This window comes from Rutidosis leptorrhynchoides, chromosome 6 (assembly GCF_046630445.1).
Source record: "Rutidosis leptorrhynchoides isolate AG116_Rl617_1_P2 chromosome 6, CSIRO_AGI_Rlap_v1, whole genome shotgun sequence".
Classification (NCBI taxonomy): Eukaryota; Viridiplantae; Streptophyta; class Magnoliopsida; order Asterales; family Asteraceae; genus Rutidosis; species Rutidosis leptorrhynchoides.
Window position 1 is genome coordinate 386,647,396 of NC_092338.1, and position 72,089 is coordinate 386,719,484.

General features: G+C 34.5%; 2 protein-coding genes across 2 annotated transcripts; both read left to right on the forward strand.

The window, feature by feature from the left end:
* The first annotated feature begins 24,954 nt into the window (after positions 1–24,954).
* LOC139852318 (DEAD-box ATP-dependent RNA helicase 8-like) lies at positions 24,955–32,018 on the forward strand. The gene is made up of 10 exons (XM_071841592.1): positions 24,955–25,369; positions 26,477–26,537; positions 27,582–27,816; positions 27,937–28,175; positions 28,269–28,520; positions 28,606–28,786; positions 28,896–28,984; positions 29,075–29,148; positions 29,241–29,354; positions 31,548–32,018. The coding sequence occupies exons 1-9, from the start codon at positions 25,038–25,040 to the stop codon at positions 29,317–29,319; spliced, it is 1,542 nt and encodes a 513-aa protein (XP_071697693.1). The 5' UTR covers positions 24,955–25,037; the 3' UTR covers positions 29,320–29,354; positions 31,548–32,018.
* A 1,885-nt stretch (positions 32,019–33,903) lies between these two features.
* Positions 33,904–36,899, forward strand: LOC139852285 (RHOMBOID-like protein 2). The gene is made up of 5 exons (XM_071841554.1): positions 33,904–34,329; positions 35,169–35,332; positions 35,573–35,736; positions 36,305–36,555; positions 36,688–36,899. The coding sequence occupies exons 1-5, from the start codon at positions 34,028–34,030 to the stop codon at positions 36,800–36,802; spliced, it is 996 nt and encodes a 331-aa protein (XP_071697655.1). The 5' UTR covers positions 33,904–34,027; the 3' UTR covers positions 36,803–36,899.
* The last annotated feature ends 35,190 nt before the right edge of the window (positions 36,900–72,089 follow it).

Here is a 72,089-nt window from a genome sequence, read left to right on the forward strand (position 1 = left end):
TCATTACTTGTAGTTCTTGAAGTAACTTTAAAGTTACTTCACTTAAAGATCAACTTGGGTTGAATCTTTAAAAGTATGAGCAACTATGAACCATTTTCTTGTTTATTTAGTTTTCTACTTCTTTTGTTGCAAAGTTTGTAAGTTCATGTGTTAAAGACATACTTGTGATTCATGAAATAAACTTTAAAGTTTACTTTCCTTAAAGATCAAGCTTAGGCTTGAATCTTTAAAGTATGCAACTCATGAACATAATTACTTGTTTACTTAGCTATTTACTTCATTTTATGCACCTTATTTACATGTTGTTAGTTTATTTGGTCAAGAACTACAAGTTAGACTTGATCTCATAATCTTCTTGAACTTAAAAGTTAACTTATGAGTTTCAAGAACATAGAAGTGTAACTTACAAGTTACAACTTCAAATACCTTTGAAAGATCTAAGTTATCTAGCTTATGGTCTTCTTAAATTGTCATAAACAAAAGCTATAAAGCTTACATACACTTTACTAGTTGTTGATTTAAGTTTATAACTTGTTTTTACTTCTAAAGTTCATGTAAGTGTTGAAACTAAGCCTTGATGTAACCTTGGTTCATCAAACACTTACAACACTTGCACTTGAGTTATGATGGACAAACCTTGGTCAAAATGATGTTAACACATCAACGAGTTGTACACTTGAAGCTATACGCATCAAGAATGAGAACCGTGATGAACATCAAGCACCGAGACAACCGGAACTCTCCAAAACCCACTGTTCTGTCCAAAACCTACTGACCTGATGCTTCTGGAACAGACCAGTAGACCTGGGCTGTTCTAACCTTGATTTTTAGATAGAACTTTTCGAGTAGATAACTTTTCATATAGGACTCGTCTTAATCCGAGTTACGGTTTAGGATTTATGGCCCTCCGATCGTTACCATGTCCTTTAACGTTGTGCAGAAATTTCTGACCTACTCGCACTTAGACCGTCGCCACGGTCAAACCAAGACGAGTTTGCTTCTGTAAATTTTACCACACTTAAGGGACTCATAGACGGAGCCATGACCACTGGTCTCACCTTAATTCAGTAAGGGTAGAGGCTGTGGTGACTGACCGAAGTCAGCCTTTGTTTTAAACGACTCTCATAAACGAGTCTTACTTGTTACCTTTTGTTTAATGATGATTGATGATGACCCTTATGACCTTAATTACGTACTTGTAAACCTTTTGAGACGACTTATTGACTTAGTGCTATTTGACTTAGGTTGAGGACGTTTGGACCGTTACTTGCACACCACTTTCCGACTACTACCTTACCATTACTACTAATCATTGTGAGTTATAGCATTCACTTTTTACTTTAACTTATTTTGGGAACTGAGAATGCATGCGGATTTTATGTTTTACATACTAGGCACGAGTACTTAAACTTTATATATGTGTGGGTTATATAACGGCAGAAACATTCCCTTTAGCTCGGTAACGTTTAATCATTGGTTTTTGAACCGTGAACGCGAATCTTAGATATGGATCCATAGGGTTTGACATCCCCACTCGGGCTAGTAGCGCTAGCATTTAACGAGTGTTTAATACTTCGAGGTTATACGCACTTGCCAAGTGCACTTTAAGGGGGTACATTAAACGTTAAGTTAGTTACCGGGTGCCCACGGTTAAGCATATACTTTTACATACTTTTGAAACGCTCGTTGTAGCACTGAAATCTCGTGGCCTACTTACATTACTGTTATACTTAAACTATAGCTCACCAACCTTTGTGTTGACCTTTTTAAGCATGTATTTTCTCAGGTGCTTGAAGTCGCTTCCGCTATCTTACTAGTCGTGCTGTAGAACCCGCTGCCTAGAGTTGTTATCGCATGACTACTTATGTTGCATTCAAACTTTTTACTTATGAACTTATGTTATGTAACGAGCATTATGGTCACGTACACTTATTTAATGCTTCTACTTAGTGAAGCATACTTTTGATTTGTAAAACAATTGACGTATGTTATGACGTCACTTTTATTAATGAATGCAAACTCTGTTTTTAAAATGCATATAGTACTTAACCTTGTAATGATCCTGTTGATGATGGTCCGTACATGATGATTTAGTACGGGGCGTCACATTTGGTATCAGAGCATTGGTTGTAGGGAATTAGGATTCATTAGTGAGTCTAAGACCGACCCGAGTAGGATTCACTAATAGGGCTAATCTACAACTTGTTAGTTTACTTGTTTCCGCTGAACTTACTGCATGCTGCTGCTTACTGTTACTGCTATATGCCGTATGCTACTACGTGATTTCACTACTGCATGCTATTACTTGCTTTCGATTGCATGCTAGTTTCGTACGATTACTGATATTGCCATGCTACTTATTGTTATACATGATTTAAACTGTTGGCCTATTATTTGCTTGCTTTATGACATACTGACATGGAAAATTTATTTTTCCTTGTTCAGATGTCGGACGTTCCACCTGCTGACATCCCGAGCGGCTCAGGCCCCGTTGTTCCACCCACTGCTGTACCTGTTGCTGCTGCTGCTGCCGACATTCCGGCCCCGACACCCACTGGCGACCCCGGCGCCTCTAGTTCTGGAGCTAGCTCTAGTGTGCCTATCCCGGCGTCTTCTTCCAGACCCCCGAGGCAACTGGCTCGCATTGGTGGCATGGAGATCCCCGCGGAGTTCGGGGAAGGTCCCTTCCGTAATCACTGGCGCACACCTTGCCGACGCACTGCCGACGGCCGCTTAGCCGTGATTACGCCAGGCCGACACCGACAGATGTTGGCCGCTTTCGGATATGTTGAACCACCCGCGCCACCACCGCATGATTCAGACGACGGTTCTTCCACCGATGCTTCTTCAGACGACACCTCATCTGACGACTCCAGTGATGAGGAGGATCCCGCTGACCGACCGATTCAGGCACCTTCTACCCCGCCGAAGAAGCGGTATCGCTTCGCTGGCATAATTCCTGGTCGTACTGTCACTGACGCTTATGGTCGGCGTCGTAGGATCACTGCTCGTAAACGGCTGGTGCCGTACCCCGCCGACCCACAGATATTACCGTCTCCACCCAGAGCCGGACCATCCACTTCAGCACCACCGGCTCCACCTGCACCGCCAGCACCACCTGCCCCACCATCTTCCTCTAATGAGGAAATGAGACGGGAGATTGAGATTCTCCAGACTCGAGTTACTGAGCTCGAGGAGCAGTTGGCTCATGTTTTGGACATCTTGTACCCACCATCGCCGTAGGACTTTGTACTAGATTCTGTATTGTAATCTCTTTTGTAATTTCATATTTCACTTATGTAATGTACGAACTTATTGTAATGTATGAACTTATTATCATTAATGAATGGAATTTGTGTTGCTTACTTCTTGCGCAAGTGTTCTATTTACGTTATCATCTCATGGTTTTGTGGTACTTATATCTGCTTGCGTTATTTAATCAACATGTGTTGTGCTGTTTTCATGTTGGTTGTTATATAATGTACTATTATTATTTGCATAATGGATTTTGACTTGAGTCAAAATGTTTGTATAGAACATCATGGCCAACGGGAGATCTATCCCCACCGCGGCACAAATTGAGGAAATGATTAACGAGCGAGTCGCTGCTGCACTAGCTGAAAGACAACCCCAAGCTCCACCACCACCGCCTGTCAATCCACCTGTCGTCTGAGATGGGTGTACTTACAAGGAATTTCAAAGCTGCAAGCCACACTACTTCAGTGGCACTGAGGGACCCGTCGGTCTCACCAGATGGTTCGAAAAGTTGGAATCGGTATTCAGGGTTAGCAATTGTTCTGAGGCTAACAAAACGAAATTTGCATCTTGCACGCTGTCTGATGGCGCGCTCACATGGTGGAATACCATGGCCCAAGCGCAAGGAATTGATGAGGCGTATGCTACGCCTTGGGAAGAATTTAAATGTGCTATGATCGAGGAATACTGTCCGAGAACCGAGATTCAAAAGATGGAAATCGAATTTATGCAATTGAAAACCGTAGGGAACGACCTTAACAGCTACAACCGTAGGTTTTTGGAATTGGCTCTTATGTGTCCAACCATGGTCACCCCCGAATTTAAGCGTTTGGAGAAATACTTCTCGGGACTTCCTAAGTCCATCAAGGGTAATGTTACCTCATCCAAGCCACCAAGTGTTCCCGAAGCAATGCGCATGGCGCATACTCTCTTGAATCAAATCATCCTTGATGAGCCGGAGAAGGCTAAGTTTGAAACTGTTAGTGGTGAAAAGAGGAAATGGGACAACAACGACAACAACAACAGGGGTAGGAACTATGATCAAAACCCGGCAAAACGACATGAAGGGTTCAGGCAAAACAACAACATACACAACAACAACACCAACCCCAACAACAACAACCGCACCAATCCGAACTACAAAGGAACCTTACCACAATGCAATAGGTGCTACAAGCACCACACTGGGTATTGCAATGTTATCTGTGAGAAGTGCCAACGATCTGGACATGTTGGCAAGGATTGCAAGGTTACCACTTTGAATGTGAAGCCAAACCACAACAACAATGGGCCTAAGAAGTGTTATGAATGTGGAAAGACGGGCCATTTCAGAAACGAGTGTCCTAACAAGCGTAAGGATGGCGGACCACCACGTGCTAGAGCCTTCAATGTTAATGCAAGAGATGCACGCGATAACCCCGACTTGGTGACAGGTATATTCACAATCAACAATCTTTTAGCTTCTGTCTTGTTTGATACTGGTGCCGATAGGAGCTATGTATGTAGACATTTTTGTGATAAGTTAGATTGGTCGTTAGTTCCCTTAAAGGAAAGTATGCTTGTCGAGGTAGCCAACGGAAAACTTGAAAAAGTGGACCAAATTGGCCGAGGGGCTATTATCAACATAGCCGGTGTAGACTTTGAGATAGACTTGATTCCCATTAAGTTGGGAAGTTTTGATGTTATTATTGGTATGGATTGGTTGACTAAGATTAGAGCCGAGATTATTTGTGGAGACAAAGCTCTTCGTATACCCCAAGGAGACGGTGAGCCACTAACCATTTATGGCGAGAGATGTACCTCACAACTGAACCTCATTAGTTGCGTGAAAGCGCAAAAGATAATGAAGAAGGGACGCCTTGCTGTCCTAGCTCATGTGAAAACCGTAGGAACCGAGGAGAAGAAAGTGGAAGATGTGCGTATTGTGAACGAGTTTTCCGATGTCTTTCCCGAAGAACTGCCTGGATTACCGCCACCGAGGGCAGTAGAGTTTCAGATTGACTTAGTGCCAGGAGCTGCACCTGTAGCTCGCGCACCCTATAGACTTGCACCTTCCGAGATGCAAGAATTGCAAAGCCAACTACAAGAGTTACTTGATCGAGGGTTTATTCAACCAAGTTCTTCGCCGTGGGGCGCACCTGTATTGTTTGTGAAGAAGAAGGATGGATCCTTCCGAATGTGTATCGACTACCGTGAGCTTAACAAATTAACAATCAAGAATCGGTATCCTCTTCCACGGATTGACGATCTTTTTGACCAACTGCAAGGATCGTGTGTTTACTCAAAGATCGATTTGCGATCGGGCTATCACCAGTTGAGGGTGAAAGAAAGCGACGTGATGAAAACTGCATTTAGAACCCGCTATGGTCATTATGAGTTTCTTGTAATGCCATTCGGTCTAACCAATGCACCTGCTGTATTTATGGACCTTATGAACCGTGTTTGCAAGCCGTACTTGGACAAGTTTGTTATAGTCTTCATTGATGATATCCTCATCTACTCTAAGAGCGAGGAAGAACACGAGCATCATCTCCGATTAGTACTTGAGCTCTTGAGACGAGAGCAACTCTACGCGAAGTTTTCTAAGTGTGAATTCTGGTTGAAGGAAGTTCAGTTTTTGGGTCATGTTGTGAGTGACCAGGGCATCAAAGTTGATCCCGCCAAGATAGAAGCGATCAGCAAGTGGGAGACCCCCACTACTCCGACTCACATCCGCCAATTTTTGGGTCTTGCCGGTTACTACCGAAGGTTTATCGAAGGTTTCTCTCTGATTTCACGTCCGTTAATCGCACTCACTCACAAAGGAAAGAAATTTGTTTGGGGAGACGAACAAGAGAAGGCATTTCAATTCTTGAAACAGAAGTTAACCACCGCACCTATCTTATCACTTCCTGAGGGTAATGACGATTTTGTTGTTTACTGCGACGCCTCGAAAACTGGTTATGGTTGTGTACTGATGCAACGCATGAAGGTCATCGCCTATGCTTCTCGTCAACTGAAGATCCACGAACGAAACTATACCACACACGATCTTGAACTTGGAGCCGTTGTCTTCGCACTCAAATTGTGGAGGCACTATCTGTATGAGACTAAATGCACTATCTTCACCGACCACAAGAGTCTCCAGCATATATTCGATCAGAAACATTTGAATATGAGACAACGAAGATGGATTGAGACACTAAATGATTACAAGTGTGAACTTCGCTACCATCCGGGTAAAGCCAACGTTGTTGCTGACGCATTAAGCCGAAAGGAGAGATCGGCACCCCTTCGTGTTCGAGCATTGAACATCACGATTCATTCCAATCTCCAGAACCAAATCCGAGCAGCCCAAGGACAGGCTCTCATAGAGAAGCACTTGCGGTATGAGTATTTGAACATCCTCGTCTCCAAATTCGAAGTTAGGGAATCCGGACTCCGATGTTATGCCGGAAGAATTTGGGTACCACGTTATGGAGATCTACGGAGTCTCATACTTGATGAAGCTCATAAGTCTAGATATTCGATTCATCCCGGAGCGGGCAAGATGTATCATGATATTAAAGAACAGTATTGGTGGCCCAATCTCAAGAAAGATGTTGCATCTTATGTTAGTAAGTGTTTGACTTGCTCAAAAGTTAAAGCCGAACATCAAAAACCTTCTGGGTTACTTCAACAGCCGGAAATCCCGCAATGGAAGTGGGAGATGATAACTATGGACTTTATCACCAAGCTGCCAAAGACGGTGGGCGGATACGACACCATTTGGGTTATTGTTGATCGTCTTACAAAATCTGCACACTTCTTAGCAATGAAAGAGACAGATACAATGGAGAGGCTTGCTCAACTTTATATCAAAGAGGTCGTATCACGACACGGTATACCTATATCAATCATCTCCGATCGCGACCCTCGTTTTGCTTCTAGATTTTGGCGTTCTCTACAAGAAGCCATGGGAACTCGTCTCGACATGAGCACTGCATATCACCCTCAGACTGACGGGCAAAGTGAACGAACAATTCAAACCTTGGAGGACATGCTACGTGCATGTGTTATTGATTTTGGAAAGGCCTGGGAAAGGCATTTGCCACTCGCCGAATTCTCGTACAACAACAGTTATCACTCGAGCATTAAAGCTGCACCTTTTGAAGCGTTGTATGGCCGCAAGTGCCGTTCTCCTCTTTGTTGGGCCGAGCTAGGTGAAGTGCAACTCACCGGGCCCGAGATAGTCCATGAAACCTCGGAAAAGATTGCTCAGATTCAAAACAGACTCAAGGTAGCCCGTGATCGCCAAAAGAGTTATGCTGATCTTAAACGTAAAGACTTTGAATTCAACGTTGGTGATCGTGTTATGTTGAAGGTTGCACCTTGGAAGGGTGTGATTCGTTTTGGGAAACGCGGAAAGTTAAACCCGCGGTACATTGGTCCATTTGAAATTTTGGAACGTGTTGGACCCGTTGCTTATCGTCTTGATCTTCCAGCACAATTGAGCTCAGTTCATCCTACCTTCCATGTATCAAACTTGAAGAAGTGTCTTGCTCCACCTGAACTTATCATACCATTGGAGGAACTTACTATCGATGACAAACTCCACTTTGTGGAAGAGCCCGTTGAAATCATGGAAAAAGAAGTCAAGGAGTTGAAACACAATAGGATTCCGATCGTCCGAGTTCGATGGAATTCCAAACGAGGACCTGAGTTTACTTGGGAACGAGAGGACCGCATGAGACAGAAGTATCCTCACCTTTTCCCACCTCCTCCATCACCTTCAGATTCAGCTTAAAATTTCGGGACGAAATTTTCTTTAACAGGTGGGTAATGTAACGACCCTGGTTTTTCCAACGTTATTTATTAATAATTATTATTATTAATACGCTTGATTAAACGAATGTATGTTATTACATTTACATGTTGCTTTAATTGCCCGAAACGTCTTTGTGACACCCGGAACTTGCACGAATAATATTTTCAAGTATTATTTACCTTCATGATTAATTTTATTAATCATTTTAATTAACTAAAGCAATTAGTTAGTTACTTGGGCTTAACTTGGACTTTTAAGTGGATTACTTGCTAACTACTCACTACTTGGGCTTTATTAGTTAATGGACTCTTGATTAATGACCCATAAGCCCACCCTACTTATTATATGGATTAATTAGCCCACCTTGCTACTTGTAAGTACTAGTTTCATGCTTAACTAGTTGGTTACTTCCATTTGGAGTCTTGTTGCACATAATCCCCATGAACACCACCTTATTATCCAACTTTATGAGCTTTACCATGCAAATGACCACCAAACTTCTCCCTTCCCCTTTGCTTTGCTGCTGGCCGACGGTTTCCCAAGCAATATGGGAGCCAAAATTCATTTTCTTTTATCATTTGATTCATTAGAACACTCTCTCATTCAAACACACTTTACTTACTTCCATTTTTCTCTCAACTTTCTCTCCACTTTCTCTAGTTCTTGCAAGTAAGTTTGAACTTGTTCTTCCTCTTTTTGTTTGATAAAAACCGTGGCCTTCATCATCATCTTTTGTTGTTTGTTACTTAATCTTGTTGTAGTTTAATTACTTGTAGATTACTAAGTTGTTTACTTACTTACTTACTTGTCTTTCTTTACATGTTTCAAGAATCAACTCTTTAGTTTGATTCTTCACTTATATCTTGTATTTATCAAGAACATTCAAGAACATAATCTATCTAGTTATGTTCTACATATTTTGTTTCAAAAGATTTAAAGTTCTTAGTTGTAGAAACTCATTACTTGTAGTTCTTGAAGTAACTTTAAAGTTACTCCACTTAAAGATCAACTTGGGTTGAATCTTTAAAAATATGAGCAACTATGAACCATTTTCTTGTTTATTTAGTTTTCTACTTCTTTTGTTGCAAAGTTTGTAAGTTCATGTGTTAAAGACATACTTGTGATTCATGAAATAAACTTTAAAGTTTACTTTCCTTAAAGATCAAGCTTAGGCTTGAATCTTTAAAGTATGCAACTCATGAACATAATTACTTGTTTACTTAGCTATTTACTTCATTTTATGCACCTTATTTACATGTTGTTAGTTTATTTGGTCAAGAACTACAAGTTAGACTTGATCTCATAATCTTCTTGAACTTAAAAGTTAACTTATGAGTTTCAAGAACATAGAAGTGTAACTTACAAGTTACAACTTCAAATACCTTTGAAAGATCTAAGTTATCTAGCTTATGGTCTTCTTAAATTGTCATAAACAAAAGCTATAAAGCTTACATACACTTTACTAGTTGTTGATTTAAGTTTATAACTTGTTTTTACTTCTAAAGTTCATGTAAGTGTTGAAACTAAGCCTTGATGTAACCTTGGTTCATCAAACACTTACAACACTTGCACTTGAGTTATGATGGACAAACCTTGGTCAAAATGATGTTAACACATCAACGAGTTGTACACTTGAAGCTATACGCATCAAGAATGAGAACCGTGATGAACATCAAGCACCGAGACAACCGGAACTCTCCAAAACCCACTGTTCTGTCCAAAACCTACTGACCTGATGCTTCTGGAACAGACCAGTAGACCTGGGCTGTTCTAACCTTGATTTTTAGATAGAACTTTTCGAGTAGATAACTTTTCATATAGGACTCGTCTTAATCCGAGTTACGGTTTAGGATTTATGGCCCTCCGATCGTTACCATGTCCTTTAAAGTTGTGCAGAAATTTATGACCTACTCGCACTTAGACCGTCGCCACGGTCAAACCAAGACGAGTTTGCTTCTGTAAATTTTACCACACTTAAGGGACTCATAGACGGAGCCATGACCACTGGTCTCACCTTAATTCAGTAAGGGTAGAGGCTGTGGTGACTGACCGAAGTCAGCCTTTGTTTTAAACGACTCTCATAAACGAGTCTTACTTGTTACCTTTTGTTTAATGATGATTGATGATGACCCTTATGACCTTAATTACGTACTTGTAAACCTTTTGAGACGACTTATTGACTTAGTGCTATTTGACTTAGGTTGAGGACGTTTGGACCGTTACTTGCACACCACTTTCCGACTACTACCTTACCATTACTACTAATCATTGTGAGTTATAGCATTCACTTTTTACTTTAACTTATTTTGGGAACTGAGAATGCATGCGGATTTTATGTTTTACATACTAGGCACGAGTACTTAAACTTTATATATGTGTGGGTTATATAACGGCAGAAACATTCCCTTTAGCTCGGTAACGTTTAATCATTGGTTTTTGAACCGTGAACGCGAATCTTAGATATGGATCCATAGGGTTTGACATCCCCACTCGGGCTAGTAGCGCTAGCATTTAACGAGTGTTTAATACTTCGAGGTTATACGCACTTGCCAAGTGCACTTTAAGGGGGTACATTAAACGTTAAGTTAGTTACCGGGTGCCCACGGTTAAGCATATACTTTTACATACTTTTGAAACGCTCGTTGTAGCACTGAAATCTCGTGGCCTACTTACATTACTGTTATACTTAAACTATAGCTCACCAACCTTTGTGTTGACCTTTTTAAGCATGTATTTTCTCAGGTGCTTGAAGTCGCTTCCGCTATCTTACTAGTCGTGCTGTAGAACCCGCTGCCTAGAGTTGTTATCGCATGACTACTTATGTTGCATTCAAACTTTTTACTTATGAACTTATGTTATGTAACGAGCATTATGGTCACGTACACTTATTTAATGCTTCTACTTAGTGAAGCATACTTTTGATTTGTAAAACAATTGACGTATGTTATGACGTCACTTTTATTAATGAATGCAAACTCTGTTTTTAAAACGCATATAGTACTTAACCTTGTAATGATCCTGTTGATGATGGTCCGTACATGATGATTTAGTACGGGGCGTCACAAAAAGGATCCAAGCTCTCTAGCTTAGGGTTCCATCACTTTATTTGACTTAGATTATGTTCATACTTGCTTGATCGAAGTAAAGTTTGTAGCTTTAGTTGTAAATGTAACTTGTAATTGTGTTAAGACTAAGGATATGATGTAACCTTGGTTCATCATCCATCTAAGACTCTTAAATGAGTTGTGTTCTTACTTGGTCTTAACATATTGTGTGTTGATGGTGGAATCTTGCTCAAGGTGATGCTAACCCATCAACGAGTTGTACACTTGAAGCTACAAGCATCAAGGATGATAACCGTGATGAGCATCAAGCACTAAGAACCCCACCGGAGTACCTTGCTTACTATTTTAGGGATCTGATCAAACTACCTTGGCTACTGGAAAGTTGATTTTCATTTAGTTCGGTTCGAGTAAATGATTTTCCGTTTAGACCTCGTCTTAATCCAAGTTACGGTTTAGGATTTATGGCCTTCCGAAAGTCACTACACCCTATTAACGTTGTGCTAAAATTTCTGACCTACTCGCACTTAAACCGTCACCACAGTCAAAGGATGGCGAGTTTGGTTCTGGAAATTGGTCAACAACTAGAGGACTCCCATACGGAGCCATATCCACTGATTACGCATCTTTTCGATTTACGTAGAGGCCGTAGCAGCTGATCAAAGTCAGCCTATTGTTTCGACCTCTATACTTGTTAAACTTACTTAACTTTTACAATGATGAATGATGATGATGATGATGACACTTAAACTTATTTTATGTGCTATTAGAACTTATGAGGATAACATACTGACCTAGTAACCTTTGACTTAGGTTGACGACCTTTCGGACTGACTTACTACTTGCATACTTTCATTATCGACTTTACCGCTCTTATCACTGTGAGTTATAGCATCCCTTTTTACTTTAACTATTTTGGGACTGAGAATACATGCGCTTTTTACGTTTTACATACTAGGCACGAGTACTTAAACTTTATATATGTGTGGGTTATACAACAGCATAAACTTTTCCCTTAGCTCGGTAACGTTTAGTCATTGGTCTTTGAACCGGTGAACGCGAATCTTAGATATGGATCCATAGGGTTTGACATCCCCACTCGGGCTAGTCGCGCTAGCATTTAATGGGTGTTTAATACTTCGTAAACATACGCACTTGCCAAGTGTACTTTTAGGGGGTTACAAACGTTAAGTTAGTTACCAAGTGCCCACGGTTAAACATATACTTTTCATACTGTTTTGAAACGTTGTTTGAAGCACTGAAATCTCGTGGCCTATCTTACATTACTGTTACAACTTAAACTATACACCAACATTCGTGTTGACTTTTTAAGCATGTATTTCTCAGGTGCTTAGATGTTGTTGCTTCCGCTGCTAGACTTGCTGTCTTGGTGTAATAGACTTGCTGTTATAGACCTGCTGTGTTAGATTTCCGCTGCATTACTTAGAGATGTATCAATCATGGAAATTTTCTTCTGCATTCGTAATTTATGTTATTTTCAAACAATGGCTTTGTAATGACCTTTGGGTCACATACTTATGTTTATGCTTCTATTCATAGAAAGCACGTTATCTTTTGTAAAACGTTATCTTTTCATGAATGCAAAACAGGTTTTCAAACAGCATATAGTGTTTGACCTTGTAATAATCCAGTTGTTGATGATCCGTACACGATGGTTTTGTACGGGGCATCACATTTGGTATCAAAGCATTGGTTGTAGGGAATTAGGTTGCATTAGTGAGTCTAGACCGGGTCGAGTAGGATTCACTAATAGGACTAATCTATAACTTGCTCGTTTACTTGTTACTACTTACTACTGCTGCATGTTGCTGTTTACTTATACTGCCATATGATCTTGATGCATGCTACTGCTTACTCTTACTACTATGAGAACTTGCTGTATGATATTGCTTATCCTCGCTACTGCATGCTACTATCTGCTTTTTGCATGATACTTCTGTTGATACTGTTATTACTGCCACGCTATGTACTGCTGTAGACGATCTAGGCTGCTGTAGTTACTATGCCTGATTACGTGCTTGCTACCCGTCTGCTTTTCGCTGTACCGACTTGGAGAATTTATCTTTCCTAGATCAGATGTTTTTCTGAACCCTTTCCCACTCGTCTAACCCTAAGGACTAGTATTGTAATCCCCCTGTTACTATCGTTCCACCATTCCAGAGATCGAAACATTACTTCACGCAATCTAGGAGGAGTACCCCTCGGATTACACGCCCGCTATATTTGATCCTCGGTGGAGGAGATATGTGAGGACTTGTCGGAGTAACCGCACCCCGAGCTCACTCTAACTAGCCACGTACAACATATGAACATTAGAAGGTTGTTCAGTTCCCGCAAGGTGACCCGTATCCCTTATGCTTTCATGATCGTCACTTATCTCTTTCATTCTTTACCACTACTCGACGATCTAACGACACTTCTGGACTTAGGTCCCTAACACTCTTAGGCATTGGAGAAGTCGGGAAGGCATCTCCTTTCACAAGGTCATAGTGTCTTCCACTGATGCTCAGCCATACCCAAAGACTTGGGAACCGCCTCAAAACATATCGTATTACTACTTACTACACGTACAACTCGACGCGAGACCCAACTTGAATTCCTAGAAAGGAACCTAACGACATTACCTGAACCCGGAAATTTTGAAGAAAATTCCGGGACATTTAGGCAATGATGCATGATCTACGGAACCTACGCACCCACACCGAGAAACCGTGAGATTGATTATGTTGATTTTTTTTGAGATAGCATAGATAAAGCGCCGTTAGATGAAATTGAATAGAACTTGAAGTGATCACGTTACATTGACCGTATGGGGTGATATTGGAATGAATGTACGATTTAGTACAATATAATGATGCCAGGCCAGCGTGATTATATTGAAGTAAATCATGCAGAAGTCCCAATGTTACTATATAAGGAATATGAAGTGATTCAGAGAAAAATTTTGGTAGGAACAACTCGAGTATATGCATTATGGTCTATTAGAGGTAGGGAAAGAATAACCGCGTAGCCCAGATACTGTACAAGAAGGGCCTTGATTGCAGAATTGATAACCCAAAAACCTGTTAATGATATAGACACCCTGGACACTTAAGGAAAAAGTTCTCAAATAGGAAAAACGTTGGACTTACTTGCGATAGAGCAATCGTTATCTCAGCTATGGAGACCCGCATGGATCCTGATTTTAGTTAGGGTACGTTTCGTCACAACGTTTTATTGTCTCGGAGTTGTTTAGTACTAGACCGATAGAAACCTTATATCTAAGGACCTTAGTGTTATGACTAATAAGCCATCAACAACCATGAGGGTTAAGTATTCTATAGGACAAGCAAATGGTAAGCTGGCAGAGATAGAGGAATAATTTAAGGTAGTACCTTAAAATTAACAGGTGGGTCATTGGAAATGACCTCATGTCAACTAAACTTGGAAGTTTTAAAGTAGTAGTTGGAAAGGATTAGTTACCGACGCACAAGCCGATGTTATTTGAGAAGATTGATAGAATTTTTGACGGCAGTGCGATAAGAATTAGTTGGAATAAACCTTAAGATTAACCTAACACCCATCAAGTTAGGAAGCTTGATGTAATGGTTGGAATGGACTTTAGGATTAACCTAATACTCATCAATTTAGGAAGCTTTGATGAAATAGTTGGAACGGACTGGCTTTCAAGGATGAAAGCGAAAGTTATTTATAGTAAGAAGATTTTTTGTATGCCTCGCGAGAATGGTGAGCCAAAAGCCATCTAGGTTACTTCAACAACCCAAAATCCCACGATGGAAATGGGAAGGAATAACAATGGATTTCATCACGAAGCTACCAAGGACGGTAGGTGGTTATGACACTATCTGGGTTAACGTTGAATGCCTCACCAAATCTACTCACTTTCTAGACATGAAAGAAACCGATACAATGGACAAACTTGCACAATGCATAAAGGAAATTGTATCCCGTCACTTCAGCAATTCAAATTCTATATTAAAGATTACCCAAGAATCTTATTTAATACTCATTCTTACGCGACTCTAAATCCTAACTTATTCCGAGAAATTTCTTATTTGATGATAATCACAACATCATCCTTCTTACTTCGATATTAGTCATACCAGTTCAAAATTTTCCAAAATCAATGAGTGGTTAATTCTCCTCCTTATACTCTCTCATTCGTATCTCACTTATAAGCAACAACTTCACACTTAAGCATTTTTAGTCAAAGGACTTATGTCCTACTAAAGTCACCTTAAACGATTTCTATAAAATTTTCGTTGCTTATTATATAAACTTTTTCGTTGCTTATTCGTATCCAAGTCATCACGAAGACTGACAACCGTTGAAATTGAGAGATTCATGTGTGTGTGTATGTGATGAAGGCACTTACTACCACTACATGCAGAGCCTTCGGACATCCACTAACACTTAAACCATTCAAAATCATGGCATTACCCCAGGGACCTTATTTGCCACACCTGGTGGAGCGATGATCTTTCTTACATAACTCTAAGTCCTGACTTATTCCAAGATATTCTCATCTAGCGATATTAACACCATCAGTATTTCGACTTTAGTATTAGTCATAACCTGTTTGACATTTTTCAAAGTCAAGAAGTGATTAACCTCTCATCCTTATTCTCTATCCTTCATACCTCACCTTTTAGTAACTACTTCACACATGAACATTTTTGGCCCAAAGACTTATGTCCTGACAATTATCAAAACTACATTTAATTCATTAGTTTTCATTACCTAGTAACATGTCACCCGACGATTCAAAGATTTTCCACCCAATCTTTTTCAAATCATAACCTCTGAAATACGAAAAACTATGTTTATCAAAAATTTTACACGTTGCTTATTTGTGCGGTCCTCACGAGATTTATGGACAAGTGTAAGTACTAAAAACTTCTCTGTCACTTATGCGATTTATAAAATCATATATGTATAAATTTATCCTTACTTATTTTGGTTAGTACATACTAAGTTATACCTTCAAATTATTTAAAAATCGCTTCTTTATTGAGTTGTTTAACTTGAGTCAAATAGTTTTATGTAAAATGGTACACGTTGTACATACTTCTAAATTTACTAGGAACTTCGTTCCGTTTATGTTGTCACATCAAACGTTTAAAGGTTTTTCAAAACTTCCTTGGTTGATTTTATTAAAGGTTTTCGTATTAGACTACACCATGTGTGGATCACACTTCTTCTCGCCCTCCGTTAGGGATAAAACTTACTATTAAAATCCTTGTTAAAAACTCTTGAGCCACTTTGGGTGGCAGTTTTACGAAATTTGTTAAGAAGTCTTTGCGCTCATGAAATGTTCCTTTTAAGGTTAGACTTGGCAAAAACGCGGGCCGATAAATCAGATTTCTGAGATACACTCAGTGGTCACCCCATTGTAGGAAAAGCACTAGATGGGTTTCTACTCTCAATATTTCGTGACTAATCGCAACACCCTAGTAAACATCATCTCTATAAATCAGTAGCCTGAGGTACGAGGAATCGTTTTTGAGATTCTTTTCACTTGGAGTAAACCATTCTTTATGACCAAGGGTTCACGTATCTTCTCATCCGCGCATCTCCTTAAGTATAAGGATAAATTCAGAACAACCCGCTAGAAGAGTTCACTCTCGTTCAAAGAATCACACCTTTCGTGCTATTTTCATTCGGAAATGTAATATAAAATACTTTAAGAATCTATGAATCTTGTTATCCTCTTGGAAGGGACTGCTTAAAACGTCTGTAACACGGATATGGTTACTCTACACATTCCTTCCTTCGTTGGTTGCAACTATATGTTGTTCTAGTCGATGTTAACCCTAACTTCAACATGTAACTGAAAGGATAAAGTTACATTATGGAACTGTGCTTCCATTCCATCTAAGGATAAGTTCACCTGCAGTATGGTAAACTGGGCGATATCCTTCATTGTTCGTTCAGACCGTCCTGAAGACACTATAAATATGGCTTGCATTGCATATAAGTCTGATTAGTCACTTTCAGCTAAAATTTTAGTTTATTTAGTCAAATAAAACGTTCTTAAATATCGGGTTCTTCATACCTATGGTCTCCTTTCGAAATTAAGGGATTAGTACAAAATCCGTGGCTAACACTATCCAGACATCAAATCGCATGGTTAAGATCGCCATGTTTTCCATTCTATCTGTCAGCCTTGTATTGCGACATAAGCGCTCAATGTTTAGATGAGTATAGTAACATTCATGAAGTATTTCATGCATCCAGCTTACTAAAGATTCCTGTAGGGCTAAAAACATCATCTTTCCTTTTGTGGATATATTCAGATGACATACTCATGTTAACCAGAAATGAAATCAATGTGTTGATCTCTTAGGACAAGAGACTTAATCAATGGTATATACCTATTCTTACTTTTATACGCCCAAGTACCTTTCAAGGTAAATCGCTCACTTTTGAGCCCACGAGTCTCTCGGGACTTTAATACGCTCCTTCTTATCCAAACACGGTACCATTGTTGGTCACTCCTCAAAATTTTGGGACGAAATTTTCTTTAACAGGTGGGTAATGTAACGACCCGGCTTTTTCAACTTGTTTTTGTGCCTTGTGATTTTTGCGAAACTGCGAATTTGTGCGTATTGTGCTACTTTATACTCTGGAATCTTTATACACATGGCCTACTTTAATTTATGTGTTAAAACGTGCCTTTAAGTACGTAGGATACTTAACTTGATCTCTGGAAGCCTTTATGACCGTTAGGGTCACTTGACGTTACGAACAAACAGCGTACTGCGTACACATTAAACTTTTGTCGTAATCAGAATATTATGACTACGAAATCTTAATTATTATTTCATAATAATAATTACTTGGGCTTTTGGATGCTTAATTACGCGTAGTAATTTACTTATGCTTACTAGTTAGTCTTATTGGACTTTCTACCTTGTTGGGCCTTAGCCCACCCTACACTAGTTAGTGGACTATTTAATTAGCCCAATTATTAATAGCTAGTGACCCATTAATATGTAAGACAAATGCTCATTTATTAGAGGGAACATGCTAGCATTTTTGTCAAGTATTATCCTTAATGTTGCATGGGATCCTAACATAAGCACCAACTTTAGACAACCATTAACCAAAAAGCAAAAGTTTGTCCCCATTGTCCCCCCCTTAAACCCACGGTTTTGAGACACCACCCACACCCTCACCACTTATAAATACAATCCTTATTTCAACCATTTTACACTTGCTCTCATTTGCATTTCACACACTTACTCTCAAATTCTTTCTCTAGTCTTTCTTTCTCTAAAAAGTGTAAGTAATTGATTTTTTTTTCTTCTTCTTCTTCCCTTCCCTTTTCACGAAATCATCATCATCATCTAAGGGTCTAGATTTTTAGCTTTGATCTTGATTACATCTTGTAGATTCAAACATGGATTTGAATCCTTCAAGAACATGGAAGATTCAAGCTTTCTAGCTTTGAATCTTCACCTACTTTGTAGATCTAAATCTTTTAACTTTAATCTTGTTATTTTGTTATAAAGATTCAAACTTGTGTTTGTAATCTTCATGTAACTTAAAGATCCAAGCTTTATGCTTCAAGATCTTCAAGAACAACCAAGATGCAAGCTTTCTAGCTTGAATCTTCATATCTTTTGTTGGATCTAAGTTTCCTAACTTATGATCTCATTATTTTATTATAAAGATCAAAACTTGTGTTTATGGTCTTCATATAACTAAAAGATCTAAGCTTTATGCTTCAAGGTCTTCAAGAACACTAAAGGTTAAGCTTTCTAGCTTTGTGACCTTATAACTTGTGTGAAAAGGATCCAAGCTCTCTAGCTTAGGGTTCCATCACTTTATTTGACTTAGATTATGTTCATACTTGCATGATTGAAGTAAAGTTTGTAGCTTTAGTTGTAAATGTAACTTGTAATTGTGTTAAGACTAAGGATATGATGTAACATTGGTTCATCATCCATCTAAGACTCTTAAATGAGTTGTGTTTTTACTTGGTCTTAACATATTGTGTGTTGATGGTAGAATATTGGTCAAGGTGATTCTAATCCATCAACGAGTTATACACTTGAAGCTACAAGCATCAAGGATGAGAACCGTGATGAGCATCAAACACTAAGAACCCCACCGGAGCACCTTTCTTACTGTATTTGGGATCTGATCAGACCACCTGGGCTAATGAAAAGTTGATTTTCAGTTAATTTGGTTCGAGTAGATGATTTTCCGTTTAGACCTCGTCTTAATCCGAGTTACGGTTTAGGATTTATGGCCTTCCGAAAGTCACTACACCCTATTAACGTTGTGCTAAAATTTCTGACCTACTTGCACTCACCACGGTCAAACGAAGACAATTTTGGTTCTGGAAATTGGTCAGGCACTAGAGGACTCCCATACGGAGCCATGGACACTGATTACGCGTCTTTTCGATTTACGTAGAGGCCGTAGCAGCTGATCAAAGTCAGCCTATTGTTTCGACCTCTATACTTGTTAAACTTACTATACTTTTACAATGATGAATGACGATGATGATGACACTTAAACTTATTTTATGCACTATTAGAACTTATGAGGATAACATACTGACCTAGTAACCTTTGAATTAGGTTGACGACCTTTTGGACCGACTTACTACTTGCATACTTTCATTATCGACTTTACCGCTCTTATCACTGTGAGTTATAGCATCCCTTTTTACTTTAACTATTTTGGGACTGAGAATACATGCGCTTTTTACGTTTTACATACTAGGCACGAGTACTTAAACTTTATATATGTGTGGGTTATACAACGACATAAACTTTCCCCTTAGCTCGGTAACGTTTAGTCATTGGTCTTTGAACCGGTGAACGTGAATCTTAGATATGGATCCATAGGGTTTGACATCCCCACTCGGGCTATTCGCGTTAGCATTTAACAGGTGTTTAATACTTCGTAAATATACGCACTCGCCAAGTGTACTTTTAGGGGGTTACAAACATTAAGTTAGTTACCAAGTGCCCACGGTTAAACATATACTTTTCATACTGTTTTGAAACGCTGTTTGAAGCACTGAAATCTCGTGGCCTACCTTACATTACTGTTACAACTTAAACTATAGCTCACCAACATTCATGTTGACTTTTTAAGCATGTATTTCTCAGGTGCTTAGACGTTGTTGCTTCCGCTGTTAGACTTGCTGTCTTGGTGTAATAGACTTGCTGTTATGGACATGCTGTGTTAGATTTCCACTGCATTACTTAGAGATGTCTCAATCATGGAACTTTTCTTCTGCATTCGTAATTTATGTTATTTTCAAACAATGGCTTTGTAACGACCTTTGGGTCACATACTTATGTTTATGCTTCTATTCATAGGAAGCACGTTATCTTTTGTAAAACGTTATCTTTTCATGAATGCAAAACTGATTTTCAAACAGCATATAGTGTTTGACCTTGTAATGATCCTGTTGTTGATGATCCGTACACGATGCTTTTGTACGGGGCGTCACATCTGGTTATCGGATGACATTCTAATTACATAGAATATATATATATATATATATATATATATATATATATATATATATATATATATATATATATATATATATATATATATATATAACAAAATATTTCGTAGATTACGGAGGGATTTACGGAATATGCCAGACAAAGTTTAAAGTAACAGATACGCTAAGATATGATTTAGCAGATACGCTAAAATATGAATTTTGTCTATACACTATTTTTGCAATCAATGCAGTAAGATATGTCTAGACTAAGAATGATAAGCAGGTAATTTTCGACACGAAATGATAAGCAAAACTTTTGACATGCAGACACGGTCGAAGTCCAGACTCACTAATGCATCTAAACAACTATCAGTTAGACACACTAATGCAAGGGGTGGTTCGCTAAGACCACCGCTGTGATACCAACTTTAATAACCCGTTCATATCGATTATAAACGAATTACAATAGTTGATTACATTGAGAGGTATTTGACCTCTAAATGATACATTTTACAAACATTGCATTCGTTTTTAAAAGACAAACTTTCATCACATCGAAAGTTGACGGCATGCATACCATTTCATAATATATCCAACTATAAATGACTTAATAATATTCTTGATGAACTCAACGACTCGAATGCAACGTCTTTTGAAATATGCCATGAATGACTCCAAGTAATATCTCTAAAATGAGCAAATGCACAACGGAAGATTTCTTTCATACCTGAGAATAAACATGCTTTCAAGTGTCAACCAAAAGGTTGGTGAGTTCATAAGTTTATCGTAAACAATAAAAATTATCATTTTGATAGACCACAAGATTTAAATACATTACACCTATCTCGTGTACTAAACCATTTTTCATAATGCTTGGCAGAGTAGGTTCGTATCATTTTCTCCCCCGTAGGTTGCCTCGCGATTTTTAATAACCGTACACATATCTCGTGCACAAAAATAATACACATAACCTGTGTATAAAAATCATTCTCTCGATACATAACATTCACTTTGATTTCATTGCTCAACATGGTAACCGACCTTAACATATAATGCGCATCAATAATATCCCTAAAACAGAACATCTCGTCTGTATAATATATAAACTTCGAAGTACTAAACACCACGCCCACTAGCTCTTCCATCTAGTGAACATTCTGGGCGGGGGTGTTAAACCCGGTAGCTATCTTTAGGATTCGCGTGAATTAGGGCCATACCCGTTTCTAATTCTTAGGTTACCAAGCAATAATAATCAGGGAAAAATATTCACAACAATTAGTGGCAATTATAACGTCCAACTAATTCAATAATAATCCACATAACTTCTGTCTGCATAATAATTCATTCGAGGAATGTTTTGCTTGTGTCATATCGCGTCAAACATTTATAAAAGCATTTCATACATTCTCAGTTCAAAATATATTTCAAAAGCATTTAATAAAACATTTATAAAAACAGCGCATGTATTCTCAGTCCCAAAAATATATATTGCAAAAGCATTTAAAAAAGGAGTAATGAAACTCACGCATATAAATATTGTAAAACAGTTATTAAAACATTGCATGTATTCTCAGCCCAAAAATGTAATGAGTAAAAGGGAGCAAATGAAACTCACTATACGATATTTTGTAGTAAAAATATTCATACGACGGAACTGAACAATGCAGGGTTGGCCTCGGATTCACGAACCTCAAAGAAGTAGCCCTAAAAAAAATGCCCAAGTCCGAGTTCGAACCCGCGACCTCCCGCTAACCCAAATCACTCCTTAACCATTCAGCTGTTTCGGTTTTTCTGATTTAAGTTATACCCGAAAACATATAACCCTTTAGTGAAAAAAATGTAGTCCAATAACCCTTAGCCCAACAACAACAATACAAAAGCCCATTAATATTGTTTGGTTTCTTGGCCTGGCTCGAGCAAATACAGAAACAAAGCAGCTCAATTATTGGCAAACGATTACCAACAGTAACTTGACAAGTAGGTTTCAGTACATCATCATGTCAACATATTATCATAATCTCATCATCATCGTGTCATCGTTAACATCATTAACCTCTGCATAACATCATTATGGTCATCATCTCATTCACCACTGTTCATCATCTTTTTCGTTCATCATCATCGAGATATCAATGGAGAACCGTAGTATTAGTTGGTGATGGTTTATTATGGGTTCTCGGTCAGCTGTATCAACGAATAGGAGTGGCGAGCGATGGTGTTGGGTTTGAATTAAAGTCGGACAGGAACATAAGTAAGACAGTATAAAAACATTACGCGAATCGTGTACGTAATCAAGCGTAACGTGTATTGTTTTAGAAAATTACGCTGAACGAGTACCTGTTCATGCAATTCGTGTAATCTTATTTTTTCTTTCACGTTATTGTATCAAAACAGAAATATGGTTTGCAGTTTTGGTGATTAACCGGTACAGTAGTCTATCTTGGGCTTGGGTTTGATCAAAACAGAAACGTAAATAGGTGTTTTGGGGTTTTCGGTTAGTAATAGCAACATCAAAATAAACCTTCATGTTATGATGGTGGTTATTTAGTGGTGAGCTGCAAAACAGAATTGGAGCAGGAGGTTGTAGGGGTCTTTGGTGGTGATGAAGAGTCCTCGAAAAGAAATAGAGAGAGCTAGGGAGAACGTAGAGTGATGGTTATACGGTGGTGATCAAGGTTTGCAAGGTGGTGAAGTTGTCGTGGGTTTCAAGGGTGACGGAGGTGGTTGTGGTTAAGGTGGTGTATTGGTGGTGGTGATCACAACAGTTAACAAGAAAGATAATGGCGGTTGAGTTATGGTGCTCTTGTAGTGGCGATGAGGGGATTGTTCGTGATGGAGGTTCTCGGTCATTAACAGGAACTATATTGGCAACATGTAAATGTGATAGTGTTGAGGAAGTGAAGGGAGTTGATCAGGGAACACTAACAAACAAGTGGGTGTTTGTGATTTTTTACATATACACCGAATGTATGTATTTATATATAATTTATAATCATATAATATTAATAATAATTAATAATAATATAATAATAATTATAATCACATGTTGTTTGTTTAAAGGAAAAACAGGAAAGCCATCGGTGAATTGTCAGTATTCTTAACAACCTCGGATATTATTTCTTGTTCCGTTGATAATCAGTGACGAATAAAAGTCTTCGGAAAAATTCTAAATTTTTACATAAATTATATTTATTTATTTTAGTCATTATGGTATAAAATTCGACCATTAATTTATTAAATAAAAATTACATCAACTGTCCCTCTCGATTCTGGGTAAAATATAAAAAGTGTTAAAATTTTAATAACTAGATCCTAAATACATTTTAGTAAGCCTAAAATTTATAGAACTCATTTTCGGATCACCGTTTATTTTAAAATTACATAAATTCCTTTTTAACTTGTTTGATATCCATCGAATGACAATTGAGTGTTACTGTCGTTTACTAAATAAATTCAAAATCACAAAATATATATTTAATATACTTTATTTATATAGATGTGTTTTAAATAATAATTATTATAATATTATATTTTTATTTTACATAATTAATTTTAATAACAACAACATATAATATTTCAAGTTATATTATCAATTATTATTTATATATATATATACACATATCTATTTACAATTAATTGTTCGTGAATCGTCGAGAATGGTCGAAGGTCAATCGAATATATGAAACAGTTCAAAAATTTTGAGACTCAACCTAACAGACTTTGCTTATCATGTCGAAATCATATAAAGATTAAGTTTAAATTTGGTCGGAAATTTCCCGATCGTCACACCGCTGTTAGTAATTCTCATTCACCATTCATGAGTTTCAAGTTTTGTTTCAACAATGTTATTAAACCGAGTACTAAATCTAAATGAATATATATAAATATTGAACAATAGTATAATACCACATTGTTGCTTACATTATTACTATCAAATTTTATTATTGACGTTATTAGTGAAATTCAAATCCCTTTCGAGTCGGGTATATGTGTATGCGGTTCGAGTATACGAGTCAGATATGCGGGTTTGTATCTAAACTCATCTCCATACTCGAACCCGTAAAAAATTGAAACCATCCGCATATTCATTTCCGAAGCCGGCCTAAAAATGTCAGGTTTGGAGTTTACCTTTGGATACATAGTCTTTTTGTTATTCCTATTTTGATCTACTTTAATTTAAATTGTTTATTTTTATTTTATTTTTGTTCTTAGAAAAAAAGTAAATAAAAAAAAAAAAAAGAAGGTTAAATCCATTTTGCAAAACTCTCAAAACTCAAAATAACCTCTACTACTTTTCACCTTTTTAATCATCGATTTTTATCGTCGCTCTTCGTTAACGCACACAACCCTCGTTCTGAATACACACACATCCACTTAAACACACACACATATCAAACCCTCGCTACAAATCTTGGTAACTAACGATCATCTTCTGATGAATAACAACAACGGCAACTCCGGTAACAACAATCGTCGATATCCTCCCGGTATCGTAAATGGCCGCGGCGGCGGCGGCGGATCGTACGGCGGCGGCGGTGGTGGTAATTATCAATCAAACCCTAATTACTACAATCAGCCTCGAAACCCTAATCAACAACAACCGCAGTCACAGTATCCACAGAGACAACAGCCTTCACAATATCAACAACGCTACATTCAAAAGCAACAATGGCTAAAAACGAATAATGACTCTGGTTCTTCGTCTACTAATAGTACTAATTTTGAAGTTGAGAAAGCCGTACAGTCCGATAGCACCGTTAATTCAAGGTCAATTTTATGTATTCAGTTATTTTATTTTCATGATTTATGAAACTATAATGCCTGTAGATAAATTGATATCTTATAATAAATAATTAGGTTTTTGCGTATAATTAGGGTTTAATTGTTGTGATATAATGGTATAGTATGATATGATAACACAATGATATACCTACAAGATCTTGTAGTTGCATATCTTTTAGTTTATTTTTTAAATTAAGCACATTCATGAAGTTTTCAGACTTAAATGATGAGCACCTGTTATCAAGAACTGTAGGAGGTTTAATCCTGTAACAGCATCTTCATTGATTATGATTACCATGTTTATGTTGAGTATCTGTTATGATTCTATGAGGTCATATTGAGTTATCTACAGTTGCTTATTCTTGAAATTCATATAGATCGGTTCTTGAGTTCTATTCAATTTTGTTGTTATCTTCTCTCTATGTCTCTGTTACTAAGCTGGGGTAAAATTACTGTTTTTATTGATCCTTCTAGTTTTAGAGTTTGAATATGCTTTGTTGAAGAAAGCGAGAGAATATGTGCTTATGAATGCAAATCCTAGCTGGCATAAATGTCTTCTCATTACTAAATATTTTTCCCTGCTATATGCAACTTGACATTTTTTGCGCCTGAACTATTAAACTTTAGTATGTTTTGAATTGATGTGAGACTTGTATATCCGTCTAACTTGTTTAGGGTTTTCTAACTATATTTCCATGTTTTCTTATCTGCACCTTTTGTTAATAAGCATAACGTGCAGTCTTATGATGGTGTACAATCTAGTATATGGAGCTCATATTTATGTTTGACAAGCCACTAAAGTCTTTCATTTTTTGTCTTTCATTTTTTGTTTTACTTCATAGTTTATTAGAATTTACTTTCAATTATGGCTTGCATGACACTCTACCATCTTTAGGTAATTGAAATTTTGTTTATTATGTTTTTTGTTTAAAAATTGGGAGCGTGGGTTGGAAATTCACTAAATTAATTTATATATCTTTGCGTCATCAGGATTTCATTGCTGGCACTCTTTTCAATGTTATATGTATAGTGTATTGATAACTATTTTTAAGCGGGCTATGAACTAATAAATTTTGTACATTTGTGGTTTAGCTCTCAAGATTGGAAGGCACAATTAAGCATACCTGCAGCGGATAGCCGTTACAAAACTGAGGTATGCATGCAACTGTTGTTATTATGTGACGTGAAGCGTAATATTGATAGATTACGTTAGCGTTTTGTTTTTTATCTTTGTACTAGTACGTATCTTATCTAGTTTTAGTTATGCAATAAATAGCTTGTGTACCATTTATAATTATGACTATCATGAAGCCACCTTCTTGTACGTAACAAGTTTTGTATCTTTAAACAATAAAATATAATGCATTCTAAGAAACCTACAATCTTGTTCTATATTCTATGTCTCATATATGTGATGATTTCTTATTAAAATCTTAAGGCATAATAAGGTTTCAGATTAGTGGCAGTCAATTCTTATTTCAGTATGATGAGAACACAGTTCTAGTGTGCATTGTGTGTGTTAATGGTTCAAGCCATACATGAAAGCGTTGCACGCGTTTAAAGCTATGAATAATCTTATTTTAACGCGGATCTGGTTCTACTCCCTTTAAGGTTTACTTTGAAGAGTCATGTTATGATTCAGCCCCACATGTTCATTATCATTCTATCCCCATTTAGTATTTGCTATTGAGGGAAACTGTAACTTATCTGGCATCAACACCTTTTATATATATTATGGTTTTCTAAACTATGCTTATTTGTCTAAAAGATAATTTATTGAGGTTTTTAGATGAACCTGAGATAGTATAATTTCTCTTCTACAGTGGAACTTTGGACCTTTAGTGATAAAGGGAATCATGTCGGCATAAAACACTACCATAACTTTTTTGATAATGACAGTGGGCAAAATCTATAAATGTAAACTACAAAGTTGATAAATAAACTTCCAGTTATTGTGCAATATTTAAAATTATAAATTGATTGACTTTTTGGGTTGCAGGAATTACTATCTTCAAACAAATCTTTTACAGAGTATGTTACCTCTGTAAAAAAAATTGTGATGGTAGATGATCCTGGGTGCAAACCATAAAGATCTAATAGTCATAAAATAACAATAATAATGAAAAGCAGATATTTGTTTATTAATACTCATTAACAGCTTTCTTATTTTTTTTTTTTCATAATCGTTACTATACAGGATGTGACGGCTACAAAAGGAAATGAATTCGAGGACTACTTTTTGAAAAGGGAGTTACTTATGGGAATATATGAGAAAGGATTTGAAAGGCCTTCTCCTATACAAGAGGAAAGCATCCCAATTGCTTTAACTGGTAGAGACATTCTCGCTAGAGCTAAAAACGGAACCGGGAAGACTGCTGCTTTTTGCATACCAGCTCTCGAAAAGATCGACACAGATAAAAATGCCATCCAAGGTTTACTATTTTTTGTTGCATTAATATTTAATCTGCTTATTTTAAAATATATACTTGTATCTGAGACTCTATATTGATTTAGATTATATGAATAACATGTGTTGTTGATATTATTTGCAGTTGTGATTCTAGTTCCAACTAGAGAACTGGCTCTTCAGACATCACAAGTTTGTAAGGAACTTGGAAAACATCTACAAATTCAGGTAATGGTCACCACTGGAGGAACAAGTTTGAAGGATGATATAATGCGCTTATACCAACCTGTCCATTTGCTCGTTGGTACTCCTGGAAGAATTCTTGATCTAACCAAAAAAGAAATCTGTCGTCTGAACGATTGTACGATGCTGGTGATGGATGAGGTATATTTTATAGCATTTCATATTCGATTATGCTTTTCATCAGTTATAGTAAATAATAATGTATAATTTGCTAAAAGATCTCTTATCCTTCAGGCTGATAAGTTATTGTCTCCGGAGTTCCAACCTTCTGTTGAGCATCTAATAAGTTTCCTTCCCGAAAATCGACAAATCTTGATGTTTTCAGCTACATTTCCCGTCACTGTAAAAGATTTTAAAGACAGATACCTGAAAAAGCCGTATGTTGTTAACTTAATGGACGAGCTTACTCTTAAAGGTATCACACAGTTTTATGCTTTCGTAGAAGAGAGACAGAAAGTCCACTGCCTTAACACTCTTTTCTCAAAGGTTTGTTTACAATTACAACAATTTTTTTTTTTTGGAAATATATTGTTGTGAACAAGCCTGATTCGTTTGGTGGCTTGTTTTTCAGTTGCAAATCAACCAATCTATTATCTTTTGCAACTCTGTGAACCGGGTTGAGCTGTTAGCCAAAAAGATAACCGAATTGGGTTATTCTTGTTTCTATATTCATGCTAAGATGTTGCAAGACCACCGTAATAGGGTGTTTCATGACTTCCGCAATGGTGCATGCAGAAACCTTGTTTGTACTGGTATACTCTAATGATCGACTTCGCAACATTGCACAATATTTTGTCTGTTTAATGCTGTTATCACATTACTTAAATAATGATTATTGATCTGTTTGGTTTATTTTTCCAGATCTGTTTACGAGAGGTATAGATATCCAAGCAGTCAATGTTGTCATCAATTTTGATTTTCCTAGGAATGCTGAGACATATTTACACAGGGTAATTTTTTCGTTTTTGTTCTTTTTTTTTTTGAATAAATCTACATCTTAGTTGTAATTTTCTGAAGTGAAACATGTTATGTGACTGTAGGTGGGCCGATCTGGAAGGTTTGGACATTTGGGGTTAGCTGTGAATTTGATAACCTATGAAGACCGCTTTAACTTGTACGTTTTTCATATTTGCATGTGCTGTGTCATGTACTTTTCAGTTTTCATCTGGCTTTTCAAAACTAATGTATCTTTGTGCTTCCTTACAGGTATAGGATTGAGCAGGAGCTTGGAACTGAAATTAGACAAATTCCTCCCCAAATTGATCAGGCCATTTACTGCAAGTGATCAGTGTCATGTGCGTTTTCCGATGGTCAGTTATGGTAAGAATTTTAACAATGTGTGACAATCTAACTTCATAGTGTCTAGAATGATTCACGTAACTATATAGCGGAGCAAAGCTGGGCGGGGTAGGAAACGAGTTGACTTAACTACACGAATAGTCACTGTGGTTTGTCAAATCTTGCAACTTTAGTCACTATAGTTTTTTTCTTGCATTTTTAGTCACTGTGGTTTCAAAATTTTTCAATTTCAGTCACTCAAGCAAACTGGCGTTAGTTTGGTCTGTTAGAACAGAGCATTACCCCTCACGTGAGGGGTAATTTCGTCAATACATAATTATTTCAGCCTTTAAAACAGGTTCCTCTTCCTTTTTTCCCCATTTTCAATCTGAAACCCTAATTTCACTAGCCTTCAAGTCGTCAACCTTCATCTTCTTTCAATAAAACCCTAATTAAATCTTATATAAACAGAATGAACCTAGATCTGACAAATCTCCAACAAATCATTTCAAAATAAAAAAAAATCACCAACGAGCTTATAGCTCAGTGGTACCCGATGCCTTTGATCCCTGGGCCCACAGTGGGGGAAGCTTTGATCCGAAGAAAGGCGCAAGTTCGATTCTCAGTCTGGGCGCTCCGCATGGAATTATTTCTCCCTCCGGGGGGAAATTTGTGAAGTGTTTCGGGGGTCTAGCTAGCTGGGGTAAAAATCGCCTTGCCGTCACTGTGGTACCTGGGAGGAGGTACTTTGCCGGCACAGGTCTCTTTCGGGGTGGGATTGGTGGGTGCTACGGCACACAGGGTTAGCGTGTCCCTGCCAACTTACACGTTTTGATCCGAAAATAAAAAAAAATCACACATACAATACAAATCTTTATCAAATCAGACTGAAATACAAATACTTTGAACCAACTTCCCTCATTACATCGTTACGTCTCTACACACCACAAACCCAAATAACATTGATAAAGGAAATTACTTGAAAAATCACTTGAAAAATCAGTTCGAGTACTTTTATCTTTTCGATTTAATAATAAAATTAAAATTAACTACAATAACTATAACATTGAATGCTTCAACGAAAAAACGCAGATGTAAAAGAAATTACCTTATATAGTTGCAGTGATACATACAAACACCATCTTTATATATAGAGAAGGTACAATAGATTTCTAGAGAAAAAAATCAAACCCTTTAACTTCGCAATCAAACACATGAAAATCACACCCAAATAAGAAAGCTAGATTCTGGAGATGACTGTCGAATTTTTAACCGGCGACGATTGGCTTTCCGACATCGATTCTCTCATTGTATATACGCTGCCGTTTCGTTCCTTCATCGGAGATCTCCGGCGAAGCTACAATCTCTCGCAGATCTCCTGCTAAACTCTGATCTGACAAAAGAAGATTTGTTGTAGCCGGTCGAACTCATCTACTCCAGCTTCTTTTTTGTTTTGGGTTTTGTAGAGAATTTTAGGAAGTTTCAATATTATATGATTTTGGGTTTTAAGAGGATATTGATTCTTTATCTCGAATTCAATTTATGTTGAGGGCTTCGATGAAGTTATTTGATGAGCTGTTTCATGAATTTTGATTTATATTTATGTAAGAATAGGATTCCTATCTATCTCACACATCTATCTTGGGCCCACTCCTGGGTTTCAAGGTGATTCAGATTTATGTGGCTTTCAATTTGAAGTAAAAGGTCCAAAATGCCCGATTCAGATTTATGTGGCTTCCAATTTGAAGTAAAAGGTCCAAAATGCCCTCACATGCCTAACATGTGACTGATACTTAACGTGCATAATTAACGTCCGTTACACGGAGTGACCGTTTTTGCAAGATTTTCAAACCTCAGTGACTATCTTTGCAAGAAAAAAAGTTTAGTGACTAAACTTGCAAGATTTGACAAACCACAGTGACCATCCGTGTAATTAAGTTTAGTACGGGTCAAAATGGGTCAAATTTAGTTGACCCTCAAACACTTTTTGTGAATTTTTAATTTTTATAATCAATTAGACCAATCCTTAGAACTTAGAAAGGGGGATGTCAGTTTATAATCTTCTGATACTATTTATGGCATATGTTATTTAACATCAATAGTTGTCTTGATGTTGTATTCCTACTTGATGTGCTTTAGTAATTTAGTATTTTGATGGTCAGGAATGTAAAATCTTAATGTCTTTTGACCTGATCATTTTTGAACAAATCTAACGAAAAATTTGTGTTTTTCCAGTTTATCTGCAGTTTGAACATCTTTGCATGTCTCCGAACCTGAAGTCGACATTGAGAAAACAGAGAGTTGATGATAGATTGTGGGATATAAAAAGTAAAAGGATTACAGTGATTCAAGGCAATTCACAGAGAAATGTTAGGATTTTTTTATTTTTTTTTAGTTTCTATTACCAGTATCTTCTTTTAGTTTAGAATCTGTTATGTGCTAGCTCTGTATGTAGCTGATTGTGGTGAATAGGCATGTAGTTTTTCATATTCTCAAAAAGAAAAAAAAAATCCAAAAAAAGAAAAATATAAAACATTAAAAAACAAAACAAAAAAAAAGTAGGAAAACTGCACCTCTTGAACATTTTTAGATTATGTTGGATATCAAATTTACAGTTTTTTTTTTTTTTACCCATTCTGTTGAGCTGTCATTTTTTGCTTGAAAAATGATATTTGCCTATTGATTGTTAAATGACTATTTGGCTCAGTTCATCTGTTGCTTTTATGTAGCATGCAAGTATTTTAAGGGGTTAGTGGTTGAGCTCCCTTGCAATAAAATGAAACATGTAGTCCTTTCGAGCTATGAACATTTGAGTTTTCGAATCATAAATTTAAGTTTTTATGAACGAGATATAATCAAAATGGTAAAATTAGTCTATATGAATGAGGTATGATCAAAATGAACATCACTGAAATTCAAGGGCAAACCCATATCTTATTCACCGGGCTGAGCGCACCTTTGGTACAGTAGGGCGAGCTCTCGGTGAAGACTTGCAAGTCGCAAAATTTGTGAGCTGTTATTGTTTAGGTCATATCCCCTATCCCCATTCGGATTTAATTTGATTGATTTTTTCCAGAAATGGAAATCGTGTTTGCGGTCTCGGCGGTGATTTTCAAAAATATAAAAATGTGTCTTCTTCCTTTAATATACTTACATGCTTCAAACCTACATGTTTACATATACATATTATACTTACATGACTTATTATACTTGCATATTTGACACTTACATATTTTACTTATATGTTTTATTACATTATATTATTACATGTTACATTTGTCTATACATATCGTATTGAAGTATACATTATTCATGGTAAGGTTTCTATTTTATCTACTTTACTTTTATATATTTACTGTACTTATCAGAATTCATGGTTCTTTCTGACTGAATGTCCTTAAGAAGCAGACTCTCTGTCCTCTAGTATAGGGAAGGACGACTTCTTCTACTTGGGATCGATCTGTATCCGTGAGTGGAGAAATGACTTCACTTTTACTTTAGGTAGAGAAAAGACTGTCTACATCTAACCTCTCTCATAATTTATTTTGGTGGAACTAGGTACCGTTGTTGTTGTGTCTTTTCCTTTAGTCAATATAACCGGTTTGTAAGTTTATTTGACATATCAAACCAAATCAAAAGCTAGACATTTGTTTGAAATTTTAATCTTAGGGATTTGATTTCTTTCTCTAGATTCATTTGTTTATTTTGGTAAAAACTTTTTAACATGGTCTCCTTAGGTAAATTTCTCAAATGTATAAATATAGCATAAATGAACCAATAAATATTTAAATATATTTATATCAAGATAATTTTTTTTTTTTTTTTTTTTTTTTTTTTTTTTTAAATGTGGTGTTTGTTAGCTCATGGAAGAATTCTATTAGAACCAAGGTTGCAAAAGACGTGAGACGGGGTCGAGACGGTTGGGTTCTAAAAAGGTCGAGACGTTCGAGACGGGGTCGAGACGGGGGTCGAGACGGACGTTGACCAAAGTTGACTTTTAAATATATGAGTATATAAATGTATATATGTGTACATATTTTAAAGCTAGAAACTTTAATTGCCTAATTTGTACTTATAATCATTATCACCGTTAATATAATACAGAAAATTCAAACTAAAATACGACAAATTTGACCGATTTTACCAAATTTATGGCTTTTCCGAATTTTGAGAGACTTTGACATGATTTTGTTCAACTTTGACCCGAATTTTTACCGTTGACTATCATATTAGACGGTTTTCTACAAGACGGGACGGACTAGTCATCAAACCGTCGCAACGGGCGTCGAGACGGCTCTAGACGGAGTGTTTTGCAACAGTGATTAGAACTCTTTCACACTAAAGTTGCTTTAAATAAACAATTAAATCCGTGGAATAAAGAAACACCTTTGATTTAAGATGCTACAGTAGTAACCGTTACAAAACACACTGTCACACAAAACCAGGTCACCTAACATTAAAGTAGACATACAATCTACCGCATGTATCTCCCCCACCGCCTTTCATTGTCGCCGATTAAATTGTCGTTTCGACACTCTCTAACAACACCATTTCCATACATCCCTTCAAAGCTACCATTACTTCCCAAACAAGCCCTACATTTTTTATATATCCATATATACACATAGCCGACATCAAATTCAATAAATATTTGTGGGTTTGATCCAAATCCGAAAAAGGATTTGTGGGTTTGAATAAAGATTGAATTTTGTGAAATGGGTAACAGAGATCTTGAAAGCAGGGGAAATTCAAAGAACTGGGGTGCACCACAATCATCAAATTATTACACGTCATCATCTCCATACTATACTGAATCATTAGATAAACAATGGACATCTTGGCTTGTTCCTATGATTGTTGTTGCAAATGTGGCTATGTTTGTTGTAATTATGATGGTTAATAATTGTCCTAAGAATCATAATTCAAATCTTGAAGGTGATTGTGTGGCTAGGTTTTTGGGTAGGCTTTCTTTTCAGCCTCTAAAAGAAAACCCCCTTTTTGGGCCTTCTTCTTCTACGTAAGTTTTCTAATTTCAAGTTTACGTTTTGATGCATGAATTAACGATTTAGTACTTTACCCTTAGTATTAGGAGTGTATTCTGCATACTAATTTTTTATTTACCCCTTTATATGAAAGTTGATTCTTGATGATGATTTAGGGTTATGTTTAAAATTGATGATTTCTTCATATTAACACTCTTTTGTGTGTGTTATTAGTGATTTTAATTATGGTTTGAGTCGTGCGTGTGCCTTTTTGTTTTAAGTTGATTTGGGAATGATCCTGGATTGTTTAGTACTTCAATTCAGCTTAAAGATTTTATCTTTTGTATTCAACCATTTTTGTTTTTTGTGACACTATCAAGTTTTTTAATTTCCGTTGCGTTTTTTGTAGTTTCTATGCACATTAGATCACATATGTCATTTATGATTGGATCATGTTCGTGATTTGGGTTTGGTGTTTTTTTTAACTACATTTTCTCTTCCTATCCATACTATGATTTAGAATTTAGATGGAGGTTTAATAAGCTTGTTATAAATGTTGCTTCGAGTTTCACGCAAATAAGCAATTTCAAATCATCTCGTTTTTTGTATAGGTTCTTTATATTGTATCCTTAGATTTTGAAAAATATGTATCAATTGGTTATAATCTGTTTCTCTTCCAAAACATTTTATAATGATTGAAGCAGCTCTCCTTAACAAAACATTACAATGTAATAAATAGCCATTCCCCACCTTGGAATCATCCGATGAGTTATATGATGCATTTTTAGACCACAAAAGATTCGACATTTTTGAAGGAAATTATAAGTTTTTTTAATTTATTTATTCTGCATAACTGTTCTGTATTGTTTTATAGATTGGAGAAACTGGGGGCTCTTGAGTGGAAAAAGGTAGTTAACGATAATCAAGCATGGAGACTTGTGTCATGTATTTGGTTACATGCCGGAGTTATTCATCTTTTTGCAAACATGTTGAGCTTGGTCTTCATAGGGATTCGCCTTGAACAACATTTTGGTTTCGGTATGTTTATATTCTTACAATTAACACAATATGAATATGATAAACTTATTAAAACTCTCGCGTAGTATGTAAAATTGTAAGGGCTCAATATGGAAGTTTGTGGTGACCCGCTTAGCTGAGGACCCCTGATGCCCTTTAGTAGAACTTAATTCATTTTCATTGTTTGATAGAAGTTAGTTTAATTCTTAAAACAACTATTTTTTGATATCTCGTGTGTTTTTATATACTAAAAATGTGCAGCACGAGTAGCGGTAATCTACATGGTGTCGGGAGTTGGCGGAAGTATACTCTCAACGCTTTTTATAAAGAATAATATTTCCGTAGGTGCTTCTGGTGCTTTGTTTGGACTCCTCGGAGCAATGTTATCCGAACTTCTTACTAATTGGACTATTTATGCCAACAAGGTATAATGTCAATAGTTTCACTTTCAACTTTGGCTTAATGATATGGGTTCAACTTTCATGTAAAACAATATGTGTGTTGTACATAATAGACGAGGAACGACTTGTGTTTGATGTTCGAAAAAAGATCTTTTTTTTGGTTGAATATAACGAGTAAAGGGAACATCATTGACTCAAACACTTGTAAATAGACAAACCATCACTAGATAGCTCAGTGGTTGGTGGGGCCCTGAGTTCCTTGCAAGAGGTCTCAGGTTTGAATCCCAGATAGGGCGAATATTTAGTTGTGGCCAGGGATGGGTTGGAAACACCCAGGGAGTAGTAATCCTGTTGGGCTGCGTACGTTAGAGCATGCGGTCGGATTTCTCGCCCTCCCGGGTAGGCCGAACAGGGATAACCTTCTACCTTTTACTTTTTACCTTCTACCTTTTACACTTGTAAATAGACGCCGTTGCACCGTTGCCCCTTTTAGGGTTTTTTTTTTTTTTTTTTTTTTTTTTTTTTTTTTTTTTTAATTTATGGCTATGACATATTTTTAGCAATGTAATCTGAATTCGGTCTCGTTTTGAAGGCTGCAGCTCTGATTACGCTCCTAGTGATCATCTTGATCAATTTAGCAGTTGGAATTCTTCCTCATGTTGACAATTTTGCCCATATTGGTGGGTTCTTATCGGGGTTCCTACTTGGCTTTGTACTGCTTGTGCGTCCTCAATTTTCTTGGCAAGAACGTCGCCATCTTCCTGTTGAGGCTCGTGGGAAGTCTAAATACGCAGTTTTCCAATACGTTCTCTGGATTCTGTCCCTGATCTTATTGATTGCCGGGTATGCTTCTTTTATGTTGTTCTTTGAGTTTGGTGTTGTTGACTTTTTTTGGTCAAACAATGGTTAAAGCAAAAAAAAAAAAAGGCTTTGAAACTGCTGCCCATTTTGACACTTGGTTTGTTTTGGTTGCAGATTTGGTGTGGGATTGGTAATGCTTTTTAAAGGAGAGAATGGGAATGATCATTGCAGCTGGTGTCATTACTTAAGCTGTGTGCCTACTTCAAGATGGCACTGTAACAACAGATGAATCATCCTGTTAAATATCACATTATTTCCTTTTTTTATTATTCTTTTGTTCTTATACTTTATGAATTTATTGTTGATATAATATGTCATTGTGTTATGTTAGTTGTGTAAATCTTTGTTTCTTCTGTGTGAATATCATGGTGGTTTGAAGGTCAATATATTAGGTTTTATTCAAAACTCAGCTCTATATCTGATGGTGCCTGAGCCAACAAACATGATTAAAGGAATTAATCAATAACAAACCAGCACCTATCATTTGAAGAAAACCTAATGCCCCTTATAGATAACCAAAAAGTAATAATTTTAACAAACATGTATATTGTGTAAAAAGAAAATTATTTGTACAATTTCCTAGACCATTCTCAAAGGAACCTCTGCCATGGCCGCCCTCCTCAAGTCCTCGAGGGCGCCGATGGCAATCAAGGATCCCTTGCAATGGTCGCCCTCCGCGTCCTCGAGGGTGCCTATGGAAATCCCGTAGCCGTGCTCCGCCCTGAAGACCACTTACCTTGCTTCTAGTGCTTTTTCAACTTTTATGAGGGCAAGGAAATGTGACCGTTTGAACCTTGATAAATTCGACGAGAAAAAAATAATAATAAATGCAGCAACGGTTTTTCACTTTTTAAACTTTTTTACTCCGCTTTATTAATTCTGTATAAACAAACACTACATTTTAACACATTTAAACTCATACATCTCATACAATATTACTCTTCCAACTCTATTTTTTTTTTAATCATGTCACCCAAAAAACAAATCAAAACAAAATCCAAAACAAAATCCAAAACAAACTAACAAATCCCGATATCTCAAGCTATGGATATGTTCCAACATATGCTCGACACACACATTTATCTGTCACTAATTGGTTCATCTTCCAACCCGCATTATGCCTCAACTTCTACGGCAGCTTGCATGAATGATCATGGTCACAAAGGTCCGTTATCTATGTTTTCGGGGCCGTGACAACAAGAATGATGATGTGGGGGTGATGGTTTGGATATGCAGAAGAAGAAGTATTCAGCGCTTAATGGGCCTTTGATTTTACGGGATGAAGATGGTGATGCAGCGTGTTAAGTGAGTGGTGCTGAGGAAGTTGGCTCAGTTATTGGTCCTTCTATGAGTAATTAATCGGGTTTTTTTAGATTCGGTCATGGGGAGTATGAAGGTATTCGCGTTGTTGGCAAGCTCAAATTCCAAGGCGAATCCTAAACCCTAAAAGGGTTAGAAAGAATCGAAAGGCACGTTGGGTTCAATCAGTGGTGGAAATCGATGACAGAGTGAGGAGTATTCAAAAACGTCCAGATTAACGGAAGGGAGGTTTTTCAGAGCCAAATGATACTTAAAATGTACCATTACCCATATGGTTCGAACTCATTTAAAGTTGAAAAAAGACGGTCCGATAAAGGTTCAACAGCCGGTTTTACGTTAACTTGGTCTGATCAGCAGCTTTACACAGTATCAGCTTGGACTCCATCTCACATGGCAGAAACTTCGGCATCATGTCAACTGCAACAGCAACAGCCAACAGCAGCAACAACAGCAACCATGATGTGAAAACTACAGTTAGCTAAGATATTTGGTATAAAGTTTAACAATTCTTTGTAGAGGGTAAAAAGATGTCATTAGATCATTCTTTAATTCATTTGGTGCAGATAGAAATTTGTTTAAAAAAGAATCATTCATTTGTTGAATATAGAAAACTTTATAGAAAAAAGTCATTCATTTGTAGCAGTAGTTCTGGGAATCATTTTTTATACTATTATTCTCTATTTTTTGATGATTATACTTATAAAAATGATGATTTATGCAGCATTTCCTTATTATATTTTCTTGCTACTTTTTTTATAATATGGATATCTTTGAGCCATTTAAAAAAGTAAAATAAAAAATGGATATTTTTGATGAGTTGAGACTGAGGACGAAAATAATGGTTTAATACTTTAATTTCAAGTTTTCTTCTAATGATTTAATCCTTCAAGTTTGTGTTAACTTATTGGTTTTGACCCTTTAAAGGGTTCAACCACTAAACCTTTGAAAGTTGTACTCCTTTGTAAGTTCAAAGTTTTCATTGTCAATTGTCCTTTTTGGGCTACTCTAAGAAAAAGAAACACTTGTTTAAGGTTTGGATAACACCCGATAAATCATGATTTCAAGCTAACTTGCGGCATCAGCGTTCGCAAGGATCACAATGTGAGCTACCCTAGTTAAGAGCCAGTTAGGGGCTCGACCCATTTAACCCCCATGATCAGTGTCTGTGACGACCCGGAAATTTCCGACCAAATTTAAACTTAATCTTTATATGATTTCGACACGATAAACAAAGTCTGTTATCTTGAGTCTCAAAAATTTTGAACTATGTTTATGTGTTCAATTAACCCTTCGACTATTCCCAATGAATCACGAACATTTATGTGTATATAGATATGTATATATAATATATAATATTATATTAATTAAAAACGTTAACAAAGTATTTGATGTATAATACTTTACATAAACGTATTTGATTTAATATATGTTTAATATATTTATCGACGGAATTAAAAGATAATATCAAATGATTGAATTATCGGTTACATTGTGTTATGATTACGGGTCTCTGTTATGAGGTCCACGTTGATTTGAGAAATCTTTCTCTTTTAACGGTATTCGAAATAATTGGTAAAGTAATCTACAAGTGAGAACAATATGTCAATTAACGGTAACTAGACAAAAGTTAATGGAGATTCCTGTACATGCTTTACAATAATTTACTCGTGACTTTTGATAAGGTAACTATTTAACTTTCATATTATTTAATGTAAAGGTGAAATTATGAAATGTAGATAACTTAGAAGTAGGATATCGACAAGTTAAGTAAATCGACGTTTTATATTAAAATAATTTCATGCACTTAACTATCCATTGGACCTTACTCGACGATTCACGAACAATTGTGTGTAAATAAATATGAAAAAATATATATATATATATAGATATATATATATATACATAAGTAATATTATATATATTGTAAATAATAAATATTAAAGATTCAATATATTATAATTAGTAAATATGATATAATTAATAAATTGTAGAATATTAAAGTTAATTAAAAGTTTGAAAATAGAATTTTTATACTAATATTGTTAGCATTACTTTCATTATTATTGTTAATATTAATATTTGTATTATTAATATTATTATATTCTAAAATAAAGTATATATATATATATATATATATATATATATATATATATAATTTGATATGTATATAGAATTTGATATGTATAAGTGATTATATTATTATTATTAATATTATTATTATCATTAAAAATATTAAAATTATTATAACTAATAGGATTATTATTATCATTTTTTATTATTATTATCATTATTAGTAATTAAATTTATTAAAAAATTTCATTATGGTTAGTATTAATATTGTCATATTTTTATTTATCATTTATTATTATTAATCTCTTTATCAATAATATTAATATTATTATTAATAATATTATTATTAGTATTATTAATAGTATTAATATAATTATACTAGTTAATTATCAAAATTAAGAAATAGATATATATATATATATATATATATATATATATATATATATATATATATATATATATATATACAATTATATACATATATGAATATAGATAAATACGTAATTAAATCATAGGATCCAATTCAGTTTCAATTTTTTAATATAACTGTGTGTGATTGATTACCAGTACAAATCAGTTATACTACAAACAAATATTGTTATCTATCATAATCAAACTGTATTCTTTTTCTTCTCCATTCTTGTTTTTGTCTGATAAAGAAAATAGGTACGATCGAATTCAATTCTATAAATTAATCAATGGTATGCAATTAATTAATGAATTGTCTCAAAGTATCCACCCTCAAATATCAAAGTAAACTGTCTGTAATTAGTTCATCTATCGAATTTTTTCCCCACATCTCGTTTACTCCGTTTCATACTTAAATTACAAAAACCTTGAATTCGAATGAAAATTCAAAAAGTAATAATGCAGTCTTGTTGGAAATCTTCTGCTCAAACTATCTGGAAAGTTTCAACTTCCAATTCTTATTATCGAATTCGAATTTTGGAGTCAAAGCTTTATCTCAAAAAGTTAACCGAATTGTTCATGGTAAAATTCGAACTTGTTTTTAGGTTCTAAGTTAAATTGAGGATTCGTAAAGTTTATATTATTGATTTAAAACCATTTTCGTGTTATAATTATAATCTAAAAATATCTAAAAGTTAAAATTTGATTTGATGTTCATAGCTTTATTAACTGTGATACTCAAAAGCATGAATTCGAATAAATTTTAAAAATATGGAAATACAGTTATGTTAGAAATTATATATTCAAACTATCTGAAAAATTACAAACTTCAAATTATTATATCAAGTTCTAATTTTTGAGTCAAACTTAATTCTTAAAAAGTCAAACTTTTTGTTCTTGAAGGAATTCGAGATCGTGTAGATGTTTTAGATTAAATTAAAGGTCCAGAAAGTTTCTTTGAACAATTTAAAACTTATTTCATTCAGGAATCTTTGTCTAAAACATCCTTGAATTTGAATTTGGATTTGAAGTTCATCGCGTGTATAAATAGGCTGTAACAGCTTGTTTTTTTTTTCTTTTTCTATTTGTTTTAAACTAAATTAATCAGTCTCAAATCGTTGCTATATCTGTTATAAATCCTAAAACAAAAATTGTAAAACGTTATTATATAGAACTGAACTCTGGTCGAATTGGTTCTGGTCGATTAGGTTGATCGGGTGGTGAAGGAGATAAAAAGGAAAATCGGTTAAATATAAGTGGAAACAGAATAAGATCAGAAAATGGGCATCAACTCAATGGTTGTGTGTTGATTCGAGTTAACGAGAGGTCTCGGGTTCGAGCCCGGTTTAAGGCATCCTTTTTATAAAAGCTTTTAAAAAAGGGTATACTCTTTATTTTTTTATTATTATTATTATTATTATTATTATTATTATTATTATTATTATTATTATTATTATTATTATTATTATTATTATTATTATTATTATTATTATTATTAGTCGTATTGTTATTATGATTATTATTGTGATGACCCGGAAATTTTAGATCAAATTTAAACTTAATCTTTAAATGAGATAAGCGAGGTCTGTAATGTTGAAATCTCAAAAACTTTGAACTGTGTTCATGTATTCATTTACCCTTCGACTGCTCTAGATAATTCACGAACAATTATGTGTAAATAGATATGTATGAATATATACATATGTGTGATTATTAAATTGAGAAATATTAATAAAACATTTAACAGTTTGGTGGATATGAAAATAAGTTATGAAATTATTATATGACTTGAAAACATTAACAAAGTATTTGATGAATAATACTTTACATAAACGTATTAGTTTCAATATATGTTTATCAACGGAATTAAAAGATAATATCAAATGATTAAATTATCAGATACATTGTGATATGATTAAGAGTCTCTGTTGTGAGGACCACTGTGATTTAAGAAATCTATTCTTTTTAACGGTACTCGGAATAATTGGTAAAGTGATTTACAAGAAGGAACTAGACAAGGGTTAGTGGAGTTTCCTGTTCGATTTCCTATATAGGTGTTAACTAGTAAACTTTCTTATTATTTAGGGTGAAAGAGAAATGTTGGGAATATAGATAACTTAGAAAATGGATATCGACAAGTTAAGAAAAATGACGTTTTTCATTTTAGTAATTTCGTATGTTTATCTAAATCTTTGGACTATATCTTACGCATCACCAGCAAATGGTAATTTAAAAACTTGAAAACCTGCTATGAGTTATAAACGATTTTACTTTTCTAAAAATATTTTATGATATAACGATTCCATTTAGTTTAACCTTTAAACAAAATGATTCCTAAATATATTTAACTTTGAAAAACTAATTATAATATTTATTTGATTTAGTTTCAAACGTACTAAAACGTTTTCAGTTTAAATAAGAACTTTATTATTAAAACATTTTATAAGATAATTTATTTATGAATTTTGAAGGATTTAATTAGAGCTTATATTATAAACTACAAGTATATATAGTGTTTCAAAAACGTAAACGTGATACGACATAATATTTTTCTATTATTTAAAGGATTATAAATGAACTTTGAAATATAATTACTTTTGAAAAACTAAAATATAATATTATTAAATAAATATTTCAATCCTATATAATATGTACAAAATTATTTTTTTCTTTGAGAATATATATATATATATATATATATATATATATATATATATATATATATATATATATATATTTTACAAAGTGATTAAATATAATATTAACTATATACAAAATTTTTTTTGATTTAAATTAACATTATCATATATAACGAGACGTCGATTTAAAGAAGCAAATGACCAAAACACTCAAATGAATAAGTTACATTTCAATTAGTATAATTATTGGTGAAATAAGTCTAGTTATTGATAAAGGTACGTGTCGCGAAACGTAAAGTACAAGTTTTCTAAGCGTACGAAAGGACGTTCGAAAAGCCAGAACCGGTACGTAAGTCGAGCATCAACGTACAATTCATCTGTGCTAAAATTACAAATCAACTATGCACGAGAATATAATATAATATTTAATTAATTATAAAGATTGAATATATTATATATATATATATACATATATATATATATATATATATATATATATATATATATAAATATATATATATATATATATATACATATATGTATATATATACATATATATATATATATACATATATACATATATACATATATATATATACATATATATATATATATACATATATATATATATATATACATATATATATATATATATATATATATATATATATATATATATATATATATATATATATATATATATATATATATATATAATGTGTCGGTAGCATAAGAATTACGAATGTGAGTTGGATTTGTGTCTCATGCGATCGCATGAGATATCCACACAATCTTCATGCGATCACATGAGGGGTTAGGTGAGATTACATGTCTTTAAATATCGGACGAATTCCAGTTTCTAATTCACTTCACTCGATCACTCTTTCTCTAATTTTACTCCGTAATATATATATTTAATTTATTTTATTATTATTATTATTATTATTATTATTATTATTATTATTATTATTATTATTATTATTATTATTATTATTATTATTATTATTATTATTATTAGTTGTATTAGGGTTATTATCATTAGTATTATACATAAAATACTACGACGAAGTCATGAGTGTGTTATTTCATAATGGTTTCTCGAGCAGGATAGAGCTAAGGAAGTTATGGGTTATTGCTAAGGAGGTTATGGGTATGATTTGAAATGTCCCGTTCTTATTGATTAAAAACGTTCCATATTAATTGATTTCGTTGCGAGGTTTTGACCTCTATATGAGACGTTTTTCAAAGACTGCATTCATTTTTAAAACAAACCATAACCTTTATTTCATAAATAAAGGTTTAAAAAGCTTTACGTAGATTATCAAATAATGATAATCTAAAATATCCTGTTTACACACGACCATTACATAATGGTTTACAATACAAATATGTTACATCGAAATCAGTTTCTTGGATGCAGTTTTTACACAATATCATACAAACATGGACTCCAAATCTTGTCCTTATTTTAGTATGCAACAGCGGAAGCTCTTAGTATTCACCCGAGAATAAACATGCTTTAAACGTCAACAAAAATGTTGGTGAGTTATAGGTTTAACATATATATATCAAATCGTAACAATAGACCACAAGATTTCATATTTCAATACACATCCCATACATAGAGATAAAAATCATTCATATGGTGAACACCTGGTAACCGACATTAACAAGATGCATATATAAGAATATCCCCATCATTCCGGGATCCTCCTTCGGACATGATATAAATTTCGAAGTACTAAAGCATCCGGTACTTTGGATGGGGCTTGTTAGGCCCGATAGATCTATCTTTAGAGTTCGCGTCAATTAGGGTTTCTGTTCCCTAATTCTTAGATTACCAGACTTAATAAAAAGGGGCATATTCGATTAGATAATCCAACCATAGAATGTAGTTTCCATTACTTGTGTCCATTTCGTAAAACATTTATAAAAAACAGCGCATGCATTCTCAGTCCCAAAAATATATATTGCAAAAGCATTTAAAAAGGGATTAATGAAACTCACGCATATAAATATTGTAAAACAGTTAATAAAGCATTTGCATGTATTCTCAGCCCAAAAATGTAATGAGTAAAAAGAGAGTAAATGAACTCACGCATATAAATATTGTAAAACAGTTAATAAAGCATTTGCATGTATTCTCAGCCCAAAAACGTAAAGAGTAAAAGGGAACAAATGAAACTCACTTTCACAGATTTTTACTTCGTCGGGAAGTAAGACTTGGCCACTGGTTGATTCACGAACCTATAACAATATATACATATATATCAAAGTATGTTCAAAATATATTTACAACACTTTTAATATATTTTGATGTTTTAAGTTTATTAAGTCAGCTGTCCTCGTTAGAAACCTACAACTAGTTGTCCACAGTTAGATGTACAGAAATAAATCGATAAATATTATCTTGAATCAATCCACGACCCAGTGTATACGTATCTCAGTATTGATCACAACTCAAACTATATATATTTTGGAATCAACCTCAACCCTGTATAGCTAACTCCAACATTCACATATAGAGTGTCTATGGTTGTTCCGAAATATATATAGATGTGTCGACATGATAGGTCGAAACATTGTATACGTGTCTATGGTATCTCAAGATTACATAATATACAATACAAGTTGATTAAGTTATGGTTGGAATAGATTTGTTACCAATTTTCACGTAGCTAAAATGAGAAAAATTATCCAATCTTGTTTTACCCATAACTTCTTCATTTTAAATCCGTTTTGAGTGAATCAAATTGCTATGGTTTCATATTGAACTCTATTTTATGAATCTAAAAAGAAAAATTATAGGTTTATAGTCGGAAAAATAAGTTACAAGTCGTTTTTGTAAAGGTAGTCATTTCAGTCGAAAGAACTACGTCTAGATGACCATTTTAGAAAACATACTTCCACTTTGAGTTTAACCATAATTTTTGGATATAGTTTCATGTTCATAATAAAAATCATTTTCTCAGAATAACAACTTTTAAATCAAAGTTTATCATAGTTTTTAATTAACTAACCCAAAACAGCCCGCGGTGTTACTACGACGGCGTAAATCAGGTTTTACGGTGTTTTTCGTGTTTCCAGGTTTTAAATCATTAAGTTAGCATATCATATAGATATAGAACATGTGTTTAGTTGATTTTAAAAGTCAAGTTAGAAGGATTAACTTTTGTTTGCGAACAAGTTTAGAATTAACTAAACTATGTTCTAGTGATTACAAGTTTAAACCTTCGAATAAGATAGCTTTATATGTATAAATCGAATGATGTTATGAACATCATTACTACCTTAAGTTCCTTGGATAAACCTACTGGAAAAGAGAAAAATGGATCTAGCTTCAACGGATCCTTGGATGGCTCGAAGTTCTTGAAGCAGAATCATGACACGAAAACAAGTTCAAGTAAGATCATCACTTGAAATAAGATTGTTATAGTTATAGAAATTGAACCAAAGTTTGAATATGATTATTACCTTGTATTAGAATGATAACCTACTGTAAGAAACAAATATTTCTTGAGGTTGGATGATCACCTTACAAGATTGGAAGTGAGCTAGCAAACTTGAAAGTATTCTTGATTTTATGTAACTAGAACTTGTAGAATTTATGAAGAACACTTAGAACTTGAAGATAGAACTTGAGAGAGATCAATTAGATGAAGAAAATTGAAGAATGAAAGTGTTTGTAGGTGTTTTTGGTCGTTGGTGTATGGATTAGATATAAAGGATATGTAATTTTGTTTTCATGTAAATAAGTCATGAATGATTACTCATATTTTTGTAATTTTATGAGATATTTCATGCTAGTTGCCAAATGATGGTTCCCACATGTGTTAGGTGACTCATATGGGCTGCTAAGAGCTGATCATTGGAGTGTATATACCAATAGTACATACATCTAAAAGCTGTGTAATGTACGAGTACGAATACGGGTGCATACGAGTAGAATTGTTGATGAAACTGAACGAGGATGTAATTGTAAGCATTTTTGTTAAGTAGAAGTATTTTGATAAGTGTATTGAAGTCTTTCAAAAGTGTATAAATACATATTAAAACACTACATGTATATACATTTTAACTGAGTCGTTAAGTCATCGTTAGTCGTTACATGTAAGTGTTGTTTTGAAACCTTTAGGTTAACGATCTTGTTAAATGTTGTTAACCCAATGTTTATAATATCAAATGAGATTTTAAATTATTATATTATCATGATATTATCATGTATGAATATCTCTTAATATGATATATATACATTAAATGTCTTTACAACGATAATCGTTACATATATGTCTCGTTTAAAAATCATTAAGTTAGTAGTCTTGTTTTTACATATGTAGTTCATTGTTAATATACTTAATGATATGTTTACTTATCATAGTATCATGTTAACTATATATATATATATATCCATATATATGTCATCATATAGTTTTTACAAGTTTTAACGTTCGTGAATCACCGGTCAACTTGGGTGGTCAATTGTCTATATGAAACATATTTCAATTAATCAAGTCTTAACAAGTTTGATTGCTTAACATGTTGGAAACATTTAATCATATAAATATCAATCTCAATTAATATATATATATAAACATGAAAAAGTTCGGGTCACTACAGTACCTACCCGTTAAATAAATTTTGTCCCGAAATTTTAAGCTGTTGAAGGTGTTGACGATTCTTCTGGAAATAGATGCGGGTATTTCTTCTTCATCTGATCTTCACGCTCCCAGGTGAACTCGGGTCCTCTACGAGCATTCCATCGAACCTTAACAATTGGTATCTTGTTTTGCTTAAGTCTTTTAACCTCACGATCCATTATTTCGACTGGTTCTTCGATGAATTGAAGTTTTTCGTTGATTTGGATTTCATCTAACGGAATAGTGAGATCTTCTTTAGCAAAATATTTCTTCAAATTCGAGACGTGGAAAGTGTTATGTACAGCCGCGAGTTGTTGAGGTAACTCAAGTCGGTTAGCTATTGGTCCGACACGATCAATAATCTTGAATGGTCCAATATACCTTGGATTTAATTTCCCTCGTTTACCAAATCGAACAACGCCTTTCCAAGGTGCAACTTTAAGCATGACCATCTCTTCAATTTCAAATTCTATATCTTTTCTTTTAATGTCAGCGTAGCTCTTTTGTCGACTTTGGGCGGTTTTCAACCGTTATTGAATTTGGATGATCTTCTCGGTAGTTTCTTGTATAATCTCCGAACCCGTAATCTGTCTATCCCCCACTTTACTCCAACAAATCGGAGACCTGCACTTTCTACCATAAAGTGCTTCAAACGGCGCCATCTCAATGCTTGAATGGTAGCTGTTGTTGTAGGAAAATTCTGCTAACGGTAGATGTCGATCCCAACTGTTTCCGAAATCAATAACACATGCTCGTAGCATGTATTCAAGCGTTTGTATCGTCCTTTAGCTCTGCCCATCAGTTTGTGGATGATAGGCAGTACTCATGTCTAGACGAGTTCCTAATGCTTGCTGTAATGTCTGCCAGAATCTTGAAATAAATCTGCCATCCCTATCAGAGATAATAGAGATTGGTATTCCATGTCTGGAGACGACTTCCTTCAAATACAGTCGTACTAACTTCTCCATCTTGTCATCTTCTCTTATTGGCAGGAAGTGTGCTGATTTGGTGAGACGATCAACTATTACCCAAATAGTATCAAAACCACTTGCAGTCCATGGCAATTTAGTGATGAAATCCATGGTAATGTTTTCCCATTTCCATTCCGGGATTTCGGGTTGTTGAAGTAGACCTGATGGTTTCTGATGCTCAGCTTTGACCTTAGAACACGTCAAACATTCTCCTACGTATTTAGCAACATCGGCTTTCCTACCCGGCCACCAAAAATGTTTCTTGAGATCCTTGTACATCTTCCCTGTTCCAGGATGTATTGAGTATCTGGTTTTATGAGCTTCTCTAAGTACCATTTCTCTCATATCTCCAAATTTTGGTACCCAAATCCTTTCAGCCCTATACGGGGTTCCGTCTTCCCGAATATTAAGATGCTTCTCCGATCCTTTGGGTATTTCATCCTTTAAATTTCCCTTTTTTAAAACTCCTTGTTGCGCCTCCTTTATTTGAGTAGTAAGGTTATTATGAATCATTATATTCATAGATTTTACTCGAATGGGTTCTCTATCCTTCCTGCTCAAGGCATCGGCTACCACATTTGCCTTCCCCGGGTGGTAACGAATCTCAAAGTCGTAATCATTCAATAATTCAATCCACCTACGCTGCCTCATATTCAGTTGTTTCTGATTAAATATGTATTGAAGACTTTTGTGGTCGGTATATATAATACTTTTGACCCCATATAAGTAGTGCCTCCAAGTCTTTAATGCAAAAACAACCGCGCCTAATTCCAAATCATGCGTCATATAATTTTGTTCACGAAGTTTCAATTGTCTAGACGCATAAGCAATCACCTTCGTTCGTTGCATTAATACACAACCGAGACCTTGCTTTGATGCATCACAATAAATCACAAAATCATCATTCCCTTCAGGCAATGACAATATAGGTGCCGTAGTTAGCTTTTTCTTCAATAACTGAAACGCTTTCTCTTGTTCATCATTCCATTCAAATTTCTTCCCTTTATGCGTTAATGCAGTCAAGGGTTTTGCTATTCTGGAAAAGTCTTGGATGAACCTTCTGTAGTAACCAGCTAGTCCTAAAAACTGGTGTATGTGTTTAGGAGTTTTTGGGGTTTCCCACTTTTCAACAGTTTCTATCTTTGCCGGATCCACCTTAATACCTTCTTTGTTCACTATGTGACCGAGGAATTGAACTTCTTCCAACCAAAATGCACACTTTGAAAACTTAGCGTACAATTCTTCCTTCCTCAATACTTCTAACACCTTTCTCAAATGTTCACCGTGTTCTTGATCATTCTTTGAGTAAATAAGTATGTCATCAATGAAAACAATGACAAACTTGTCAAGGTATGGTCCACACACTCGGTTCATAAGGTCCATGAACACAGCTGGTGCATTAGTTAAACCAAACGGCATGACTATAAACTCATAATAACCGTAACGTGTTCTGAAAGCAGTCTTTGGAATATCATCTTCTTTCACCCGCATTTGATGATACCCGGAACGTAAGTCAATCTTTGAATAAACAGACGAGCCTTGTAGTTGATCAAATAAGTCGTCGATTCTCGGTAGTGGGTAGCGGTTCTTGATGGTAAGTTTGTTCAACTCTCGGTAGTCGATACACAACTTGAATGTACCATCTTTCTTCTTGACAAACAAAACAGGAGCTCCCCACGGTGATGTGCTTGGTCGAATGAAACCACGCTCTAAAAGTTCTTGTAATTGGCTTTGCAGTTCTTTCATCTCGCTGTGTGCGAGTCTGTAAGGAGCACGATCTATTGGTGCAGCTCCTGGTACAAGATCTATTTGAAATTCAACGGATCGATGTGGGGGTAATCCCGGTAATTCTTTCGGAAATACATCGGGAAATTCTTTTGCAATGGGAACATCATTGATGCTCTTTTCTTCAGTTTGTACTTTCTCGACGTGTGCTAGAATAGCATAGCAACCTTTTCTTATTAGTTTTTGTGACTTCAAACTACTAATAAGATGTAGCTTCGTGTTGCCCTTTTCTCCGTACACCATTAAGGGTTTTCCTTTTTCTCGTATAATGCGAATTGCATTTTTGTAACAAACGATCTCTGCTTTCACTTCTTTCAACCAGTCCATACCGATTATCACATCAAAACTCCCTAACTCTACTGGTATCAAATCAATCTTAAATATTTCGCTAACCAGTTTAATTTCTCGATTCCGACATATATTATCTGCTGAAATTAATTTACCATTTGCTAATTCGAGTAAAAATTTACTATCCAAAGGCGTCAATGGACAACTTAATTTAGCACAAAAATCTCTACTCATATAGCTTCTATCCGCACCCGAATCAAATAAAACGTAAGCAGATTTATTGTCAATAAGAAACGTACCCGTAACAAGCTCCGGGTCTTCCTGTGCCTCTGCCACATTAATATTGAAAACTCTTCCGCGGCCTTGTCCATTCGTGTTCTCCTGGTTCGGGCAATTTCTAATAATGTGGCCCGGTTTTCCACATTTATAACAAACTACATTGGCATAACTTGCTCCGACACTACTTGCTCCGCCATTACTCATTCCGACACCATTTGTTCCTTTCGTTCTATTAACCCCTGGTCCGTAGACCTCACACTTTGCCGCGCTATGACCATTTCTTTTACACTTGTTGCAAAATTTGGTGCAGAACCCCGAGTGATACTTTTCACACCTTTGGCATAGCTGCTTCTGATTGTTGTTGTTGTTGCGGTTATTATTGTTGTTGGGATGATTGTTGTAGTTGCTGTTGTTGTTGTTGTTGTTGTTATTGTTGGGCCGTTTGTTGTAGTTGCGATTGATGTTGCGATTGTTGGGATAATTATTGCGATTATTGTTGTAATTGCTGTTGTTGTTGTATTGGTGATTCTTATCACCGTTTTCCTCCCACTTTCTTTTGACTTGCTTCACATTGGCCTCTTCAGCAGTCTGTTCTTTAATTCTTTCTTCAATCTGGTTCACTAGTTTGTGAGCCATTCTACATGCCTGTTGTATGGAGGCGGGCTCGTGTGAACTTATATCTTCTTGGATTCTTTCCGGTAATCCTTTCACAAACGCGTCGATCTTCTCTTCCTCATCTTCGAATGCTCCCAGACACAATAGGCACAATTCTGTGAATCGTCTTTCGTACGTGGTAATATCAAATCCTTGGGTTCGTAACCCTCTAAGTTCTGTCTTGAGCTTATTGACCTCAGTTCTGGGACGGTACTTCTCGTTCATCAAGTGCTTGAATGCTGACCACGGTAGTGCGTACGCATCGTCTTGTCCCACTTGCTCTAGATAGGTATTCCACCATGTTAACGCAGAACCTGTGAAGGTATGCGTAGCGTACTTCACTTTGTCCTCTTCAGTACACTTACTTATGGCAAACACCGATTCGACCTTCTCGGTCCACCGTTTCAATCCGATCGGTCCTTCGGTTCCATCAAATTCCAAAGGTTTGCAGGCAGTGAATTCTTTGTAGGTGCATCCTACACGATTTCCTGTACTGCTAGATCCAAGGTTATTGTTGGTATGTAGCGCAGGCTGTACTGTGGCTATGTTTGAAGCTAGAAAAGTACGGAATTCCTCTTCATTCATATTCACGGTGTGTCGAGTAGTCGGTGCCATTTCCTTCAAAATAGTCAAATGGAACAAGTTAATCATACAGAATATTAAGAGTAGTTAATAGTATTTCGTAGCATAATATGAACTCATTTATAAAAGATTTTTCTTCATATTAGCGTTTTATAAGTTTAAATTCGGGTAGTACCTACGCGCTAAGTTCATACTTAGTAGCTAATATACAATTCAACTACTACAATTCTATATGAAAAACTGATTATAATAATATTTCGCGTTCAAACTTTTACACAATATTTTACAAACTTACAATACCGCTTATTTTACATATAGCATGAAATATAGCACACAATAAATTTGATACAAGATGGTTGTGAAGATAATTCTAGCTAGTACACAAGTCATTCAGCAAAGGCAATAAAGACACGTAATTCATACGTCCAGAAACAAGTCATGCATTCTGGTTTTACTAGGATTACTTCCCATCCTTGGTCTTGTGGAACATAACCATTATGGCCGTTGATAAGACAGCGTGTTGTAACGTCGTCAAAGGGACGAGGGTTACGTAATGTCCAACAATCCCGTAACAATCTAAAAACCTCATTTCTTACCCCAATTACCGACTCCGTCACTTGGGGGAACGTTTTGTTTAATAGTTGTAGCCCGATGTTCTTGTTCTCACTTTGGTGATAAGCGAACATTACTAATCCGTAAGCATAACATGCTTCTTTATGTTGCATGCTAGTCGCTTTTTCTAAATCACGAAGTCCAATATTCAGATATATTGAGTCAAAATAATTTCTTAACCCATTGCGTAAAATAGCATTTGGGTTCCCCGCAATATATGCGTCAAAGTAAACACATCGTAACTTATGGATTTCCCAATGTGATATCCCCCATCTTTCGAACGAAAGCCTTTTATAAACCAAGGCATTCTTGGAACGTTCTTTGAATGTCTTACAAACTGATCTCGCCTTAAATAGTTGTGCCGAAGAATTCTGACCGACTCTAGACAAGATTTCATCAATCATGTCTCCGGGTAGGTCTCTTAAAATATTGGGTTGTCTATCCATTTTGTGTTTTTATACTGTAAAATAGACAAGAGTTAGATTCATAAAAAAAATACTTATTAATACAAGCAATATTTACATACATCATAAAGCATAAGCACACTATATTACATATATTACACCACACGAATACAACTATCTTATTCCGACTCGCTTGTTTCTTCTTCTTCGGTTTTGGTTCGTTTTGCCAAGTTTCTAGGGATATATGATGTTCCCCTAATACGAGCCGTCATTTTCCACATTGGTTTAGAAAAACCTGGTGGTTTAGAGGTTCCCGGGTCATTGTTACAACTTAAGGACTTCGGAGGTTGACGATACATATAAAGTTCATCGGGGTTGGAATTAGATTTCTCTATTTTTATGCCCTTTCCCTTATTATTTTCTTTTGCCTTTTTAAATTCAGTTGGGGTAATTTCTATAACATCATCGGAATTCTCGTCGGAATCCGATTCATCGGAGAATTGGTAATCCTCCCAATATTTTGCTTCCTTGGCGGAAACACCATTGACCATAATTAACCTTGGTCGGTTGGTTGAGGATTTTCTTTTACTTATCCGTTTTATTATTTCCCCCACCGGTTCTATTTCTTCATCCGGTTCCGATTCTTCTTTCGGTTTCGATTCTTCTTCCGGTTCCGACTCTTCTTCCGGTTCCTCTTCGGGAACTTGTGAATCAGTCCATGAATCATTCCAATTTATATTTGACTCTTCATTATTATTAGGTGAGTCAATGGGACTTGTTCTAGAGGTAGACATCTATCACATAATATCAAACGCGTTAAGAGATTAATATATCACATAATATTCACATGTTAAAAATATATAGTTTCCAACAAAATTTGGTAAGCAATCATTTTTCAAGTAAACACGGTCGAAGTCCAGACTCACTAATGCATCCTAACAAACTCGATAAGACACACTAATGCAAAATTCTGGTTCTCTAAGACCAACGCTCGGATACCAACTGAAATGTCCCGTTCTTATTGATTAAAAACGTTCCATATTAATTGATTTCGTTGCGAGGTTTTGACCTCTATATGAGACGTTTTTCAAAGACTGCATTCATTTTTAAAACAAACCATAACCTTTATTTCATAAATAAAGGTTTAAAAAGCTTTACGTAGATTATCAAATAATGATAATCTAAAATATCCTGTTTACACACGACCATTACATAATGGTTTACAATACAAATATGTTACATCGAAATCAGTTTCTTGGATGCAGTTTTTACACAATATCATACAAACATGGACTCCAAATCTTGTCCTTATTTTAGTATGCAACAGCGGAAGCTCTTAGTATTCACCTGAGAATAAACATGCTTTAAACGTCAACAAAAATGTTGGTGAGTTATAGGTTTAACATATATATATCAAATCGTAACAATAGACCACAAGATTTCATATTTTAATACACATCCCATACATAGAGATAAAAATCATTCATATGGTGAACACCTGGTAACCGACATTAACAAGATGCATATATAAGAATATCCCCATCATTCCGGGATCCTCCTTCGGACATGATATAAATTTCGAAGTACTAAAGCATCCGGTACTTTGGATGGGGCTTGTTGGGCCCGATAGATCTATCTTTAGAGTTCGCGTCAATTAGGGTTTCTATTCCCTAATTCTTAGATTACCAGACTTAATAAAAAGGGGCATATTCGATTAGATAATCCAACCATAGAATGTAGTTTCCATTACTTGTGTCCATTTCGTAAAACATTTATAAAAAACAGCACATGCATTCTCAGTCCCAAAAATATATATTGCAAAAGCATTTAAAAAGGGATTAATGAAACTCACGCATATAAATATTGTAAAACAGTTAACAAAGCATTTGCATGTATTCTCAGCCCAAAAATGTAATGAGTAAAAAGAGAGTAAATGAACTCACGCATATAAATATTGTAAAACAGTTAATAAAGTATTTGCATGTATTCTCAGCCCAAAAACGTAAAGAGTAAAAGGGAGCAAATGAAACTCACTTTCACAGATTTTTACTTCGTCGGGAAGTAAGACTTGGCCACTGATTGATTCACGAACCTATAACAATATATACATATATATCAAAGTATGTTCAAAATATATTTACAACACTTTTAATATATTTTGATGTTTTAAGTTTATTAAGTCAGCTGTCCTCGTTAGTAACTTACAACTAGTTGTCCGCAGTTAGATGTACAGAAATAAATCGATAAATATTATCTTGAATCAATCCACGACCCAGTGTATACGTATCTCAGTATTGATCACAACTCAAACTATATATATTTTGGAATCAACCTCAACCCTGTATAGCTAACTCCAACATTCACATATAGAGTGTCTATGGTTGTTCCGAAATATATATAGATGTGTCGACATGATAGGTCGAAACATTGTATACGTGTCTATGGTATCTCAAGATTACATAATATACAATACAAGTTGATTAAGTTATGGTTGGAATAGATTTGTTACCAATTTTCACGTAGCTAAAATGAGAAAAATTATCCAATCTTGTTTTACCCATAACTTCTTCATTTCAAATCCGTTTTGAGTGAATAAAATTGCTATGGTTTCATATTGAACTCTATTTTATGAATCTAAACAGAAAAAGTATAGGTTTATAGTCGGAAAAATAAGTTACAAGTCGTTTTTGTAAAGGTAGTCATTTCAGTCGAAAGAACTACGTCTAGATGACCATTTTAGAAAACATACTTCCACTTTGAGTTTAACCATAATTTTTGGATATAGTTTCATGTTCATAATAAAAATCATTTTCTCAGAATAAAAACTTTTAAATCAAAGTTTATCATAGTTTTTAATTAACTAACCCAAAACAGCCCGCGGTGTTACTACGACGGCGTAAATCCGGTTTTACGGTGTTTTTCGTGTTTCCAGGTTTTAAATCATTAAGTTAGCATATCATATAGATATAGAACATGTGTTTAGTTGATTTTAAAAGTCAATTTAGAAGGATTAACTTTTGTTTGCGAACAAGTTTAGAATTAACTAAACTATGTTCTAGTGATTACAAGTTTAAACCTTCGAATAAGATAGCTTTATATGTATGAATCGAATGATGTTATGAACATCATTACTACCTTAAGTTCCTTGGATAAACCTACTAGAAAAGAGAAAAATGGATCTAGCTTCAACGGATCCTTGGATGGCTCGAAGTTCTTGAAGCAGAATCATGACACGAAAACAAGTTCAAGTAAGATCATCACTTGAAATAAGATTGTTATAGTTATAGAAATTGAACCAAAGTTTGAATATGATTATTACCTTGTATTAGAATGATAACCTACTGTAAGAAACAAAGATTTCTTGAGGTTGGATGATCACCTTACACGATTGGAAGTGAGCTAGCAAACTTGAAAGTATTCTTGATTTTATGTAACTAGAACTTGTAGAATTTATGAAGAACACTTAGAACTTGAAGATAGAACTTGAGAGAGATCAATTAGATGAAGAAAATTGAAGAATGAAAGTGTTTGTAGGTGTTTTTGGTCGTTGGTGTATGGATTAGATATAAAGGATATGTAATTTTGTTTTCATGTAAATAAGTCATGAATGATTACTCATATTTTTGTAATTTTATGAGATATTTCATGCTAGTTGCCAAATGATGGTTCCCACATGTGTTAGGTGACTCACATGGGCTGCTAAGAGCTGATAATTGGAGTGTATATACTAATAGTACATACATCTAAAAGCTGTGTATTGTACGAGTACGAATACGGGTGCATACGAGTAGAATTGTTGATGAAACTGAACGAGGATGTAATTGTAAGCATTTTTGTTAAGTAGAAGTATTTTGATAAGTGTATTGAAGTCTTTAAAAAGTGTATAAATACATATTAAAACACTACATGTATATACATTTTAACTGAGTCGTTAAGTCATCGTTAGTCGTTACATGTAAGTGTTGTTTTGAAACCTTTAGGTTAACGATCTTGTTAAATGTTGTTAACCCAATGTTTATAATATCAAATGAGATTTTAAATTATTATATTATCATGATATTATCATGTATGAATATCTCTTAATATGATATATATACATTAAATGTCTTTACAACGATAATCGTTACATATATGTCTCGTTTAAAAATCATTAAGTTAGTAGTTTTGTTTTTACATATGTAGTTCATTGTTAATATACTTAATGATATGTTTACTTATCATAGTATCATGTTAACTATATATATATATCCATATATATGTCATCATATAGTTTTTACAAGTTTTAACGTTCGTGAATCACCGGTAAACTTGGGTGGTCAATTGTCTATATGAAACATATTTCAATTAATCAAGTCTTAACAAGTTTGATTGCTTAACATGTTGGAAACATTTAATCATGCAAATATCAATCTCAATTAATATATACAAACATGGAAAAGTTCGGGTCACTACATGATTCGGGGGTATAGCTCGTGAGGTCAAACTAGTGTTTATCATCTCCGTCACGTCTACGTACTTTCCTGCAATATTGAATCACAATATTGATACATGAGCTCACATCTTATCTTTTATATATAATTAGTGTATCCCTGACTAGTGCTCGAGTAGATATGATTATGCATGCATGTATGTTTAATTTAGTCGTTAGATAGTTTTGATGAATCATGAGTTTGATACATATGCTACTGAGATAAGGTATATGTTATGCATGTCATTGGAAAGCTGGCGAAAAATTAATAACTTTTCATTTAGAAAGCGTATGGTTTCGATGAACGGATTAAAAGATATAGTCAACTGAATTATCAGTAATTTTAGTATTATAATTAAGACGATTATTATTATTATCTTCGTTATTATCGTCGTTATTATTATTATCTAATAATAATAATAATAATAATAATAATAATAATTATTATTATTATTATCATTATCGTTATAAGTATTATTATTAAAAATTGTCATTGTTATTAATAGTACTACCGTTATTATCATTAAGATTATTATTAACATTATCATTATTATTATTACTATCATTATTATTATTACTATTAGCATTATTATTATTATTATTATTATTATTATTATTATTATTATTATTATTATTATTATTATTATTATTATTATTATTATTATTATTATCATTAAAATAGTTATTAGTATTATCATTAATATTATTATAATATTTATTATTATTAGTATCATCTAATTATTTTGATTACTATTATTATCATTATTATGAATGCGATATAAAAGAGGACTAAACGATATTAAACATGTCAATTAGGAAATAATAAGTATAAGTATCATGATTCAGTTAAAATATTGTTAAGATTATGATTTAGATAAAAATATCGTTTTCATTATTTTTATCATTAATATTAAAAGTATCATTAATAGTAAAACTATCTTTTTTATTAAAATTATCATTTTCAATAGAAATATCATTGTTATATTAAAATATCATTATTTTTATCATTTAAGTATTATTATTATTAAAAATTACATTTTGAATAGAATTATTATTTTAGATAAAATATTAATATTATTATAGTTAATATTAAAAAGTATCGATATTTTCATAATTAGAATTATCAGTTTATCATAATTAATATCATCATTTATAAATATAAATATTATTATTAATATTAGTAGAATAATAATAATAATTATTATTATTATTACAAAATAATACAACTTTTACTCATTATTATTATTATCAATATTATTTTATCAAATAAATATGAGATGCAAAGATATTTTTACCACACGTAATATATTTACATTAATAGCACATACCACTATATTTTTATGATTTTACGTGAACTTTATAAATGTTACTACTTAAGATATATAAAAGTATATTTTTATCATATATAAATTTTAATATAAATTTTTATTTATTAATAAATGACTTGTATTATTTACTTTAATAAAATCTGATAAATATATGTAAATATATAAAACGACTACATTTAAGTTATATAATAAACATATATAGATTTTGGAAGTCATATTTGGATTAGATGACTTTTGTTGACTTTTGCATGATAATCTCGAGCATTTGGATTGTGATACACTATGACCTAACCTAAATTGTTAGACAGATATTGACCAACATATAAATATATATACTTAATATAGGTTCGTGAATCCGAGGCTAACCTTGCACTTATTCATTGCCGTCATGTGCATAATTGCTACGAAATACAGCATCGTGAGTTTCATTACTCCTTTTTTAAATGCTTTTGCAATATATATTTTTGAAACTGAGAATACATGCGCTTTTATAAATGTTTGACGAAATAGACACAAGTAATTGAAACTACATTCTATGGTTGAATGATCGAAATCGAATATGGCCCTTTTAGTCTGGTAATCTAAGAATTAGGGAACTGGCCCCTAATTGAAGCGAATCCTAAAGATAGATCTATCGGGCCCAACAAGCCCCATCCATGTCGCGGATGCTTTAGTACTTTGAATATATCATGTCCAAAGGATGTCCTGGAATGATGGGGATATTCTATATGCATCTTTTTAAGGTCGATTACCAGGCGTTCACCATATGAATGATTTTTATCTCTATATATGGGATGTATATTTATGAGAAATGGAAATGAAAATCTTGTGGTCTATAAAAATGATGAAAATGAATATTGATGATAAACTAATGAACTCACCAACCTTTTGGTTGACACTTTTAAGCATGTTTATTCTCAGGTTTGAAAGAAATCTTTCGCTGTGCATTTGCTCATTTTAGAGATATTACTTGGAGTCATTCATGGCATATTTCAAAAGACGTTGCATTCAAGTCGTTGAGTTCAATAAAGATTATTACTAAGTAAATGACAGATTAGGTCATTTATAGTTTGGATATTATGAAATGGTATGCATGCCTATCAACTTTTGATATAAATGAAAGTTTGTCTTTTAAAAATGAATGCAATGTTTGTAAAATTTATCATATAGAGGTCAAATACCTCGCAATGTAACCATATGTTATTGTATTTGTACTTATAGATTAGGATGGGTCTTTACAGGTGGTATAAGAGCGGTGGTCTTAGCGAACTAGGTCTTGCATTAGTGTGTCTAACGGATAGTTATTAAGATGCATTAGTGAGTCTGGACTTCGACCATGTCTGCATGTCAAAAGTTTTTCTTATCATTGTTGTCGGAAATTGTCTGTTTATCATCTTAAATATAGACGCGTCTCACTGCATTTATTGCATAGATAGAGTATAGACAAATTTTATATCTTAGCATATCTGTTACTGTAAACTTTTCTTGATATCTTCTAAAAATTTTCTCCGTGATTTATGGAAATTTGGTATTATATATACATATGTAAATATGTATTGAAGAATACCAATCTAAATCCTATAATCTATCACATATCAAAAAATCATTTCCCTGATTATACAAGATGGATCACGTATCTAGTTCAAATTGTTTAGATTCTGGCAACTATTCCGATATGGAGTTTCACTCGAGCTCCGAAAGCAGTGTGACCGGAATGGATCAACCAATTAGCCATCATCTATTCTGGATGAATTGAGGATGGGTTCGTAGCCTACTTAATCAATGAAGGCAAGAAGAAGGTGATCCCTTCCATTCAGCACATTCCCCTCTTGGCGAAGAACCTGAAGCACTTACCGGCGAACCTGTTCGTAATACTATTTTCTCTCTCATTTCAAGGGTATCTAGTCATGACTATATATTATCTCAAATTCTAGATCTTATTCATTCGATCGTCCGAACCGACAATCACCCCGGTGTAATAGAAGATGTCAACGAGTTTTGCGCTCGAGTATTGGCTTTGGAGGATATGATACGAAGATTACAAGCACCATCAGCAACACCAGTACCACCAACGACATCCACCTCGCAAGCCTCAATACCATAAGCACCAGCAGCATCACTGGCATCAACAGTACTATTACCACCACCAACAACAACATCCGCATCCCACACCTCAACATCACAATCTGTACCTCAAGCATCAACGTCATACGCCCTGTAGATATCAAGGAATACCAACAACAACAAACGATGAAGTATTAATTCATAACTTCATTGAAGAGATATTTTGCGGCGATTATGTAATCTCCAAAGTCCTAGAGATTATTTAATTCTGACCGTAAATCAGATGAGTGAACGGAAACGGTAGAGTAGAAACTTTGATCGAAAATGGTGCACGATTTACAAGCTAGACCTGTTTTACCAAAAACATCAACAGTACCGTCAGCATCACCATCACCGTCAGTACCGTCAGCATTATCAGCACTAGCAGCACCTATAACATCACAAGCTATGCCAGTTCAAGAATCACTGTGGACATCTATCACACCCCCAGTTAGGGCCTGGGCGAAATGTGACTTAATATCAAACAAACCAACATATTATAATATACGAGAACAATGCTAAATGATAAAATAAACTTTATTGAGTACGCAGCGGAAAATGAAATGTCGTTACAAAGGAATAAAGTAAATGTTCAAATGCAAAAGTAGTAATTGCGATATCTCTTGATCCTATGTCCAAGTAGCATCACATAAGTAGTAAGTAAGAAAACTTGAATCAATCAGCACCTGAGATAAAACATGCTAAAGTGTCAACCAAAAGGTTGAGTGAAGTTCATAGGTTTAACAAATAAGTTTGACCGTTGTTTTAGACCACAAGATTTAGTTTGTAAAGTCGATCTCGCAGGATCAAAAAGTTATGCCAATGCGTGATATTTAGACTAAACGTTCAAAGTTTACCCCAAATGACAAGTTGTGTCTATACTTGTCGGTTTAATTTCATTATTAAGTAATACAAAGACTTAGTCAAATGTATCGGGGATGTTACTCCCGATAGGCCAACCCCCAATAATTAAGAATGCATTTAACGAGCAATTAAAAATATCACTGTAGGAACTTAGTCGGACATAGCCGGGTATAGCATAGTTTAACAGTTGGTACTTGTGTCTAAATTGTAAATAGTAAAAGTAGCATGTGTCTCACCCCAAAAAGTTAAATAAGTTATGCACAATATAAAGTGGGGCTATGAAGTTCACCTTAGTAAGTAGAGAGAGAGAGAGAGAGTTATTTCTCAGAATAGAAAGTTGGATGAGTGAGCAGAAAAGTCAACCTATTGACATTTAAGAGTAGTAAGTGTTTTTGCCTAAGTTTAAGTAGATGTTTTAGAATGATAGTGTTGTAAGTATAGTTCGTTTTACTAAGTTTCCTTTCCTAGTAAGTTTCTATTTTTAGAAAGTTTCCACTTTTAGTAGATTTCTTATCTTAGTAAGTTTCTATAACTAGAAAGTTTATACTTTAAGAGTGTTTTCCATTTTAAGATACTTGCCGTATTAGATAAGCTTCCAATCACCCCTTTCCTTCGAATGGCCATTTCAGGGGCTTGAGCTATAGGATCTTTTAAATCGAAAATCCAAACCCTTCCGCCTAGAGTTTCGTAGAAACCATTCGTCAAGAAAGTTCGAAGATCTATACATCTCTAATACATATCCCAAAATGTTTTTATGTGTTATAATATAAGTAGTAGGTTATTGGTGTTAGTAATAGTAATAGTGTATACATTTTAATTAATAGTATAAGTAGTATTAGGGTTTCATTAATTAGGGTTAGTTAATTAAAGTAGTATTTTAATGATTAGGGTTTTGAGGATCTAAATAATATGAATGTTAAGATCATGCACGAATATGATTATGAATATAAACATGAATTGAAAGAAAGATTTAAAAGTTTTAAGATTTTGGATCATACCTTGTTAATGATGATGAAGATTAACAAGAAACAAGAAGAAAACTTGGTGATGAAGATCAAATAACCCAAATAATGAAGAACATGCTTGAAAATCTTGATGAACACGAAGAACAAGCTTGAAGATCCGAATACCACAAGAGAGGGAGAGGGAGAGATTGTTTTTGAGATAGGATTTTGGTGTGATTTGTGAATGAGAAACTAGGAGTCTAGGGGTGTTTATATAGTGCAAGTATTAGAGTGTTAGTCAACATAAGGATGTTCTAATTAATAATTTTATTTTATTTTATAATTTTTAGTCAACAATAGGTGGTACTAGTTTATATATATATATATATATATATATATATATATATATATTATTTTTAGTCAACATAAGGATGTAATTGTTTAAGATTCTTTAGTCTCATTATTATTATTATTATTATTATTATTATTATTATTATTATTATTATTATTATTATTATTATTATTATTATTATTATTATTATTATTATTTTTACATTTACTACATGATAAGTATTATTTTCTTTTTACTAATTCATGACTTGTATATATATATATATATATATATATATATATATATATATATATATATATATATATATATATATATATATATATATATTATTTAGTTCCTAATTGTTTTATTATTTATATAAATGTCACTTTTTATTTATTATTTATAGGTTATTAGTTATAATATTACATAAATGCATAAATTTTAATTAGCAGTGAGTGTCGAGTTGTCGACTAACAGTTTATTATTTTCATCTTTTATTAACTTGTCAATTATTGCACAAAGTTAATTAATATGTTTTATAACTCTTAACACTTAACAATTGTTGATTAAAGTTTAATCATTAAGTTTTAATTATATTGTTTGGGCATTTAATATTGGAAAAATATAGAATGGAAAAATGAGGGTCGTTATAGTACCTCCCCGTTATTAGAAACTTCGTCCCGAAGTTTTAAGTAGATTTCTCGTTTGCATCAGCAGTTGAGAAGAGATGGGGATATTTCCGTATCATCTGGTCTTTGCGTTCCCAGGTATATTCAGGGCCTCTACGCGAATTCTAACGGACTTTAATGATAGGTATGTTGCTTGTACGCGTTTGTTTGACCTCTCCTTCAATGATTTCTATAGGTTCTTCAACGAAGTGCATTTGTTCATCAATGCGGATATCATCCAAGGGAATAACAAGTGTGTCATCAGCAAGACACCTTTTAAGATTCGAGACATGCAACACATCATGTACTTGGCTAAGTTCAGTTGGTAGTTCTAATCGATACGCCACGGGACCGACTCTTTGAGTGATCGTGAAAGGTCCAACATATCGTGGACTGAGTTTGCTTCGTTTACTGAAACGGATAACACCTTTCCAAGGGGATAATTTCAACATGACTTTATCTCCAACTTGGTATTCTATATCCTTTCGTTTCTTATCGAAATAGCTCTTTTGTCGGCTACGGGCAGTTTCTAATCGTTGCTTAATCTGAGCGATCTTTTCGGTAGTTTCATGAATGATTTCAGGACCAGTTAAATGTCTATCCTCGAGTTCATCCCAATACAAAGGGGATCTACATTTCCGTCCATATAAAGCTTCAAAAGGTGCAGCTTTAATGCTGGAGTGATAACTGTTGTTGTAAGAAAATTCGACCAAAAGTAGATGTCTATCCCAACCTTTGCTGAAATCGATTGCACAAGCACATAGCATATCCTCCATGGTTTGGATAGTTCGTTCACTCTGACCATCAGTTTGCGGATGATAGGCTGTACTCATGTCGAGTTGAGTTCCAAGAGCAGATTGTAAAGTTTTCCAGAATCTTGAAACGAATCGACTGTCGCGATCAGAAATAATCGAGATAGGAACTCCATGACGTGAGACAATTTCTTTAATATAAAGCTGTGATAATTTCTCCATCTTGTCGGTTTCCTTGATCGGTATGAAATGTGCAGATTTAGTAAGACGATCAACTATGACCCAAATAGTATCGTTACCGTTCGAAGTCTTAGGTAACTTAGTAACGAAGTCCATAGTGATGCACTCCCACTTCCACTGCGGAATACCAGGTTGTGTCAACAGACTAGAAGGCTTTTGATATTCGGCCTTGACTTTCAAACAAGTGAGACACTTGCTAACATAAGTAGCAATGTCGGCATTCATAATAGGCCACCAGTAGAATTGCTTCACATCGTGATACATCTTACTGGAACCAGGATGAATAGAGTACCTAGTCTTATGTGCTTCATCCAAGACTAGTTCGCGGAGATTTTCGAAGCGAGGAACCCAAATTCTGTTGCCAAAGTACCGTGTACCATTAGCTTTCACTTGAAGTTGGTTCTCAAAACCTATAGGTCCTTCACCTTCGATAAGTGTCGGTTTAATAGCTTCCAATTGAGCTTCACAGATTCGTGATATAAGATTCAATTTGATTTTCAGATTTAGAGCACGAACGCGTTTAACATCATCTTTTCAACTAAGAGCATCGGCAACTACATTTGCCTTACTGGGATGATATTTTAGCTCACAGTGATAATCGTTCAGTAACTCGAGCCATCAGCTTTGCCTCATATTCAGCTGTTTTTGATCAAAGATGTGTCGAAGACTTTTATGGTCAGTGTACACCATAAAGTGAGTACCATATAGATAATGTCTCCATATCTTCAATGCAAATACCACGGCACCTAACTCAAGGTCATGTGTGGTAGAGTTCTCTTCATGTTACTTCAACTGTCTAGATGCGTAGGCAATAACCTTTTCACGTTGCATTAAAACACAACCAAAGCCTTGCTTTGAGGCATCGTAGTAAACAACGAAGTCGTCAGTACCTTCAGGTAAAGATAAAACCGGGGCTGTGGTCAACTTCTCCTTCAGAATCTTGAAAGCAGATTCCTGTTCTTCGGACCACTCAAATTTCTTCCCTTTTTGAGTCAGCTTTGTAAGAGGTTTAGCAATGAGAGAAAAATCTTTTATGAACCTTCGATAGTAACCGGCAAGTCCCAAAAATTGATGAATATGCTTCGCAGTCTTTGGTATCTCCCAGTTCTGAATAGCAGAAATCTTAGCTGGATCGACATGTATTCCGTTTCTATCAACAACATGTCCAAGAAATTGTAAGATTTTGAGCCAAAACTCGCATTTATAAAATTTAGCATAAAGTTGTTCCTTTCGTAAGAGTTCAAGAATCATGCGCAAATGTTGCTCATGCTCTTTCTCACTCTTCGAATAGATCAAGATGTCGTCAATGAACACGATGACAAATTTGTCAAGATACGGTTTACAAACACGATTCATGAGATCCATGAACACGGCAGGAGCATTAGTTAAACCAAAAGGCATGACACAGCATTCATAGTGCCCATAACGAGTGCGAAAAGTAGTCTTAGGAATATCGGATTCCTTGACTTTAAGTTGGTGATAACCGGACCTTAAATCAATCTTTGAATAAACACTTGACCCTTGAAGTTGGTCAAATAGATCATCAATACATGGCAACGGATAACGGTTCTTGATAGTAAGCTTGTTAAGTTCGCGGTAATCAATGCACAGCCTTAACATACCCTCCTTCTTTTTAACAAACAAAATAGGAGCTCCCCATGGGGACGAGCTTGGACGAATGAAACCTTTATCCAATAGTTCTTGGAGCTGATTGGATAGTTCCTTCATTTTGGAAGGTGCTAAATGGTATGGTGCTTTAGCAACAGGAGCAGCACCGGGAGCTAAATCAATTTGGAATTCAACTTGTCGAGGAGGTGGAAGACCAGGAAGATTTTTGGGAAACACATCAGGAAAATATTTAACCACTGGTACATCGTCAATACTCTTCTCTTTTGATTCAATCATCTTAACGTGGGCTAGAATAGCTGGATAACCTTTCATAAGGTATTTGTGGGTTTTAATACAGGAGATGATGTTGATATTGGAACCACTCTTTTCACCTTGGATGATGAGAGTCTCTTCATTTCCCAATGGAACATGAATAGTTTTATCGTAACACATGATATACATAAAACACTTTATATTATTAAGGAACGAGGCGTTAAATAAGCCTTTTAATACACGATTCGGGAATAGGAATAGTTTAAGGCATAGCCTTTACATAGATGGAAAAGTAGGAAAATAAAATAGGAAATGTCAAGATTAAAGTAGTCTTCATATCTCTTCTTCTCATCCTCAAACTGCTTCATCACTTTCTCCATGTTATCCTTCACAAGTTTCTCTAGCCTTTCGGTTTGAGAGTCGAGGGATTCTTTCATAAACTTCTCATATTGCCCGTTCTTTTATTTTTGCTTTTCGTAGAGGTACTCGAGATTGTCATAGAGATTCGTAACACGGCTGTTGACGGTTTTGGTGTCGTACTCCTTTAGTGCCAACTGCTTGTCAACACGACTTCTCTCTATATCCATCCGGATATCAACCTCCTCTTTGAGATGAGTAAGTGATTGCTTCCCCCAACGGGTGTTACGTTCTTCCTCATACCTTAGCAGTATTAATTCTTTTCTTAGCTTCACGTTTTCTTCCACCAATTTCTTAATTTCATGATCCTTCTCATCGATACAAACCTCCACTCTCGCCACGTGACGAATCAAACCTTCAATGTTCCTCTCAGTATCTTTTCATAGGTTCATGATCTTATACCTAGCAACATCATTATAAGAAGGAGATCGGGCTCTCTTCCTTGACGGACCAGCTTCTTCATGACGTTTTCCTTTATCCTCGATTCTCGGAGTTGGATAGTATTGAGGCGACCCATGTCGAATAGTATTTGGGCTATAATTTGGTGACGGTGAGGTAGGACTGTAGGAAGGACTTCGAACAGGTCTCGAAGTTGCGGAGTGTCCAACACCTACTTCGCTGGTAGGGTTGAGAGTGGCTTTGTTAGGCTTGTTAACGCTTGAGCTTGACATCCTAATATTAGAAAAGAGACTTTGATTAGAATCTTTAAGTCAAGTTTCTGAAGGCATAATTGTTAAGATTATAGGGCAATCCTAAGTGCTTTAAGTCTAAGGCAGGAAAGGTTATAGTTTCCTAGATTGCTAAGGCACCCTAGCTAATAAGTAAGGCACACATAAAAATGCAATCCTGGTTCTCTATAACAGCCTGGTTATGCTCTGATACCAATCTGTAACGTCCTCCCAATAGGGTCTGGAAGGAACGTCACTAATATCAAAACATACCAACATATTATAATAAATGAGAACAATACTAAATGCAATCCTGATTCTCTATAACAGCCTGGTTTGCTCTTATACCAATCTATTACACCCCCAGTTAGGGCCTGGGCGAAATGCGACTTAATCTCAAATGTAGTGACCCGAACTTTTCCATGTTTATATATATATTAATTGAAATTGATATTTACATGACTAAATATTTCCAACGTGTTAAGCAATCAAACTTGTTAAGACTTTATTAAATGAAATAAGTTTCATATAGACAATTGATCACCCAAGTTGACCGGCGATTCACGAACGTTACAAAATTGTGAAAACTACATGTTGTGGTATATATAGACATATATATATGGTTGACATGAGATTATGATGAGTAAGTATCTCACTAAGTATATTAACAATGTGTGATATACATAAGAAATGAGATTACTAAGTTAAGAAACTTGAAATGATATATATAACGATTATCGTTATGATAACGTCTACTAAATACATATGTATCATATTAAGATATTGATACGCTATATTTAACATGATAAATTGATATTTAAATATATCATTAAGTGTGTTAACAATGAACTACATATGTAAAAACAAGACTACTAACTCAAGAATTACGAAACGAGACTTATATGTAACGATTATAGTTGTAACGATATTTTAATGTATGTATCATATTAAGAGATATTCATGCATCATAATATCATGATAATATAATAATTTAACATCTCATTTGATATAATAAACATTGGGTTAACGACATTAATTGAGATCGTTAACTTAAAGGTTTCAAAACAACACTTACATGTAACGACTAACGAAGACTTAACGAATCCATTAGAATGTATATACATGTTGTGTTTTGATATGTATTCTTACACTTTTGAAAGACTTCAAGACACATATCAAAGTACTTCTACTTAACAAAAATGCTTACAATTACATCCTCGTTCAGTTTCATCAACAATTCTACTCGTATGCACCCGTATTCGTACTCGTACAATAGACAGCTTTTAGATGTATGTACTATTGGTATGTACACTCCAATGATCAGCTCTTAGCAGCCCATGTGAGTCACCTAACACATGTGGGAACCATTATTTGGCAACTAGCATGAAATATCTCATAAAATTACAAAATATTAGTAATCATTCATGACTTATTTACATGAAAACAAAATTACATATCCTTTATATCTAATCCATATACCAACGACCAAAAACACCTACAAACACTTTCATTCTTTAATTTTCTTCATCTAATTGATCTCTATCAAGTTTCATCTTCAAGTTCTAAGTGTTCATCATAAATTCCATAAGTATAGTTTCATAAAAATCAAGAATACTTCTAAGTTTGCAAGTCTACTTCCAAGCTTTCTAATCCATTCCAAGTAATCATCTAAGATCAAGGAATCTTTGTTATTTATAGTAGGTTATCTTTCTAATTCAAGGTAATATTCATATTCAAACTTTGATTCAATTTCTACAACTATAACAATCTTATTTCGAGAGAAAATCTTACTTGAACTGTTTTCGTGTCATGATTCTGCTTCAAGAACTTTCAAGCCATCCAAGGATCCTTTGAAGCTAGATCCATTTTTCTCATTTCCAGTAGTTTTATCCAAAAAACATGAGGTAGTAATGATGTCCATAACATCATTCGATTCATACATATAAAGCTATCTTATTCGAAGGTTTAAACTTGTAATCACTAGAACATAGTTTAGTTAATTCTAAACTTGTTCGCAAACAAAAGTTAATCCTTCTAACTTGACTTTTAAAATCAACTAAACACATGTTCTATATATATATATGATATGCTAACTTAATTATTTAAAACCTGAAAACACGATGAACACCATAAAATCGGATATACGCCGTCGTAGTGAAACCGAGGGCTGTTTTGGTTTGGATAATTAAAAACTATGATAAATTTTTATTTAAAAGTTGTTCTTCTGGGAAAATGATTTTTCATATGAACATGAAACTATATCCAAAAATCTTGGTTAAACTCAAAGTGAAAGTATGTTTTTCAAAATGGTTATCAAGATGTCGTTCTTTCGACGGAAATGACTACCTCTTTAGTAATTGACATGTAACTTAAATTTCCAACTATAAAGCTATACTTTTTCTGTTTGGATTCTTAAATTAGAGTTCAATATGAAACCATAGCAATTTGATTCACTCAAAACGGATTTAAAATGAAGAAGTTTGGGTAAAACAAGATTGGATATTTTTGATCTTTTTAGCTACGGGAAATGTTTAACAAATCTATACAAATCATATCCTAGTTAACTTATATTGTATTATACATATATTCTAATATATTATGTAATCTTGGGATATCATAGACACGTATGCAAATGTTTTGACATATCATATCGACCCATGTATATATATTATTTGGAACAACCATAGACACTCTATATGCAGTAATGTTGGAGTTAGCTATACAAGGTTAAGGTTGATTCCAAAAATATATATACTTTGAGTTGAGATCTAGCCTGAGACATGTATACACTAGGTAGTGGATTGATTCAAGATAATATATATCGATTTATTTCTGTACATCTAACTGTGGATAACTAGTTTTAGGTTACTAACGAGGACAGCTGACTTAATACACTCAAATCTTTAAAGTATAATAAAAATGGTTGTAATTATATTTTGATCATACTTTGATATATATGTACATATTTGTATAGGTTCGTGAATTGATCCGTGGCCAAGTCTTATTTTCGAGGAAGGAAATATCTGTGAAAGTGAGTTATAGTCCCACTTTTAAAATCTAATATTTTTGGGATGAGAATACATGCAGGTTTTATAAATGATTTACAAAATAGACACAAGTACGTGAAACTACATTCTATGGTTGAATTATTGAAATCGAATATGCCCCTTTTTATTAAGTCTGGTAATCTAAGAATTAGGGAACAGACACCCTAATTGACGTGAATCCTAAAGATAGATCTGTTGGGCCTAACAAACCCCATCCAAAGTACCGGATGCTTTAGTACTTCGAAATTTATATCATATCCGAAGGGTGTCCCAGAATAATGGGGATATTCTTATATATGCATCTGGTTAATGTCGGTTACCAGGTGTTCACCATATGAATGATTTTTATCTCTATGTATGGGATGTGTATTGAAATATGAAATCTTGTGGTCTATTGTTACGATTTGATATATATAGGTTAAACCTATAACTCATCAACATTTTTGTTGACGTTTAAAGCATGTTTATTCTCAGGTGAATACTAAGAGCTTCTTCTGTTGCATACTAAAATAAGGACATGATTTGGAGTCCATGTTTGTATGATATTGTGTAAAAACTGCATTCAAGAAACATATGTCGATGTAATATATTTCTATTGTAAACCATTATGTAATGGTCGTGTGTAAACACTATATTTTAGATTATCATTATTTGATAATCTACGTAATGTTTTTAAAACCTTTATTGATAAAATAAAGGTTATGGTTGTTTTAAAAATGAATGCAGTCTTTGAAAAATGTCTCATATAGAGGTCAAAACCTCGCAACGAAATCAATTAATATGGAACGTTTATAATCAATATGAACGGGACATTTCAGTTGGTATCAAAGTGTTGGTCTTAGAGAACCAGAAAATTTGCATTAGTGTGTCTTATCGAGTTTGTTAGGATGCATTAGTGAGTCTGGACTTCGACCGTGTTTTCTTTAAAAATGATTGCTTAACATTTTTGTTGGAAACTATATATTATTAACATGTAAATATTATGTGATATATTAATCTCTTAACATGTTTGATATTGTGTGATAGATGTCTACCTCTAGCACAAATCCCATTGACTCACCTAATAATAACGAAGAGTCGAATATATATTGGCAAGATTCACAAGTTCCCGAAGAACCGGAAGAAGAGGAAACGGAACTGGAAGAAGAGGAAC

What these genes read in the sequence shown, in the direction of transcription:
- LOC139852285 (XM_071841554.1), top strand. Translation starts at nt 34,028, where the DNA reads ATGGGTAACAGAGATCTTGAAAGCAGGGGAAATTCAAAGAACTGGGGT. An exon ending in TTTGGGCCTTCTTCTTCTAC is followed by an intron (nt 34,330 to 35,168) that starts GTAAGTTTTCTA and finishes ATTGTTTTATAG; the next exon opens with ATTGGAGAAACTGGGGGCTC. An exon ending in CTGATCTTATTGATTGCCGG is followed by an intron (nt 36,556 to 36,687) that starts GTATGCTTCTTT and finishes TTTTGGTTGCAG; the next exon opens with ATTTGGTGTGGGATTGGTAA.
- LOC139852318 (XM_071841592.1), top strand. Translation starts at nt 25,038, where the DNA reads ATGAATAACAACAACGGCAACTCCGGTAACAACAATCGTCGATATCCT. An exon ending in GATAGCACCGTTAATTCAAG is followed by an intron (nt 25,370 to 26,476) that starts GTCAATTTTATG and finishes TTTGTGGTTTAG; the next exon opens with CTCTCAAGATTGGAAGGCAC. An exon ending in CAGAAACCTTGTTTGTACTG is followed by an intron (nt 28,787 to 28,895) that starts GTATACTCTAAT and finishes TTATTTTTCCAG; the next exon opens with ATCTGTTTACGAGAGGTATA.